This window comes from Pinus tabuliformis, chromosome 8 (assembly GCF_031772625.1).
Source record: "Pinus tabuliformis cultivar Carrire ecotype Pingquan chromosome 8, CPIR1, whole genome shotgun sequence".
Lineage (NCBI taxonomy): Eukaryota > Viridiplantae > Streptophyta > Pinopsida > Pinales > Pinaceae > Pinus > Pinus tabuliformis.
This window is the reverse complement of record NC_142294.1, coordinates 466675044-466747132: the sequence shown is the minus strand read 5'-3', so window position 1 is coordinate 466747132 and position 72089 is coordinate 466675044. Positions and strand designations below refer to the sequence as shown.

Genomic DNA, 72089 nt, shown 5'->3' with positions numbered 1-72089 from the left:
TAATGTTAATTTCTTAAAGTAAAAGTGACATTCTCCTTTATCTGTCATTTTCATCCTTTTACTTGAATTTTTAACATTACCATGAAATGACTCAGGATGTTTGAGAGAGGTTCCAACCTCATTGGATTTCATATGGAGAAAGTAGAATTTTAGATTTCACTCAAAATCCAACAGACTTAACAGTTTTTCAAGATTTCAAGATTGGGGGGATTGCAACGTTTCAATTGGATTTTGTCATGTATGAGGGTATGGAACTAGTATTTAATAAGGAGAACCAAGTCCTCTATGTACTTTGATGTTAGTGCCATTGGTCGTCAAACTCCTTTATCATGACTCTACTAAAAATATACCCATCACTCAAACAAAATCTTGACATGACCATGAAGTCTTCTCCCATCCATTACCACATTATTATACACTAACACTTATCAATTGAAGGGCGTAGGGAAATGTTACTTCCCCTTAGGCACTGGAAGCACTTAATAGTGTTGACCATTAGCTACCCCTACCAAGGGAGAAAACACCTTTGCGAGAACTTGGTCTTGCTTCTGGAAGGGGATGTTTGTTTGAAGTATTGACATGCCCTAAATATTATTGATCTTAGTCTCTAATGGATGGTTGCCACTACATCCTAGGCCTTAAGCACCCAAGCCCTTCAAAGAAGTACATGGCCCGTGTTATCAGAACCGAACCGAAACAGGTGGAACCGGCCACTTTTGGCCCAAAACCGGTCTGAACCAGAATAGGCCGGTTCGGTATTGAACCAGCCTCTTTCCGAACCGACCGGTTTAGGACCAGTTCCATGCACCTATGCAAGCCAGCATAAAAAAAAATTGTCTTTTTTATTTTTTTATTTTTTCAGTTGTTTGGCCCACTTCTAATTCTCCCCTAGGCTAGCCTAATATTCAAGCCTATGGCACTCAGCCTAATGATCAAGCCTATGGTCCTAGTATTGTTATGCAATTCATGGTAATGTTAATTTCTTGAAGTAAAAGTGACATTCTCCTTTATCTTTCATTTTCATCCTTTTACTTAAATTTTTAACATTACCATGAAATGACTCAGGATGTTTGAGAGTGGTTCCAACCTCATTGGATTTCATATGGAGAAAGTAGAATTTTAGATTTCACTCAAAATCCAACAGACTTAATAGTTTTTCAAGATTTCAAGATTGGGGGGATTGCAACGTTTCAATTGGATTTTGTCATGTATGAGGGTATAGAACTAGTATTTAATAAGGAGAACCAAGTCCTCTATGTACTTTGATGTTAGTGCCATTGGTCGTCAAACTCCTTTATCATGACTCTACTAAAAATATACCCATCACTCAAACAAAATCTTGACATGACATGCTACGTTTTCTTGTATCTTATTTTAATGCCTAAATGGTTATATTGATGACAAAGAACCCAATATAGGCAATGATTTTGATGATATGTAGGCATTTGTTGTAGCATGATTTTTTTAGGATGTTAGAGGCCACATAGATCCTATTTATTGATGTATTTTCGGTTCAGAGATGGATTGCACTAGATGCTATTTTGGTTATGTGCACCCTTACATGATATGTAAATGAGAACTTTTGCATATTTGTGTATAAATGGCTTGGATTCATATGGATGCACATGAATATATATGTTTTTATTTAAAATATGAATATTTTGTGTGTTTTTGGTAAACAGAATTTTTTTCCGATTTTTTATCGGTTCCGACCGATTCCCGATCCACAAGGTTTTTCGGTTCGATCACCAGTTCGGTTCTAATAACATTGACATGGCCTAAGTAGGTGTGGCATTGAGATACTGGAGCCTCCTGATAGCGTGAGTAGATGACGCATGTCCCAGAGTACCTCTAAGACCTAGGACGTTGGTCAAATTTGACCTAGTATTAAGGATTTTTCATGATGACCTAGTATGCCCCTAGTTTGACCTTGACACAACCTAATGGGTAGGAGTTAATTCATAGCCTAGATGAGGATGATCTCCCTTTGAGAGAAAAGGGATGAATTGTTGCACTAGAGGAAGCCCTAATGCTAGAGAGGAGGAGGCCTTATTTGATAATTAGAGACCCATGGAGACCACTTGATGGCACCCCAACTGGCACTTGGGACCCCACGAGAGATATTGAGGTGGATTTTGTTGGAAAATCCATAGAGTTGGTAGTTAAAATGATCTCCCTTATTAATGACATTAACTTGTGATGTTTTCATTATTAGTATTTGATAAAATTGGCAACTAGGGCCAAACTCCACATGGGTCATCTTCTTTATGGCAGCTGATATTTTTCTTGGATTCCTCTCTCCGAGAGGTGTAGGATTGATCTAAAGATCATCAGATTCCGACATGTAAAAATGAAGATATGAATTTATTTATATTATTGACAAATTGTCAAGGTCGGCCAGCGAGCAAAACAGGCAGTTTTACCCCTAGTTCATCCTAAATGTTGCATATAAAAGGAGGAGACCTCAAGTCATTATTCCATCATCTCATCTTCACTCATCTCTCTCTCCTCACTTGATTGGGTACGCAGATTAGGGCAGCCATCTCTCACACGTGCGAAGGAAGGAGTTGACTGTGTTGACCAGCGTTGACCGAGCTGCAGGGAGACTGTTTGGCTGCATTGACCACTTGCGTTGACCTGTTTTGACTGCGGATTGGGTGAGGCAGCTTCTCCTTGGCTGGCCGTAGATCTGGGCACTGAAACCGAGGTGATCTGACCTCTGGTTTGACCAGCGTTGACTGCCCTAGTTGCTGGCTGCAGTTTGACTTCAGTTGACCAGACTTTGACTAAATTTTTCGGACTGTTTTGGACTGTTTGGGTTTGCTGTTGAAGGCCGAAGTTGACTGGGTTTGACCGAGATGTTTAGAGGAAGAATTCTGCCATGTTTGACCAGCATTGACTTTTCTGGTTAGGGCATTTCTGCTATTGTCATAAATTATCAAATTTGTAATTTGTACTATCTCTCTCTGCTGAACTATTGAAGAATATAAGAAGAATTGATCAAGGCTTTCCCCACATTGGGGTTTGTCCCTGGCTAGTGCCACATCATGTGTCCCCTTGTCTTGGCTTGTCTTCTATTGGTTATGTTTATGTTCTATCTGCATTTTACTATCATGCTGATGTGATTGCTAAACTGGATATTGATATTGGGCTAATAAAGAAATTGAAGTAAATTGCTCTTAAGCATAGAACATACCAAAAATTAACATGGTATCAGAGCTGAGGTGAAGACAAAGCCCAAGCAAGAGTGAAAGAGCAATCATCGAAGACAGTTGGACAAGGACAAAAGGCTCAATGGGTTCCTCATCCCACTTCCCGACTGAAGACAAGCTCCGTGAAAAGTCTGACTATCATGGATGGAAGATGTCTCTTGATTTGACATTGGAAGAACAAGAAGTGTTGGATTATGTGAAGGGGAAAATCCCTGAGCCTCCTTCAAATGCACCGACTGCTACAAAGTCCAAGTACAATAAGGCTGAAGTCAAAGCGAAGAAGATTATCAGAGATTCCATTGACAAGCATCTGGTGGCCTACATCTCTGATCTGAACACCTCCAAGGATATCTATGACAAGTTGGTCAGCGTGTTCAAGGTTAGTGATGTAAATCAAATTTTATTTCTCAAAAATAAGTTGAAGGATATTAAGAAGGGCAAAGGACGAGGATATTCAATCCTACTTCTTAAGGATCACTGAGATCAATAATGATCTACTTTCTATTGGAGAGGTCATTCCTGACAGGGAACTTACTATCACTACCCTTCGAGGACTCCCACCCGAGTGGTGTATATTTAGAACCACTATTCTCAATAATGATCGAATTCCAAGGTTTGAAGAATTAATGTCGAGATGCATTCAAGAAGAAACAAGAATGGTGGAGCAAGAAATGCCTTCTAATAGAGGCAACCCTATTGCTTTCTCCACTCATGCCAAAAGGAGAAATAATGCAGGGTCTAACAGTCATTTCAATTGAAAGCCTGGATCTAAGGGTGGAAGGAAGGGTGGGTGCTTTGTTTGCAATAAGTTTGGCCACTATGCAAGGGAGTGTCCAAATAGAAGGGACACATCACATGATGATGATCACAATCATTCTAGGGGCAACTTCAACAACAACAGTCAAAGGAATCACAGGTTCAATGGCAAAGGAAAAAGGAAAGAGGGACATCAAGGAAATGGTCAACCCTCCAAGAAAGCAAGGAACTCCATGTATGAAGAATCAAATGTTGTTAACAATAAGCAAAAGGAGTATTATCTTATATCGGCCCTCTCCACTACATCTCCTCCGGACTTTTTGGGGAATTGGCTAATTGATAGTGGTGCCTCAAGGCACTTCACCGGATACAAGGAAGCTCTCTCTAATCTGATAGAGAAAGAGACAAACTTGGAGATTATTCTTGGAGACAATGCCACCTATTCCGTGAAGGGAGTAGCAAATGTTACCCTTCAATTGAATCAAGGTAACACGATCCATTTACAAGAAGTTCTATATGTACCTGATCTCAAGAAGAACCTGGTGTCCATTTCGGCAATGGAAGATAAAGGATACAAGGTGGCATTCATCGATGGAAAGGTACGTGTTTGGAAAAGGAATTTTAAAGATGCTTTTACTCTTGGGTTCAGTGTTGACACTTTGTATCAAGTTGGAGGAAGTCCATTGGGAGCCATGTCTTGTGACACATCTCTACCATCTGAACTATGGCACTAGAGGTTTGCCCATCTTCAGTATAAGGCTCTACCCGATGTGAGACAAATGGTGACAGGTATGCCCAAATTCAAAGTAGAGCATGAAGGTGTATGTCCGGGATGTGTCGAAGGAAAACTTACAAAGGGACCATTCCCCTCAAGTAATAGCAAGACCACAGATATATTGCAGTTGATCCACTCTGACATATCTAGTATGATGCCCGTAAACTCTTTGGGATGATACTTATATTATCTCACCTTTACAGATGATTATTCACGCGAGTCTTGGATCTACTTCTTGAAAAAGAAGGATGAAGTGTTCACCTGGTTCTGTCACTTCAAAGCCATGATCGAAAATCAATCTGAGAAGAGAATCAAGATATTGAGCACTAATAATGGGACTGAGTACGAATCAAATGAATTCCATGATTATTGCAAAGAAGTTGGCATTAAGAGGGAGACTACAACACCATACACTCCCGAGCAGAATGGTGTGGTTGAAAAGAAGAATCGTACTATTGTAGAAGTTGTTTGTGCCATGCTTCATGATCTAGGGCTTCTGATGTTCCTATGGGCTAAAACTACAAATACCGTCGTGTATGTTCAAAATCAATGCCCTCATCAAGCATTGGACTCCAAGACTCCCTAAAGCTACAAATATCGTCGTGTATGTTCAAAACCGATGCCCTCATCAAGCATTGGACTCCAAGGCTCCCGAAGAAATGTTCACTGGTAAGAAACCTGATGTCTCTCATTTTAGAATTTTTGGAAGTCTCGTATATTTTCATGTGCCGAAAGAAAAAAGAAGCAAATTGGGTGCATCAGGGAAGAAAGGAATCTTTGAAAGCTATAGCGAAAATTCTAAGGGCTATAGAATTTATGTGGTTGGTCAAAGGGAAGTTGAGATAAGTCATGATGTCACCTTTGACGAAGATATGGCCCTCAACAAGATCAACAACCTTCCTATCCCAAGGAAGGACAAAGAAGCTGACACCGGAAAACAGGGTGAAAAAGAGGACGAGACGATGTCGGATGTTGATGAACCTATGGATCCTATTGATCCTCCTCCCCAAGAGCCCTCCTCCTCCAAGAGGAGACCCTCATGGCTTAGGGAGACTCTCGAAGATGCCGAGAGACATATTGCACCAAGGGGGACTTTCTGTGAGAGCAAGAAGTCGAATAGGTATCAAGGATACTTGACCATTATGAGCACTATCATTCAAAATGAGCCTTCATCATTTGAAGAAGTCGTGAAGCAACAAGTATGGAAGGATGCTATGAATGAAGAATACGAGTCTATTATGAAGAATGATGTCTAGGATGTGGTTCCTAGAACCTAGGAAAAATCGGTTGTCACCTCTAAGTGGCTCTACAAAATCAAGTATGGAGTTGATGGAAGTGTTGAAAAGTTCAAGGCTTGATTTGTTGCTCGAGGCTTCTCTCAAAAGGAAGGTATATATTACAATGAAATATTTACACCTGTTGCCCGATACACCACCATTTGCTCGATCATAGCCCTTGCTGCCTCGCAAGGATGGAACCTACATCAGATGGATGTCAAGATCGCTTTCTTGCATGGTTCGATTAAAGATGAAGTATATGTGGAACAACCCGAGGGGTTTGTGGTTCATGACCAGGAATCTCATGTATGCAGGTTGAAGAAATCTCTCTATGGCTTGAAGCAAGCACCCCGAGCTTGGTATGAGAGGATTGATAGCTATCTGATGAAGCTGAGATTCACTAGAAGTGAAGTCAATCCGAACCTTTACTTTAAGGTTGAAAATGATAAACCTGTCATACTGGTACTTTATGTGGACGACCTCTTTTTGACAGGTGCAGACCCTCTCATTCATAAATGTAAGAGGGAGTTGACTTCGAAATTTGAGATGAAGGACCTAGGACTGATGCACTACTTCCTAGGGTTGGAGGTCTGGCAAGAGCAGGGAGAAATTTTCCTATCTAAAGGAAAATATGTTGTGAAGATATTGGAAAGATTTGGGATGGTGGACTGCAAGCTTGTGACTACCCCGATGGAGCTTAACTTCAAGAAGTTATGTGGTAGTGCTGTTGGACCTGAATTGGGAAATGCTTCTAAGTATCGTCAACTCATAGGAGCCTTGATGTTCTTGGTGAAATCCCATCCGAACATATGTTTTGCAGCTAATACATTGAGCCAATATATGGTTGAGCCTCACCATATACATTGGATTGGTGCCAAGAATCTTCTGAGATATCTTTGGGGCACAATCACTCATGGACTGAGATACACTGCCGGAGATGTGAGGCTGCATGGTTATTCTGATGCTGATTGGGCTAGCAGTGTGGTGGATCGCAAGAGCACTTCTAGGAGCTGCTTTTCTTTAGGTTCTTCTTCGATATCCTGCATGAGCAGGAAGCAGAAGTCGATTGCCTTGAGCACCGCTGAGGCCGAATACATAGCTGCGAGCATGGCCTCCTTTGAAGCTGTCTGGTTGAGGAAGCTCTTCAGTGAGCTGTTTGGACATGTGTTGGATACCACCATGATCCTTTGCGACAACCAGAGTGGAATCTGATTATCAAAGAATCCTGTATTTCATGATCGCTCCAAGCACATAGATATCAAGTACCACTTTATCCGGGATATGGTACAACGAAGAGCAATAAGGCTCCATCATATTGGGACTGATGAGCAGGTCGCCAACATTCTCACAAAACCCCTAGGGAAGGTCAAGTTCTTAGCCTTCCGAGAACGACTTGGAGTCGTGGAGAGACCCTCTTCTGAGGGTCCTATATGATATGGACATTGAGCTCTGGGAGCTCTGGGGGGCTTGGAGTACTTCTTGGAGCGATGAGCAACTATAGGGTGAGTGGTTCAGCCTTTGCCTAGTGGTTTTTTGTGTATAGGGTGAGTGGTGCAAACTTCCCCTGTGATACCTCGCGGCGACAAGTAGTCAGGATGAGTGGTTCATCCTTCTCCTACTGATACATCCTACCCATGCAGTGTGGGACTCATAGGAAGTACCTCTCATCTAGCCAGTGAGTAGGGAAATGAGGATAAGGATCATAGTACTACCGATGGACGCATCGTGTACTACCGTACTCCCTATGCTAGGATGACCAACATAATCTGGGATCAATTGGAACTGACTTTGGGTCAGTAAGAATGGTATGACACATTCTCTTTTGGAACTGACTACGGGTCAGTAAGAGTGGTATGACACACTCTCTTTTGGAACTGACTTCAGGTCAATAAGAGTGGTATGAGACACTCTCTTTCTGGAACTGACTTCGGGTCAGTAGAGAATGGTATGATACATTCTCGACCATTTCTTCTTCTTCATAGTTCAGTAGAGTAGAGCATAGCAATGCAAAGCAGTGCATTGATGGCAGAGATAGTATCGACCAGCAGATGGATTAGCAGATGGAGTTCTCCCTAGTTGAGAGGAAGTGTTAAAATTGGCAACTAGGGCAAAACTCCACATGGGTCATCTTTTATGGCAGTTGATATTTTTCTTGGATTCCTCTCTCTGAGAGGTGTAGGATTGATCTAAAGATCATCCGATTCCAACATGTAAAAATGAAGATATAAATTTATTTATATTATTGACAAATTGTCAAGGTCAGCCAGCAAGCAAAACAGGCAGTTTTACCCTCAGCTCATCCTCAACATTGCATATAAAAGGAGACCTCAAGTCATTATTTCATCATCTCAACTTCACTTATCTCTCTCTCCTCACTTGATTGGGTACATAGATTAGGGCAGCCATCTCTCACACATGCGAAGGAAGAAGGAGTTGATTGCATTGACCAACGTTGACCGACCTGCAAGGACATTGTTTGGCTGCGTTGACCTGTTTTGAATGCGGATTGGGTGAGGCAACTTCTCCTTGGTTGGCCACAGATCTGGGCACTAAAACCGAGGTGATCTGACCTCTGGTTTGACCAGCGTTGACTACCCTAGTTGCTGGTTGCAGTTTGACTTCAGTTGACCAAACTTTGACTGAATTTTTCAGACTATTTTGGATTGTTTGGGTTTGTTGTTGAAGGCCGAAGTTGACTGGGTTTGACCGAGCTGTTTAGAGGAAGAATTCTGCCCTGTTTGACCAGTGTTGACTTTTCTGGTTAGGGCTTTTCTACAACTGTGATAAATTATCAGATTTGTAATTTGCACTATCTCTCTCTGTTGAACTATTGAAGAATATAAGAGGAATTGATCAAGGGTTTCCCCACATTGGCTTGTCTTCTACTGTTTATGTTTATGTTCTATCTGCATTTTACTATCACGTTGATGTGATTGCTAAACTGGATATTGATATTGGGCTAATAAAGAAATTGAAGTAAATTGCTCTTAAGCATAGAACATACCAAAAATTAACAGTATTGGATCTCTTAATTATCTTTTATTATCATCAATATTAATGCCAAGCAACAAATAGAAGAACACAACATATAGGCATGCTGCCAGGGCAAAACCCCCTCGAGGGGAAAACCCAGTCACAAATTCTTCCTTCATTAGATTCAAGATGAGATGACCAAGACCTTTACAATCTAGACCTAAGACATCCTCCTTCAAGTTATCCTTGTAACAGTGAGAGCACCAAGTCATCATCATTGTGGTAGCACTGAGTTCATCCCTATGCCTAATCCGAGCTCCTGAAACATCCTCTTTGAGATTACACCGAACTACTTACTATAGTGACATCTAAACATCCTCTCTGAGCTTCTCACTATGATATTGAAGCATCTTCTCTGTAATCCGAACTATTCACTGTGGTGCCACCAAAATTGTCCAAAGAGCAAGCCTTCATTGTTGTGACAGTGAATCCTTCTCATTATACTTGCACTGAAATCTGTATAGTGATATATGAACTTCAGTTAGAGATGATCCGCATTTCTTGTATTGATACCAAGACTTACTCCTGTCATATCCGAGCTTGATCCTCTTTGTTAGAGCACAAAAACCGACTCACTGAAATCCGAACTTCTGTTCATTATAGAATGTGAGCTTCTGTGTTGTAATGCGATTACTTTAGCTTGGTATATATAATGGTTTCTCCTAGAAAATAAGCCGACATGACTTCATGATTAGTTGTGTCACTGTATGAGGCCGACATGAGTACATTGACTTGAAGATAAATTATTTGAGGCTGACTTGAAGACTTTGATGAAAAGGCCGAGTAAATGACTTGATGACTTGACGTAGGAGTCTTTGACCAAACAATAAATGATTTTACCAACCTAAAGCCTACAATGGAGGCTTGACCTAATAATTGACCCAAGCATGAAACCCATGCTTTAATAAGTCAATTCAATATAATAATAAAAATTATTTTCACTTACTTTTGACAATTATTTTACATTTGACTGAAGTACAATAATGAAGACCAAGCCTAGTTACATTTTCCAACAGATTTAAGGGCCAACCCTCAAATTTTGAATTATACAAGCATCTACACACATTTGGACACCTCATCACACTTTGGCATGGAATTCTAAGCCCTAATTGGGCATGACGTCAGCAATTTAAGAGGCTACGACTCACATGTCTGGGCTAATTTGGCTTGTTTTTTCATTAGCTAATGGGTTGGCTTGTAACCCAAGGTCATTTGTTGTCAAACTTCATTTTAGGGGCTTCATTAGGCTAAAATAAGAGAGTTAAACCTCATATAAATAGAGGTTAGCCTTAATTCACTTTCAAGTTTCATCATTACTTGTGATCTAATTCGACACTCTTAGAGAACTCGGCCAAGTTAATTTGTATCTTGTATCTTGTGGAGATGTGATCTATTGTGGATTTTTACTTATGGAGCTATTTTTTGGCTTTAGAGATGTCATTTTGAAGCAATAAAGGATTGATTCATGCATTTTATCTTGTAAGTGTGCCTTGTATTTGATAAACCTTTGTATTTTGTGGTTGTTGTATGGAATGGTTAAGTATCTAAGGTTTCTATGTATTATTTAGTGTTGAAAATCATTCTACGAAATATTAGTAATGGTATTGCATGCATTACCCACTAATAGAATTTGTATGACAATCCCACGAGTGAACATTTCAAATAGCTCTCCCCATTGACTTTGCTCCCTCACAAAAATGATAGCTAGGGTTTGAAACATAGGGTTTCATATTTCCCTTACTCCTTACTGGGTTTAGTTGTTTTCTCCTAATTTAATTATCCCATAGACTCCATCACCCAAGGTTAAGGCACTGGCCTTGGTCACATTGTTGTTCACCTTGAAAACTCACATTCAATTCTACTTTTCTTCCTCTAACTATATTTATGCCTCTTAAGGAAAGTTGCTAGCTAGGGTTAGGGCATCAATTTCAACTAGGGTTGGCCAAGTTGCCTTGTGGAGGGATTCAACACTTGGTTGTGGGGTATTTTCCTCAAAATCAACCTTTTCTTGTGGCTAATTTCTTCATTTTAGGGCTAACATCCTTTGCCCTAGGTAAATTGTGCCCTAGAAAAACCCTAGTTTGCCCTAAGCTTCAACTTGAGGCTTATTGAAGGCTTCCTTTGCCATAAATTGAGAGTATCCACTTATTGTAAGCCTTTTCTTGGCCTTGTGATCTTAGATAGTGTTGTTAACCTTGTTTATTCACTAACCCTAGGTCACATTGTGCCCTAACTAGGCCTTCTGAAGGATGTGCATTGCCCTAATTGTGTTAGTTGAGCCTTGTTCTTAAGTAGGGCATCCTTCCTTAGCCTACCTTGTCACCTTTTCTCATTGGACTAGACATATCTTTAGGTCACCTAATATAGGGAAGCCTCCCTTGTGGCGAAAGCCCAATAAAGAGCAAGAGGTAGTGGTGACAGTCAGTCACACCTCATATTGTTGTTGCTTAGTCTAGTTCATGTCCTATGAGCTACCCTCACAAGACCAGCTAGATTTTGAGGCAACAGGATTCATCCATAAATTACCACAGAAGGGGAGGAATACATCAAAATATATGAAAGAATGGCAAGAGATTCTCTCCCTTCAATCCGCAAAAGTAAAAGGACAAAATGTCAAGGCAAACATCAACGCTAGCAGGTTTGAGGAATGGATCTCATTACTACCATTAGTAGAGGGGGGGAGGGAACATTCCAAAAGGTCTTATGTTCGGTTGAAGTTTCAAAACATGAGTTTTGGCCCTGTTATCAAGTGGTACAGAGGAAGAGAACAAGAAAAAGGAAAATTGGGAAAAATTAGGTTTTCTGGACGTAAGAAGAAATGCATCAAAGCCAAAAAGGAAAAGGTGAGACTAGTATTAGGGGAGGACCTAGGAATGGAAAAAATCACTTCCTAAATGGAAAAGTCCCTAAAAGGGCAATTCATGGGGAACAAGTTTTGAAAGGAACATTGCATGCATCAATAGAAAGAACTTGGAACAAAATATTATGGTATACTACAATGTTTAATTTTCTCATTCAAATTTGGTTTGCATTTGAGTTTCATTCTAGGGAATGTGCAAAAAAGTTATGAAGCAAAAGGTGGTATTAGGAACTATCCTTACTCGAACTTAAGAGGTGGAAATCAAAGTTTGATCCCCGAAAGGAAACAATGTATGTGCATCCTATATGGGTGAAAATGTCATCATCCCATGGAAGTTTACTCAATGTATGTGCATCCTATATGGATGAAATGCCATCATCCCATGGAAGTTTACTCAATGTATGTGCATCCTGTATTGGTGAAAATGTCATCATCCCATGGAAGTTTACTCAAAACCTTCATAATTGAAACATTTCATTTAGGTGTGCCAATTATCATGAAATAAGACATTTATGGAGAGACTACAATAAATAGAACACAAGATAGGTTTGAAAGAAATAAAAATTGTTGCTAGAAAATAAGAAAAGATAAAATAAGTTTACTGATGTCGAAAAAATGATCATAAATAGGTCAAAGGGTCCTCCAAGTACAATAATATGAGATACAAAGTGAAAGCACAAAGGTGGGTACTACGAGGAGAACTTTTTCCCTATTCATCTTCTTCCATCCAGCAACCAACAACCCCTGAAAACACACTTTGTAGCCAATGCGATGTGCCACTTTAGCTCCACCACCTGCATTAGTTGTGTGTTTCCTTGCCCATTTTTCAAGAGCACATGTTAGAAGGTGCGAAATCCGACCCAAAAGTTATGTTTTCCATTGTGTAATCGGGTGCTTTTGCTTGTTTTTCATTTGGGCATTTTGGCATGGATTATTGGGTGACTTGGAAGAAGGAAGGTCTTTGATTGTGGTTTTGTTCCCTCACTTTAAATGCGGGGGGTTAATCTTCAATCCTTATCCCATGGGATCTCTTCTATTGGCCTATTTCTTTAGGAACGGCACTAGTTGGAAAACCCCAATTTTGGTAGCATGGTCCCGTTTTCCCATACCATATTTATCACTTCCCTCCACACATTACGAGCCCTATTCACTATTTCCCTTTTATGGGACCTCTTCTATTGGCCTATTTCTTTAGGAACGGCACTAGTTGGAAAACCCCAATTTTGGTAGCATGGTCCCGTTTTCCCATACCATATTTCTCACTTCCCTCCACACATTACGAGCCCTATTCACTATTTCCCTTTTTTGGGTCCACAAGGCACTGGCACACCCCTTCCCCTTGTCTACATATCTGGGTCGAGCCTGCAGGCATTGCCCCAAAGGTTGATGCAGCTAAAAGAAAGTTAAAATCATATCATGGCCACAAGCAAGAAAAAAATGAAAATCATAAAATGCAAAAGATGGTTAGGACAATAATAATCGCACGTGGGAAAAAGCCACGCATGAGCTCTACCCCTTATCATTATGGCCATCACCCTGGTTCCTAAGGCCATTGAGTGGGAACCCATGCACATCATAAAAGGAACCAATGCACATCCCAACCCTTGGTGGGAAATGAATTGCCCCACCTTTAAGGGGGTAATAACTGCTACGCATAATTCACAACATGCTCTCATTTCATGGACCTTTAAGCAATAATACAAAGAAAAAATCAAGAAAAAAGAAAAGGTAAAAGAGGGGTCGAAAAACAAAGGTTGGGGTAACTCATGCAACCGTAATTGCTCCAATTGCTCCCTCCTCACATCTGTACACCCAATATGCGGACTTCTTCATTATTGTTATCCTTGTACCCATGGCATGTGGCCTTGAGACCCCTTCATCCCCATTTTATTCCATCATTATTCACATGCCACCTATTGATTGAAGGATGTACCAGGGACATGTCTTTCCCCTTAGGGGTTGGGAACACCTAATAGGGTCATTTATTAACCACTCCTACCTAGGAAGGTAACACTATTACGTGATCAAAGCCCCAAATTTGGAAGAGAAGCCTCATATGAAGTCTCAATTTGCCCTTGATTAACAAGCCTAGTTCACTTAGATGCATGAATGATTCATTGTACCTAACAGTGAAGATGCAACACTGGACATTGTGTGATTGGCAGGTGTGTTTGCATCATGGTCTGGGTAACTTAACTAGGGCCCAGGTCCACTAGACGAGCATTATGACACCCTACAAGTGAGGCATTGACAACCATGGGACTCCTATAACTTGCAGAGCATCATTCCATTCCATGGGCACCTATAGCACCCAGTAGTTTATGCTTTGCCCCACATTATTCATGATATGATGCACTTGGACTAGCATGCCCCCAGCTGGCTTAGTAGCATATACAGGTTTTGGCAACTAATATGAGGCCTGAATGAGGTTTGTCTCACCCCTTGAGACATGGGAGAGCTATCAACATCCTCTGAGCCCTCAACGTTGGAGCAAAACCAACCTATTCTATCACTAGGATGTTGAAGAATGTAACTAGTGTCGATCTTCATCATTGTATTTGAGTCATGATGTAACGTATTTATCAAAAGAAAGAAAAAAGGAATTTTATTATTAAAAGAAATTGGCTTATTAAAGCATGGGTTTCATGCTTGGGTCAATGTTTTTAGGTCAAAACCTCCATTGTAGGGTTCTAAGGTTTATGTCAAGTGTCCTTGTCCATGTCATAATGTAAAAGACCCTTCTCAAGCTTCATTTGTCAAGAAAGAAATTTATTTTAATGTAAAATAAGTCAATTAGGCCTCCTCCACCAAGTCGACCTAATTGAGGGGCAGAATCTCCTATATAAAGGCAGCAACTCGACCTCATTTGGAGCACTCACTCACCAAGTTTGATCTGCAGTTGCTGGGGGCAGTAAAAAGTGTGAAATTCAAGGAAGAAGGTGGAAAGGGCTAGCGAAGAAGGTCACTATCAAGCACAAGAAGTCAAAATTATCTCTCTCTCTCACATGTGAAACTGCTAAGTTGTTGGAAGGGCTGAAATTGCAATAATATAGCTGGGTTGAAATTCTAGATTTGTTGGGGCCCGAAATTCTGGGTTGTTGCTAGGCTGAAGCTATTGGACAAGAAGAGACTACTGAAGTTTGTTGAATCATATTGGAAGGTTGACTTGGTGGAGGAGGAAGGTATTTTGATCTAGGGTCTTGGTCTATCTCAACTTGAATTTGCTAGTGGAAGAGTTTGACTGGGTTTTCCCCTATAGAGGGGTTTTAGCCCTGGCAGAGTGCCTACATATGGTGTCATTGATCTTCATGTTTTGTTTTGATGATTGCTTGATGAAACAAAGATAAAAGAAGAACATAATAAAGTTAAAAAGAACAAAAAGATATCACAAGTGATTATCAACATAATGCCTTTCTGATTTCTAACATAGGAGACCCATGGGACCCATTTTGTGCCCCAAACACAAAATTGGGGTCGACAGGATGATTTGCATGGAGATTTAGAGGCCAGCCCCTAGATCCAGATTTTTGGAGCCCTCTACACACAACTCGGCACTAGAGGAACCCAATGCATGCCCTAGAAGGGCCTACACATGCATGATGTCTGCATTTCGGCCTCTTTTGTGGGTTAAATTTATGTTTCACATTATCTACGAGGTTGGCTTGTAAGCTCACCTAGTATCAAGCCCATTATTTTACAATTGTAGGGGCTTTACGCTAAAATTAGAGATCATTAGACATGTATAAATTGGAGAGAGATCATTTCACTCTCTCATCATCATCACTTCGAGAATTCAGACCTCATAAGAGAATTCACACTTGTTCCTTCTTGGCTATTGGAGATTCTTGGAATGCATTTTGATATTTGGAAGCTATTTTGGATTGTCTTTGGAGCTATTTCTTTGGTGAATGGATAGATATACTACATGTTATCTTGTAAGTGCCTATTGTTGAAGATTATCATTTCGAATTTGTCTAATGTATGGAATTGTTGCTTCTAGGTTATGCTTGATTGTGCCCTAATTTGTCGAAAATAAATTTTAAAGGCTATCTAGTTGAGAATTGCATATGTTACTCATTCTATAACATGTAATGAATGTTCCATAAAACTCCACTTATCATTGAGTGGGTAAATGTTGGAATTTATATACCTAGGACATCATATTTTGGCCTCCTTAGCAACAAATTTGGCTTATCTATCACATCCTTGACTCTATATGCCTAAAGGACAAGGAACTAGTCCAAGTCTTTGGTGATCATCCCAAAATTTTCTCCATAAATTTCTCTCCTTAAATTCAGTCCTTTTAAGGCTAGAGAGAAAAACTAGGGCTTGGAGCGAAATTTTAGGGAGGAGGCTTTTTGGTGGTTTGAGAGCCTAAACATCAAGAGGTAGGTCTTGGTTAAGTGACCTATCAATTTGGTAGGCATCCACTTAAATTTCATCCATAAAATATCTTGCCCTAGGTGTTGCTTTAAGAGGGAAACCCTAGTTTCTTCTCCCTCAACTTGAGGACTTTCTTGAGGGTTTCATGAGCCTTGGAATAGTTGATTATCTTTGTAAGAAACCCTTTCTCTTTGTTCTTGACCTTGTGAATACCTATCACCATAAAAAAAACTCAAAACCCTAGGTCTTGAACCTTCATTTCTAGGGCTTTTCTTAGAACGTTTTGCTTCATGGAAGCCATGAACCATCACTGAGCCTCTCCTCTCTCTTGAATGAGCTTTAGCTTAATCACTTTCAAATTTGTGCATTATACCTAGAATATCTATTTTAAGTGATCTCCCTCCTACCAAGACTCCTCCCACTGGTGAATATCCATAAAGAGTAAGGGGTCTTGGCTGAGGAGACATTGGGCCTCTACACCATTGTTAGCACTTTGTCTAGCTCTTGTCTTGTAGGGTTTCCCTCTCCAAGGTCTACTAGATTTTGTGGTAACAACTCCAAGCAAGGGAAAAAATTATATATAAGCAAAACTAGCCTATGGTATAAAACACCTAAAGTCTACAGAAAATTCTGGTATAATGGAAGAAATTGAAGTCATCTTTGAATCCTCAAGGGCATAAGACATCGCTATAAAAGTGGCTAAATGTGGCTTGAGAGCTACAAAAGAACAAAAACTGACAATAGCAAGAACATAACATTGGTCAATTAGGTATGGCTCATGTGGTTAAGAGGAGAAGTGTTATCCCACCCACACATAGTTCAAGTGGTTAAGAGGAGAAGTGTTATGCTACCCGCGCAAGTTCAATTCCTACAAGTGACATGTTGATCTCTTAAGGAGTATATTGTTGTAATGGATTTAAGCCCTATTTTTGACCCAGCCTTGTGCCCTAAGAATCTACGGTTTACCATAGGTATTGTTACTCACATACTTGGTCCAAAATTACCTTTCATAATTTTGCACGTTGAATCCTCAATTTACAAGAATTGGTCAAATGAGAAAATTCCTGGGTAGATTGAAACACATGATTATGAAGAATTCCACGTTAAAGATATGGAGGTTACCTTTAAATGGTGGGACTCTGTGAATAGATATTCTTTGATGATTATGCTAATGGTTTGGAAAGCAATGCAAAACTGTCTGACCTTAATGAAGTTTTATATCTGATGGTAGAATCTGATTACGATAGCAAGGACCTATTGTTAACTATTGTGGATGCTAAAATGAAAGAAGATTCAAAATGAATAATGTGGGAGGAAATAATTTCCTAGTTCTCATTCTTCAGGTTTAGATATGAATATGGAAACATTTTTCTTGTCCTTGTAGACCTAGTGTATCATTGTGTATTGAAGTGATTTCACTAGATTTAAATCATACCACATGTATATTCAAAGCCTACATCTATTAGCATGCGCAAAAAATATATCTACTTTAGGTTTTTTAGCACAGTTGGAGAAGATTAGCCTCATCGATTGGATGTGTAAAAAAGAATAGCCACAAATTTTGTTTTAACCACAGTGAGAAGGGGCACTAGATTGTAGGTTATATGGCTAATTTTTGTGTTGTTGATAGACACCTGGGGGTCGCAATTCGAGAGAGTGCTCCTTGTTGCAGCAATGTTAATACCTTAACAATGTATTGATAAACAAATGCTTGGGTATTGCAAATTGGAAGTATGGTGCATTTGACATCAATGATATGGATGGGGTGTTGCTTGCTTATCAATAGGTGTGATTGGAAATTTTAAGAGCCTTTAAGGGCTAAGCATGTGGCTTATTGGAGACCCATTGTTCAGGAGGGAATGGTTGATTGTTCATTTGGGAGCCCAGGTGGTTGCCTGTTGAAGTAAGAAAGGCAATTCCTTGGGCAGTTTTGAAGTCATTTTTACACACTTGAAGAAGAGGTCATTGGCATACCCCTTGGGGGCTTATGTGCCCACTTTGGAGGGTTATGTGGCAGATTTTGAAGACTAATTGAACATCCCTTGTGCATTGAAGGGCCTTTGGAGGATGGATGCTGTACCAAAGCACCCCCTTTTGCCCTTATTTGAGGGTATGGGTAATTGTTGAGAGGTTTGCCCCTTTAATTTTTGTATATGTGGCATGGATGCCCCGAAAATTTTGTATTTTAGATTAGTTAATTGAAGAGTAGAACCTATCACCCATCCATAAGCTAAAATACCACTTGATAATTGTGGAATACAAACACCAAAAACTATGGCTATGAAACTTGGCACTCTTACTTGACTTATTCCTAAATATAAAGTTTGAATGGTATAGGTTTGCATTGAGAACAGTGGTAACTTTTATTAGTAGTCATGTGATGATGGCTCCTCATTTATGAGCTTCATAGATAACAGAAATCATATCTTGGACCATATTTCACACATCTTGGTGGCACGATATGACTACTATAACACCCAACAATATACGAGATTGAAGTGCTCTCTGTACCTAAAGGTACTATATTGTCCCCATTCTCTTTTGTCTATTGGCAGCATTATTTTGAGCAACTTACCACTTTTTATGGTTGTGGAACTATAATTTGATGATATGATGAGTAGTAAAATGAGTGGCATTGGTCACTTTCAGTCAACGAATTCTTATTCTGTTGAATATGGCTTGCCCTGTCACAAGTCTCAATTTTTAGTACAAGTATGTTGAGTACCAAATGTTTTTGGGCTTGTTTATCAGTTAAATTTTATTTGAATGATGTTTTAATTTTCAAGGTAAAAGGATCGATGTCCAGTGCATCATAGATTAATGCCTTTGACTATGAACGCATACCATCTTTCATTTATTCTCACTGTATCAAGCCGCACTAAGTGTTCAGAAAGCTTGGTTAAGGTTTTGTCAGCTTGTAATTTAACATAAGGGTGAAAATTTTGTCTACATTATAGGTCTTGAAGCTTGGTTCCCAATGGCAAGGGTGCATATGCATGTAAATTTCTAGAGGAAGTTTATTTAGAGTATAGATATAGAGTTTGACATTGACTTGTGTCTAAATCATTCTTAGGACTTGGAACTTGGACTCAGAATCGTGTCTATGGGCCTCAAAGAGGAGGCAAGAAGGATCAAGAGGTGCAAGATGAAAAATTGAAGGTAATGGATGTGTGGTTGTTATGGTTTTATCTTTGGATTTTGAAACTCTTGGTTTTATCCTTGGATCTTCTAAGTATATGTACAAGTGATTGGATTACAAGTGTTGGAGGCATCATTTTGCTTTCTCTTCACGGAACAAGAGCCTTAAGGAACAATTGTGCCGGAGGAAATCTCCATTCCTCCTCAAAACTAGAGGTATGTCAATAGAAGATCCTTAATTGCTGCCCTAAATCAGGATTAGTAATGTAACTCTGAGAAAACCTTTCCCGTTGTAGTTAATAATACAAACATGGATTGCCCACTATTGAAACAGAAGGCAGTTAATAATACAAACATGGATTGCCCACTACTGAAACGGAAGGCAATACGATACCCACAATGATTGAACAAGGCCTCTTAGAATAGTATAACAAGGCATGCGGTGAAAGGATGCATCCCTAATGTTGCCAAAAAAAAATGGTAAACAACACAATTACCCCATTCTGGTAACCATGCAATGAGAGTCGAGTAACCTAGTAACCACCTCCAGTTAGACAAGGGGGTGAGTTACAGAGTAAAACGAGGTCATGATGGCTGCAACTAGAGAAGGTAACATATTATTAAATATAAATTTAATCCAATCTACTCTTCTAAAGACTTTTATTAAAGGCAACTAGTAATTCCAGAATCATTAAAATGTGAAGAGGAAACATTATCGACTAACTCATAGGAATTCACAAGCAAGTAGAATAGATGAATCAGAAAACAAACAAATATAATAAAAAGTAGATAACTAATCAAAATGATTAAAAAAACAAAAGATGGATGACTAATAAAATAACATAAAAATAAATGAACTTGGATGACTATTAACAAAAACGGAGAGAGAAGAATTTCCATTACACTACAACCACACATGAACAAGCATAAATGCATATGTCAATTGAGTCACTAGAATTGATGAACCCAATCAAGGATTTACAATACCAAAAAAAGAGACTAATTATTAAACTCTTACAGACATGCATTTCTGCATTTCTACTTCTGGGGGGAAGAGATCGAGGTCATTGTTACCCACCATAAGTGGGTGACCCCATAAGAGAAAAAAATCCCTCCCACACTTCGCATCCAGCAAGCTAGGTAACAGCCCTTGACAGCCACTACTAGCTTATGACATGCCATTTTATCTCCATCACCTACATCAATCATATGCCTCCTCATCCATCTGGTAAGAGCACATGGACAAAGGTGGGCCTCCAATCAAAAGGTACTTTATTCATTTTGCAATTGGGTGCTTATGCTTGTGAATTTGGGCTTTTGATATGGATTATGGGGTGATAGTGAAGGAGGGGTTTTGACAGTGATCTTGTTCCCTCACCTTAAATGGGGGGTTAATCGTCGATCCTAGTCCAATGGCACCTCACCTAATGGCCCAATGGGTATAGGAGGGGCACTACTCGGGAAGCCTTGATTGAGATAGTGTGTTCCATCTATCCATATTCCATACCACTTTCCATCTTACATTACAAACCCTTATACCACCTCCATTCTTCTGGTTCAACTTATCATTAATTCTCTAGAATTTGGCACCCATACATCCACATACCTGGGTAGGGCCTGGAACTTTTCCCTGTGAGGTTCATGCAGCTAAAAGAAAAGGAAAAAACATATAATTGCCATGAGAAAAATAAAAGAAAGAATATCAACATGCAATAGATGGCTAGGACATACACATTAGCATGTAGGCAAAAGCCTAACATGAGCTCTACCTCACTCATTATGGCCATCACCTAGTTCCTAAGCACCATATTGCTCCTATACATCATGAAAGGAGCCCTTACATGTCCCAACCCTGATGGGCAATGAGTTTCCTCATCATTAAAGGGTAATACAATTGTTATACATCATACAAAGCAAGCTCTAACCTTTTGAGCTACAAGCAATAATACAAAGAAAAAATCAAGCAAAAGTAAAAGGCGCACAAGAGGGTGGGAAAACAAAGGCCAGGTTGGTAACTCATGCATCCACGATTTCTCCCTCCTCACATATATACACTCAGGATGTGGATCCCCATCATTGTTGGTCCCTTTGACCATGGCACTTGGCCATGAAGTCTTCTCCCCTCAGTTACCATCATTGTTCATATAACACCTATTGATTGAAGGATGGATTGAGGAAATGTTGGCTAGAAACGCATAGGGTTGTCCTTTAGCCAATCCTACCTAAGGAGGAAACACCATTGCAAGTACAAAGCCTCAATTTTGGAAGGGAAGCCTTATTTGAAGTGTTAAGTAGCCCTTTATATTCAAGCTTGGTTCAATTAGATGCAAAAATGATAATGACTGGTTGGTTGCACTAGACTTTATGTTGTGATTGTCAGGTGGTTCCATAGCCATGACCTGGGCACCTCACCCATAGGTACCTAGGCCTCTAGAGAAGCATACTGACACCCACAGATGAAGTGTTGAGATCCATGGGACTCCAAGCAACAACAAAGCATCATGCACACCCTCGGGCTCCTCCAACACTCAGAGCGTTTTGGCACATTTCCTTATATTTGATGACTTTTGGGATGATGCACCTAGACCTAGCATGCCCCTAGTCGATCCAGGGATGGCAGTCAATCCAGGGCCTAAATGAGGATAGTCTCACCCCTTCAAACATGGGAGTGCTAGCACCACCTTGGAAGCCCTCAACATTAGAGCAGAGATTGACACTATGACCAGTTGGAGACCCATGAGACCACCTTTGGTGCCCCAAGTTGGATTTTGGGGTCCACGGAGGAGTATTGACAGAGACCTGAGGGCCAACCCTCAAAGGATGATTTTTAGAGGCTTCTACACCTTGTTTGGCACTCAAAAGCCTCAATGCATGCCACATAGAGCTCAACACATGGATGACATCAACATTTTTAGCCCTATGACTCACATGTAAGGACCAATCATGTGATTTTTTATCTAAGCTAGTGGGTTGGATTATAACCCAATGCATCATTGTGACTATACTTGTTTTCCTCGAGGCTTTTAGGCTCATTAGACATTATGCCTCCCCGTATAAATAGAGGAGAGGATCATTTGTAAATTCATCATCACTTGGACTTGTGAATTCAGCCTCTTTGAAGATTTCGACCTCTTGTTCTAATGGGAAAGATGTGATCTATGGAGCAAAATTTGTCTTGAGCATTTGTTCTTGTCTTTGGAGAAGTCACTTTGGATCGATAATTGGATTGTTTCATGCATATTGTCTTGTAAGTACCATGTTTATTGCAAATTTCTGATTTCATGTCTAATGTATGGAATGAATTAATGATCTAGGTTAAATTTTGTGCCCTAATTTTGTTGGATATCAATTGAATGAAAACTAGGTCATATTGTTGGATGCATTTCTTGTAGAATGATATGTGAATGGCAATCCCCTTGGTGATCTCATGTTAGCTCTCCCAAGTGATCTTTGATCCCCCACAAAGGTGATAGTTAGGGTTTTGATGCTAAGGCATCAAGATATCCTTACTCCTTTGCAATATTAAATCAATTATAAGAACCCATAGACTCCATTGACCCTAGAACTAGGCATTGGCCTTCCTTGTTGGTGATCAATTCAACTTTTTATCCATAAATTTTCTCCATTTCTCTCTTGACCTAATTCAACCCCTTTAAGGCCAAACAGCCAAGCTAGGGCTTGGTGCGAATTCCTAAGGAAGAAGAAATTTTGGTGTTGGAGAATTTAAACATCAAGAGGATAGTGGTTGCCACAAAATCCTTGCTTTTGGTGGGCATGCACTTCAATTTTGTCCATAATTTTCTTTGCCCTAAGGTAAACCCTAGTTTGGTTTTAGCTTCAACTTAGGGGCTTTTTTAGGGTTTCATGTTCCTTGCCGTTGTTGGAAAACAATGTGGGAAACCCTTTCTTCTTACCTTGACCTTTGGTCATCCTAACTATCTACTTATCAATAATTCCCTAGGTCTTTTGTTGTACAAAGGAAAGCAATTTGTCTTCATTCATTGAATGGAGCCTTGTACTTAAGCCAAATCTTTCCCTTATAATCTCTTGGTCATCCTAATACCCTTATACTTAGAATATCCATCATAGGTGACCTTATACCAAGACTCCTCTTGGTCATCCTAATACCCTTAGAATATCTATCATAGGTGACCTTATACCAAGATTCCTCCCATTAGTGAAAGTACATAAAGAGTAGGGGGTTTTGTCTGTGGTGACAGTGGGCCATTACCCCATTGTTGTCACTTGGTCTAGTTATAGCCTTGTAGGGTACTCCTCTCCAAGGCCTACTAGATTTTGTAGCAACAGTCACCACATCAAACATCTACTTGGGAGTATAGTTCACGGGACCTCAATTTGGTATGCGGCAAGCCCTCTAGCCTCGACTTAGCAAAGGGTATGGTTTTGTGGCCATTCTCGAGAGATAGTGCTTCCAGAACCAATTTCAGGACATCTCATCCAAACTCTACCTCATGGACGTGATTATTACACCCACAATCCCCTGTGGATTTGAGATTTAGGAACCGAGCTTGGTACAAATAGACTTGGCCTAGATGAAGAGAGTCTAAACCTTGCTTCTCATGTGCATCATCCAATGCAAATGTATAGTCTTGCAACCAATTATTCAAGCAGAGTTTGGTGCCCACCCCTTCTGCCTCGAAATCATCTTTTTCCTAGTTTCTTTCCTCCACAAAGTCAGTTCTTTTAGAGATTAATCTGTCGAGAGAGATTGGTACCCTACCTTGCACTTTGTTCCTCAAAGGCCCCCGCTTCGAATCACCCCTTAGGATGGACATGAGGTTGGTTCTCAGATGATTTCTCGACTTCTCCAAACACTGACCATCTCCCCGGAGTGTCTTTCCCTCTTCATATTCTCCCTTGTTGCACTGACCCATCTCATGCCGCCAAAACATGTATTAAATCAGTCCATAAGAGGATATCTACAAATTGTACATTCTAGTCACTTGGACTTCCCCCCCAACAGCCTTGGGCCCAAAGATGTCCTTCTACCTTGAGCATTTCCTGGAGTTACAGGATGGCATCATCGTCCACCCCCATACACATTCAGACATTGGATGCACTCACTCAAGATCCCTTTGGGACAACTTCGAGTTGGTTTTCATCGACTCCAAGTGGATACTGACCACTATATACCAAGATCTAATAGGATCTACCAAGTGTGTCACCTTTAAGAGCCAGAGACAAAGAAACACCTAATTTTTAGGTGCCCCCTATACTACAAGATCAGAGAGCACTACCACTGCCTCTATAAAGATTCATGAGGATCCCTCTCTACCGTCTTCTGATATCCTAACTAGAGATGCCTAGCCCTCTTCATCAAGAATATATTCAAACACAAATCTCAAATCCTACATACCATGTCTCACTCGGGAACGATTCGGATAATCACATCATACTTTTAGGATGATATTGTTGATCGTAGCAACAAGCATTGAGCTGAGTTCTAGAGTATTTCAGATAGTAGAACAGTGAGACCTTCGGTCTCCCCTCACCCCCCTCCTTTGGGAGGCCAACCAGTATCCTCAAGACTGTTGTGGAGACGCTGAATAACACATCAATTCTCATGATGGGTTTTGTCCAAATTGTATTGTACCATTTTGCTGCTCATTCCTTTATTTTCTATTGTAATTTGTGCCATCTTATGTGTTTTCACACGCACATAACTGTGAATTAATCAAGTATAAACATATTAACTAATCACCTTGGCATATTAGCACCAAACATGCTAATATGAAGTTGTTCATGTAATCTCAACATTTGTCAGTTACATATTCTAGGAAACAAAAAGACATATCAGCATTCTATGAAGGTTAGCAACCACATCAACTACAAGATTAAAATCAACATTCTTATAAAACTTAAATTATCATATTAAATTTTATCCTTTGTGTGTGAGCCTCTTTGGGTCCAGTGTTGAACCTTAGCTCTGATACCACACTGTAACCACATCCCACCTTGTTGTGCCATCCTGGGCTATGTGAGGGTTACCTTCTTGTTTTGACTAGATCTCCAAGGTTTGTTATGAATATGGGGCTACCACAACCTCTTTTTCTCAAACTCTTCAAATCTTAACATTACTACTACCATTATGTTCAGTTTGCCAAGAGCTTTCAAGCGATATAAAATTTACCTCAATTTGAGTCTCGGTTAGAAAGTTATGTATGCTAGAAGTTTAGCCCTATTAGACAAGGCCATGCCATCAAGAAGTTACATGTGGCACCCATGTGGGTCGCCTGGCCCATGTGTTGCCACACCACCACCAGGTGGGGTCTACAGGGTGCCCAAACCCTTGCGATTGGGTTACTTGATGCGTTAAAATTTTGAGGTAACTAGCAGAGGGCCAATGAACTAAGGCCAACATCAGCCCTTCAACACTAGACTTATTAGTCGTGGGTTTGTTTGCCTACACTCATCATACCCCAATGTCTCGACAACCTGACAAATCTTCCATTTGGTCCACCCAATACATGTCACACATGGTTGGGTTTTCGGCCGCAAATTCATCAGTGCGACTCTTCCATAGCCCGATAGCTTGATAAGGCCCACCTGCTTACGTCATGTTGAGTCGGGCTTGCTCTCTACTTAATTTCTTAACTCCTTTGACAGTTGGTGGCCTGAGGGCCCAATAGGGCCCACCCAATATACATCACCTTGGCCCTGACAAATGTCATCTCAGCATCAGGGTCTATTATCCTCCTTGCACGTATGTTTTGTGGCTAATGGCCAATGGTCGATACTGAGCCATTAGCATTAGGCCTCTCCACAGAATGGGTCTTGAAGCTACCCTAAGGGTCCAATGGCCCAATGGGGCCCACTAGTCATGGTTCTAACAGGTCAAGGTTCTGCCTTCAACCCCTTAGTGTAGAGTGCCTCCCATATATACATATATTGAATCATTTCATTATTACAATCCCAACGACCAATATCAATGCAAAGTTGGGAGTGTGCATAAAATTAGGAGGGGCGACCACCTCACACCAATTTCCTAAGCGTTGTGGCCCAAGGGCTTAAAGCCTTGAACCTCAAATTTCAAGGTATTGAGGCTCACGCCCCCCCTCGAGGTCCTGAGACCTCAAATTTGGCACACACATATATATATATATATATATATCAAAGGGGTGGTTGCCCCAAGTTCCATTTATGTGCAATGATTGGTGACAAAAGCATAGGCCCCAAAACATACTAGTTTTAGAAATAAGGAAAGGGGTGTGGTCCAAATGTCGATTTCAGTCAAGATTGTAATGTTGTACAAGGGGAATTACACCAATCACTCCCACTCTACCGACTTGTTGCAGGATGGTTAAACATACTCATAGGCATGTGATCTATCAATTAACCAAACATGAAATGCATAGACTTATAATTCAATCATAAACATAACAATCGATAGCATGGTCCAGACTAACTGAGCACACACATGCGGACTTTGATAAAACACAGAGTTGAGTGAGACAAACCAAGCTAATTGAGCATAATTATACATGTTCATATCCCTACCATGAACTAAATTATTGAACAACATATCCTAGTCTTTCATTACAACCATAGACATAAGATATCTTGTCAATCATGAGCATAACACTAAACTTCACAGTTCAGTAAACTTCATAATTCAAGCATTCATTCACATTCATAAACACAGAATATCTTGCACCAGTAATAAACATAACAAGGAACATCTTAGTCTGTAATACAAATATGCATATGAAATTTATACTCATCTGTGTATTTTGAGATGGTTGGCAACTAAAGGAGGGACTTCCCCTCTCCACCCAACCATATGTCAACTACACGACAACTTTCTTGTAACTGACCACCCCTGGGCTGGATCCAAAGTTTGAGGGGATGCTTTCTCAGGGAAATTTCACCAAGGGCTTGGTCATACACTCAGGTGACGAAGTCCACTTTCCAAGTGGTTTATCCACTGCTTTTTGGCAGTAAGCACCACAACAACCCACTCACTCTTCTAAGCTCATTCACAAGGCTTCACCCAAGGTCCAAGCGAGGTATTTCTCAGTCCAAGAGATTGAATCCACTTTCTAAGTGGTTTATTAGAGGTCTTTTCATAGCAAGCACCATAAGAGTCTGCAGTCCATTGTCTAGGTGGCTTATTGGCTCCCTAGCAAGCACCACAATGACTCGAATTTCCCTATCCAAGTGGTTTATCAACTATACAGCAATCACCACAATGACTCCAATTGCCCTGTCTAAGTGGTTTATCAGCTATATAACAAGCACCACAATGACTCAGATTGCCCCGTCCAGGTGGTTTATCAGCTATACAGCCAAAACCATAGTGATTTTGTCATCCACTAAGCCTCCCACGAATCGCTCAAGCATGGAAACTCAATCTAGGGGCCTCAAACACAACATTATGGGGAATAACACCCCAAGAATCACAGAGCACAAGGCTCAGCGACCAACTCCAGCATTGCTCTATCTGCAACTATCATTGCTCCAAAGCTCCACGTGATTCACAACTTGCCTTGATCGACCTCTTGCCTCCAACACAAATGCGAGAAAAAACTATATGTTCTCAGTTGTGTGTTTCCTCCTCTTTCTCTTCTCTTGCTTGTCCTTTGTGTCCTCTCATTATGTGTCCCTCTGAGGTCGTGGCCCTCCTCGATCCACGAGGAGAATGGGGATGAGCACAGTCCTTTGTTTGCACCACCCAATCCCATCTCATGATTTTTTGTCAAGAAGAGTAGATTGATTGGCCAACAACCGACCTCAGACATTAACTCGAGCTAGCTCGTATTTCTTCGAGGCACGCAACAACACTCCCCTCAGATTGCAGATCTGTGTTGCCCACTCCTTCAGTCAGCCACCAATTAAATTTTAATCAAATTTTATGTGTTCAAAATCAGTTGTCTTGGTCAGTCGTGGCTCCCACGATGGTGCTACACAATTATATTTACAACCATGGGGTGAAATGAAAGGGTTGTTACACATGCTATATCTATAATAATATAAATTTTCCAAACTAAATGTACTTCTATTAGGAAAAATAGAATCAATGTTTTCATTAAAAAAAAAAACATTCTTTTTGGAAGAGGAAGTTAAGCATATTTAAACATATAGAATAATCAAAATCCTAGAATGCAATGGCAAAAGCCACAACGGAGCAGTGCTTCCTATTAGCATAATAATTGATTCATTGAAAGTTATGTATGCTTAATTCCTCAACTTTACCACCCTCCTCTATGGGACATGCTTTGTGGGTGGGTGGGTGTGTGAAACAATATGAAAAATCAGCTCCCTTGTCATCTGTGAGAATGTGAGTGGAGTTGGATGATGATGCCACTTACGCTAGAAAGGGATCAGACTCTATTCATTTCTAAATGCCTTCAGGTAAGGTGGATTATGTTATTTTGCTCTAGGTTTGACAAAGAACCTTCTTTTGATGTCTTGCATGACAAACGTACGTTGTGAAGCCATTTTTAATGGTTAGAGGGTCATCACTAGAGATCAAAAAACATGTTAGAGCCAAAGGGGTTCAAATTGATGGTCTTTACATCAAACTACAAGCAGATCAACTAAAGCATGGTGCTCTAGTACATAGTAGTGACACATTGTGTGAACTTTGGCATAGGAACTTTGGTCACTTACACCACGGAGCACTTCCTCTCTTGAAGGACATGGTGTAGGGATCGTTAAACTTCAAGATCAAGAAGGATGTCAAAGATGTACACTTGGAAAGCACCCTAAGGTTTCTTTTCTACGAAATGAGCAAAGATCAAGAGGGATTCTTGAGTGCATCAATTCAAACGTATGTGGACCTATGGTTTCCTCTTCTTTGAATGGTCATCTATATTTGTTACTTCCTTTTATGATTCCTCATGTAAGACCTGCATTTTTTATGAAGATTATGATTCCTTTTATCATGTTGCATCTTGGAATATGTGTGGATGTTGCATCTTGGAATAGGTGTGGATATAGCTATTGTAATGAAAGCCCCCTTTTCCTTCCCCATTTGCCTAGAGAAAGCAATGCAAAACATTCTAATTCTAGCACACATTTTGTTATCACTCAAAATGAACTTTTTAAAATATTCTCTTGCTGGTTTGGAATCGATAATTAGTGGATATATTAGAAGTGGATTCAACATGCATAGTTCATGGATACATCTTAATTGATTTGAGATTGAGTGCTATAACCAGACATAACACATGGTCACAAAATTTACTTCTCAAGGTTTAAGATTGAACATGCTTCTTGCAAATGATCTTCAAAGCATTTTCTTAAGAGGACAATCCACATTCATATTAATACAAAGTTTGACATTTTTCTTGAGTTAAATAGGTTTCCCACGATTGCATGTAAACATGTAATACTTGGTACGTGCATGGGAGAGAGTTTCAAATCAAGACTTATGAATTTGGGAAATTTCTATTTTTTTTAAAGTTCATATTTTTGGAAACTGATCATATTTTTTATACCCCTTATGGAGGTATGCATATACTTTAGTTTTGGTGATCATTGGAGAAGATCAAAACACATGGTACATTAGCTCAAACTAGGGTTTCTACCAATTCTAAATATAATGAATACCCTGGAATTGACCTTTTAATATTGCAGACGGGATAATAGTTTTCAGAAGATTCCAAATAATTTGATATTTTTCAACGCAATGTATTTTTAACAATAAAGTGAATTCCCTACTTTATCTTTGGCATGTGAACTTTCTCGATGTTATTCAAACCTAGAAAAAGTGTGCCCTATTTGTCGATCAATGACAGGTTATTTTGATCAAAGGAGGGATGCATGCCTCTTGGAGGACTTGCTTTACAAGTGATTTCCATGTTTATCTATTATTGGGTAGTGCACTCACCTTGAGTGGTTCACTTTCCTTGCACTCCATTTTTTCTCCAAAGTGACCTGCACACCATGCAAGTTGTTTTAGGTTGACTTATGTTACGAGCAACTTTCTATTCTAAGGTTGCGCACATTACTTGTGGATGCATGCCACTTGCGATATTTCTTGGAGGACTTGCTTTACAAGTAATTTCCATGTTTATCTATTCTTGGGTAGTGCACTCTAACTTGAGTGGTTCACTTTCCTTGCACTCCAATTTTTCTCCAAAGTGACCTGCACACCATGCAAGTTGTTTTAGGTTGACTTATGTTACAAGTAACTTTATATCCTTGGGTTGTACACATTACTTGTGGAGGTTACGTATCCACTAGTTTTAAGTTCAACTGGTCTATTATGTGTTCGACGAGAACACCATAAAATAGAGTATCCAGTTATTAAGATGTTTTCTCCTTCTGGAGAAGCATGTTTTGAAGAGTTTATGTGGCATAGACATGGCCCTAGAAAGCGGGAACCATGTGCCTTTGCTTTCATAGAGTTTAGCATAAGAGACGAAAGTATTAATTCCTTTAAATGCCAATTCAATAACCACCTTGAAAATGGGTATGATAAGGTGCATACATTCATTAGTGGGAATTACCTTATTTTACTACACGAATCAAGTGTTGAAAGTACGTGGGAAGATGAAAATGCCAAAGAACGTATGAATGGTAGATTGGCACTTGGCCATCCATTGGTTGTTCATTTTGTGGATGAAAATTCTGACAACCTAAACATTTCTTACATGTCTCCATACATTGTGAGAAAGCGTACTAAAATTGCAACAATACAGAATAAACTGAAATCAATGGAGCAAGCTACGTCAATAAGTCCAATGTCACCAAGTTATTTTGTTGAATAGATGACCAATCTTGGGACTCTACTAGCATAAATGCCATGATAACATGTGATTTCCATGATAACATGATCACATGTAGGGAAATTTTCACAGTCTAGACTCTAGATACAAAAATACAAGTTCTTCAAACACTTGAAATTTTATTAATAGGAACCATGAGCCAAACCACTAAAATATCTCAGCTAATATCTTAGCTCTCTGGCACACTTGCAATTTGTATGATCCCCCAGCATTTTAAATGTGTTCCCTCTTCCTTTTCATAAATATATACAATCACAATTGAAGAACTGAATGATTTCCTTATTTTCTAAAGTAACTTTGTTAATCCATATATTCTTAAGTTTACTTTTCAGTCAGAAGTTAGGAATGGGAATTATTGGAGCTGCAATTATGTTGGATATGGCTTTGTGGGTCCATTTGATTGGCCTGTTTCTCTATATGGTTCTTGGGGGTTGTCTTCTCAGATGGAAAGGATTCGCATGAGATGCATTTTCAGATCTCTAGAGCTTCATCAAACTATCTTTTGCTTCTATTGTAATTATATGTTTGGAGACTCTACAAAAAGAGAGGGAGGTCTCACCTATTTTACTATATTAGAGACAATTCATGGCTCCAAAATCAGAAAGAACATAAACCTCTACAATTGAATTCACCTGGAAGCCAAAGCTAAAGACTCAATTTTCAAGTCCAAATGAATATTCTACGTTAATGAAAAATTTCTTCACAAATACAAGAACAACTACCATTACACCTAGTATAATTTGCTAGTATAACAGTTGAGAGTGTCATAGTCTACAAGTGGTGTTTCACTTGGTTTTAAAAAGTGATTCAGGAAGGCTTGATAAAGAAAGTGAGATAAGCATAAAATAATTTATCTTTGAAGAAAGGACAACTGGCAAGTTACCTTGATAACAAAGATTAATAGGAAAGATAGTAATATTTTTATTTTATTAAAATAAGTTTATGAGGATGAACCTAGGGTTGTTGCATAAATTTCTTACTTTGAACTGGGATTCTGAGTGGAGCTCCCGCATTCCAAAGAACATGAGCCTTCTTCTAAGAGGTTTGTACGCATCAAGAACGAGTTCTTCTCGCTATGCGGATCGATCCAAGGACTTCCAGAGTAGTGGCATTTCAAGCAAACGGGAGCAATATCAAGAACAAGAGTGGGTTGAAGAAGACGAACCTGGCGTCTGTGTTACCATTCGTTGTTCTCCTGTTGGCTCAAGAAAAATCAGGTGCGTCAAATTCAGCAAGTTTTACGTGTTTTTCCTTCCTTTTGAAAATGCAAATGGGCAATGGATTCTGTCTAAAGTTTTTTATAGCAGGGTCTGCCAAAACCTCATCCTGAAGAAGGCGTTGACAATACCAGCGGCTCCATGCCGGATTCACACTCAATGTATAGCATGCATAAGTGATCAAGATCCATGTCTTATTGCATGGCGGTGGGTTCTCTTTTGGTGGTGGGGTCTCTTTTATCAAATCCTAACCCAGGTAAAGCTTTGAGCTTGTATTTGGATAGAAGTTGGATTGGATCGGCGGGGTCTGAATCAAATACGCTCCAAATCTACATTTCGGGCTTTTTGTTGGATACCTACATGCATCAAGGATCCAAATCATCTTGCACAGTGGAGAGCCCCCTCCTCTCATAAAAACCCAAATCTATCGCTTAGGTCCAGATCCAAATGAGAGACAAGTAGAAGGGAGATCACAAGGCGCAGATCCAGATGCGGAGGAGTTGTATCAGATTTTTATCAAAACCATTACTGAAAATCGATCCTGCTAAGGGTTCGGGGAATGGATCTAGTGACAAATCTGAAGCAGAGTGCCCAAAATATCACAAGTATTCCTGCTTCATTACAAAGTCTGATTTTTTCAGGAAAAGTGTTGCAGGATGTGGTCCATTTGAAAGACTATGGTATTCAAAGGAATTCTACCATCATCTTGAATTTAAGACTGCAAGGTGGTGCCCCAGGAGCAAGCTTTCCACCTGGATCATCTTCGGCTGGCAAGGGTCCGACCTCGTTCAAGGATGCATTGAGAGGGAATGCTACCACACAGGACAAACAAAACCCAAATCTGACAATCCCAGGTCTATACATTGTAGAGAAGATGGAGAAAGCCCCAGATCTATCCATAGAATTACCAAAAGTAAGTGGTCTTTTCACTAATTTGCAAGCAAAAGCTATCATATGTCAATTTAATGGTTTATGGCCCAAATATGAAGATCTAAATGAGTGGATCTACCTCAATTGGACCAGAGATTGTGACATTTATCTATGTGCAAAAGCTTTTTTGTGGTTCAGTTTGATAACCAGAAAGACTTTGATTATGTCATAAATGAAGGACCATGGTTTTGGGGAAGGGCGGGTCTCTTTGTAACCCCATGGTTTCCTGGTTTTGATGCCAACTCAATGGTGGTTACAAAAATGTCGGTTTGGGTAAGGCTACATAATCTTCCGCTCCCCTTTTGGCACCACCAGGTCCTAGAAGGCATTGGGAACTCTTTGGGAAGGTTCCTAAAGATGGATCGAGAAAGAATGGACAAAGGTATCTTCACTTTTGCACGCATATGTGTGGAGATGGATTTAAGCAAAGGCCTTCCTAATTGTATTCACCTGACACATCAAGACTTCAAATGGACACAATGGTTAGATTTTGAAAATACCACCTTTAGATGCCAGATTTGCCATCAAACAGGGCACTTGCAGAACACATGCAAACAAGCAAAGAAAAGGATAAAAATACCGCAAAAGCAAAAAGGATGGCAATTCCCAGACCCTCCTTCAGATGATGAGGATGAAGAAATGGATGAGACCCAGCAACATCCAAAGACACAAAATCAACAAGGTTCTCAAAAGGAGGGAGAAGAGAAGCAGAAGGATCAAAACAAACAGGCAGAGATTCCCAATAACTCAGCAGTGGTTTCGATCCATGAGAACCAACACGAGGACAAGAGCAACAATCAAGGCTCGAGTGGAACAAAGCGATCTCATGTTTCTGAGAGCTCAAATTCAGATAAAGAAGCCCCAAACACTTCAAGAAATAATGAGTTGGCAATTGTTTCAACTAATCCATCACTTGGGGTTTGGAAAATAAGAAAAAACCAGTTTATCTAGCCAAATGTAATTTTATTTTTAATTTTTTGTAGCCTAGCTACTATGAGTGCTTAAAGCACATACATTGGTCCCCCGGGACAATATCTGAATGCACTTGTGCATCTGCTCTATGTAACTTTTTATTTTTATTAATAGAAAGTTACTAATTTTTTCTCAAAAAAAAAACAAACAAACTATTATGAGGATTTAAAGAGTTCAAACTACTTCAATCTACATGAACCCTAATCTAAATTTATAATTCAATTGTGCAATAGGAGGAAATAAATCAATATTAGGGAAAAGGATAAAAGGCAAGAGGATTAAAAGGTTTAAGTTTGTGCATCAGAGAGGCTGAAGTGTTCAAGAGCACACAGCGCCATTATTTTTGCAATATACCAAGAAACCAACCATTGCATTCATCACCCATTTTGCAGATTCTATCTTCTTCTCTGTTTATGTATTCTTCTCTTGTAAATAACAAACTTCTCTTATCTAAGCAGCTGCAAACTCTTCTATTGTTTTGTTTCAGCCATAAATAATTGTATTGCAAACCCATTCTCATCATTTCTTTATTACTTTCTTGAATATTTTCTCAAGCAATAACCAATAAAATTTACATTTTCTCCTGTGTTTGTATTGACTGATATTCAATTTTTGATGAATTATTTGTCTTTAAAAGTTTTAAGAATGGGTATAGCATTCATTGCTGCCTATTAGTAATGAAGATTGCATTTCTCAAAAATCAAGGTTCTTCAAGGGTTTATAGTTGTTGTTGAACTATTGGATTTACATGAAGATGATTTCATCCAGATTTACCCAATATGCTTTCTTCTTTTTTACCAAGAAGTTTAAAGACATCCACCCTCAACATCCATCTTGATACTTGTTCCTTAGTGCCAAGGATTGCCATGCTAGTCTCATTGGTATCTAAGAAATTCTTCTTCATGTTCCATTAATACTTTTTATGTATCAGCGTTGTGCGATAAAGGTGTCTAGTGGAAGGGCCCTAGTCTGAAGATAAAGTTGGAGTTGAGTATCATCTTTGGTCATTCATTTATTGATCTTCAAATCTAGCATTTGAGGTGTTGAAGAATGTAACTAGTGCCAGTCTTCATAATTATATTTGAGTCATGATGTAATGTATTTGTCAAAAGAAAGAAAAAGAAATTGACTTATTAAAGCATGGGTTTCATGCTTGGGTCGATTGTTTTAAGGTCAAAGTCTCCATTGAAGACTTCTAGGGTTTATGTCAAGTGTCCTTGTTCGTGTCATAACGTAAAAGACCCTTCTTGGGCTTTATTTGTCAAGAAATAAATTTATTTTATTGTAAAATAGGTCAATTAGGCCTCCTCCACCAAGTCGGCCTCAAGAAAGGACAAGTCAACCTCAACAAGGGAATTCGACCTCACAAACTCACTATATATTGGAGCAACTCGACTAATTTGGAAGCACATCTCTCACAAGTTCGAATTGCAATAGATGCAAGCAAAAAAAGTGTGAAGTTCAAAAAGGAAGATGGAATCGAAGCTTTTGGTTTTCTCTCTCTCTCACGTGCAACGAAACTCTAAAGCTGCATCGAAGCTGTGAAGCTGCATTGAAGTTGTGAAACTGCATCAAGGTCGAAGTTGTGAAACTGCATCAAGGTCAAAGTTGTGAAGTTGCATCAAGGTCGAAGTTGTGAAGATGCATCAAGGTCGAAGCTATGAAGCCGCTAGGCTGAAGCTATTGAAGTTTGCTAGATTGAAACTGCAATCCTAAAGTTGGGTCGAAGTTTTGAAGTTGGGGGTCGAAATTATGGGTTGAAGCTACATTTGAGAAGCTGGCACTTGGTAACTTCGGAAGAGATCATCTATCAGAAGGAAGAGCTGACTTGGTGGAGGAGGAAGGTCTTTTGGTCTAGGGTCTTGGTTTATCTCAATTTGAATCTACTGAAGGAAGAGTTCTGACTGGGTTTTCCCCTATAAAGGGGTTTTAGCCCTAGTTGAATGCCTACATCTGGTGTCCTTGATCTTCACGTTTTTACTTTGATGATTGCTTGATGAAAAGAAGATAAAATAAGAAAATAAAGAAGTTAATAAGAACATAATAACATCACAACTAATTATCAATACAAGAAAATAGTTCTGCCTTTCCAATTTTCTAACATTAGGGTGCTTGAAAGAGTTGTTCTGAGGTGATTTTGAATAGCTATCTTTGTGATAGTTTGAGGGTTACCCCTAGGTCCAAGAGACAGTTTAATGCCTAAAGTAGGAAGGTTTTCCAAAGCCTCCATAGGATGCCTTGGCATTATTTCCATGCCAAAAACAACACTAGGTAGGATCGTTTTCTATATATCGCTCTTAAGATGTGTGGCAGATGCCTTACTTCCATGTCTCTCTACTAAAAAATTTGAGTCAACGACATCTAGCATCTTCTACAATTAAATCTTTTAAGGATTTTATGGATCTCCTATTCATTTTTACAGCCTCTCTCCTCAAAGTTTCATGGATTTGCATGTGTCACATTCAATATCTATGGGTTTTGACCTCAAAGTTTCAAGGGTCTTCATGTTATGGTTATCCTGATTGCTCAATAGCTATTCTCATTTAGCAATATCATAGTGTGAAGAGAAAATCTAACATAGCAACATCTGCAATAATAATTCCTCAAACCTTGTTCAACAAGTTGTATATGATAAAGGGTGCGCAACATCTGCAATAATAATTCCTCAAACCTTGTTCAACAAGTTGTATATGATAAAGGGTGCACTAGAGGATCCTCTAGGGAGGCAACAATAATTATTAGGCATCGAAGAGTGAGTGAGGCACATCCATGGAGATTACACGGATGCATCATCTTTAAACTTTCTATTTATAGATATGTAAGCACCAACGTCAATGCTTGAGGTGAGGGTGTGTGCAAGAACTATTATAGGAAGGCACAAATCCCTAGGAGGCACATGAATGTTTGGTATCCAATTTGGAGGTGTAGTGCATGCATTCACGCATTAAATCTTCTCCAGTAGGGTGCACTATTACAAGGAGAGTTATCCATGCAATGGGGTGCACTTATCCTTGAACATAATATGGTAAGGGTTAACTCTATCAACTCGATTGCATCACTAGATGTCTAGATACATTGTATTTCCCCTTCGTCTCTTATTTTATAAAAGATCTTTAGGACTCTTCATTGTGACTTTACATAAATGGTGTTTTTGGCATATTACCTTATGTTTTTTTCTTTTTAGAGTAATGATGCAATTGAGTGCCCCAAATTCTACTCATTGTGTTTGTCTATTTAGCATTCACTCACCCATTGTTTTAATAGGTTAATTCGTTTTCAAAATAGGGGTTTGTTTTAGGAGCTCATGTGTACTTACCATATCATGAAAATTTAACATAGTCTCAAAGTTGTGCAGTATCTGTTGTGTTACCATTGCTAAATGCTGTATTTTGTACGTGGAATTATAATATATTGTTTAAATCTGAATATGGAATTATACGAGGGAAGGGAAAGACATACCACAATGTTAGGGCAGCAAAGGTGCACAGTTTTGATCTAAAGGAAGCAACAAATATTAACAGCTAGGTGGTTGGCGTGGTCAAGGCAAGGGTCTGAGGGGTTGTGGATGACTGAAGCAATGGGCTTGGCATTGGTCATTCATTTTAGTTTGGATTCAACTCATGATATATTTGCTAACATAAATTTATTCACATTATCCTAAAACAAAAAAGAAAATGGAGGAATGAGCCCTAAATTATTCACCAACCACAGTGACTAATTCTTTTACCAGTATTGAATGATTAGCATGAGTACCTGAATGTTGTGGTCTATCACAAATTGAGAACTAGAACGAAGTTCACTTTCCACCAATGCAAGAGTAAATGCGAAGGAAGTATATTCTAGGCTTGCAAAGTAAAAATTCTGAAACATAGTTGTCCTGCAATCGTATTTAAGACAATGGGTATCCCATGATTAATGAGATGATCAAGCAATTCTCTGCAGCAGTTGTAGAAGCTTCACTCCCTACTTAGCAACGAAGTGCAAGCAAATTGGTGCAACAGCGAGTACTAGCTTAACCTGGGGAGGTGGTGATTTGGTGACAGTAGGTTCCAAAGTGGCTTTGTTACCAATTCCATTAGGAACCGCAGATTTTTTGGTACATCACATTCATGCATTTACTATCCATGTGACTGTTTTAATCCTACTTAAAGGTGTTCTATTTGCCTGTAGCTCCCGTTTAATACCTAATAAAGCGAATCTGGGTTTTCACTTTCCTTGTGATGGACCTAGTAGAGGAGGAACATGTCAAGTATCTGCCTGGGATCATGTCTTCCTTGGTTTATTCTGGATGTACAATGCAATTTCGGTAGTAATATTCCATTTCAGCTGGAAAATGCAGTCCGATGTTTGGGGTAATATAAGTGATCAGGGAGTGGTAACTCATATTACGGGAGGAAACTTTGCACAAAGTTCCATTACGATTAACGGGTGGCTCCATGACTTTCTATGGGCATAAGCCTCTCAAGTGATCCAATCTTATGGTTCTTCATTATCTGCATATGGTCTTTTATTTTTAGGTGCTCATTTTGTTTGGGCCTTCAGTTTAATGTTCTTATTCAGCGGCCGTGGGTATTGGCAAGAACTCATTGAATCTATTGTTTGGGCCCATAACAAATTGAAGGTTGCTCCTGCTATCCAGCCCAGAGCCTTGAGCATTGTACAGGGACGTGCTGTAGGAGTAGCTCATTACCTTCTGGGTGGAATCGTCACAACATGGGCGTTCTTCCTGGCAAGAATTATTGCAATAGGATAAAGGCTAGGAGGATTTGAAAAGTATATGGCATCAAGATTTCCAAAGTTCAGCCAAGGCTTGGCCCAGGACCCAACTACTCGTCGTATTTGGTTCGGTATTGCGACCGCACATGACTTTTAGATTCATGATGATATTACCGAAGAACGCCTTTATCATAAAATTTTTGCTTCCCACTTTGGTCAGTTGGCAATAATCTTTCTGTGGACCTCTGGTAATTTGTTCCATGTGGCTTGGCAAGGCAATTTTGAAGCATGGGTACGCGATCCCTTACATGTAAGACCCATTGCTCATGCAATTTGGGATCCTCATTTTGGTCAACCAGCTATAGAAGCCTTTACCCGAGGAGGTGCTCCCGGTCCGGTCAATATTGCTTATTCCAGTGTTTATCAGTGGTGGTATACAATTGGCTTACGCACTAACGAAGATCTTTATGCTGGAGCTCTTTTCTTGCTATTTCTTTCTGTCATCTTTTTAATAGCGGGTAGGTTACATCTACAACCTAAATGGAGACCAAGTGTTTCATGGTTCAAAAATGCCGAATCCCGTCTCAATCATCATTTGTCAGGACTCTTCGGAGTCAGTTCTCTAGCTTGGACAGGGCATTTAGTTCATGTCGCTATTCCTGAATCAAGGGGAGTGCACGTCAGATGGGATAATTTTTTGGATGTATTACCGCATCCCGAAGGTTTAGAACCGCTTTTCACAGGTCAGTGGAATCTCTATGCTCAAAATCCTGATTCTAGTAGTCACTTATTCGGTACCTCCCAAGGGGCGGGAACTGCTATTCTAACTTTTCTCGGAGGATTCCATCCACCCAATATTATGAATTAACAGGGGCTATAGTGTATAGAAAGAACGGACCAACCCGGAGAGGTAATTCAACGGGACCTGAACAGAGATGTTTTTATGTCAGCAACACTAGCCATCCTTCTTGCAAAGATTCTTTTCCAAATACCAAGGATCTTACTACTAGGAATGGAACCTCTAACAATTTCTTTGTTCTTAACGCCCTGTATTCTCCGGGGATTAATCACTTCAACAATCTCCGATGGTTCCATTATAAGGGTATCCGAAGTACAAACGAGATGGATGTTTGTTGTCCCAACCATTCTCACTACCCTTCAGAAAAGGGTAATGCATATGGGCTATAACGAAGCTTTTGTGTTGTCGATTTCCATACGTAGTGCTTTCTCCCCTCATGCGCGCTTATCAAATAGGTTCAACTATATAAGCAAGGCCTATTGCATAGGTGTAACCTTTCACTCGGTACTAAAATCCTCAGGAGATGAAAGCATCTAAAGGTGCATTGACCGGGGATACACGACAGAAGGAATTGTTCTATCTCCAGAACTCACCTTCACTGAGCGTAAGTTTTATTTTACCCAATTTTTATTCCCGAATACCTTACCTTTTCTTTCCCCAAAAAAGAAGAACGGAAAAAATATCAAATCACACCATCTCTGTAATAGGTAAATGCTTCTTTCTCCCCCGGAGCCATCGGGATTATTCGCAATAATATATCTGCTACAATTGTGAAGGTCTTATCAATAAAATTGTCATTTCTCTGAGATCTAGGCATAGTCAATTACAGATTTGATAATTTCCTTCATTCCCTTACGCAAATGATTCCATGAACGAAATTTTTTTCTGGTGCACAATACCATAAAATGGATTTCCTTACAATCGTAAATATGTTCTCATTCTATCTATTCCAATCTATTCCAATCTATTCCAATCTATTCTTTAAAATTAGAATAGATAGGGAATAAATTGAATAATTGTTCATTAGTAACATGAATAATAATGGAAAAAGGCTCGTATTGAAAGAATAATAGATTGGGTAAACTCGGGAAGTCCAGTTCGATTATGATCCGAACAAAGAAAGAGTTAAACGATCGAGCATTGCATAATGAGGATGAAATGCCTACCCAGCAATTGTGTGCTTTATCCATATAGATAAAAGAATATCGGGAAAATATAGTCATCATGACACAGGATCATTGCCAAAGAATTAGTTCTTATACAATTGATAAGATGATCACTACAGATCTATATATTATCATAATATGGAATGGATCAGTTAATCTGTCTTAAATTCTTGATTAGGCGATCCGAATACGTCGGATTAACCGGGATGATTGAGGATTTCCTAAAATAAGAGGAAGTTGTAAAAAATGTCCTTTCGTCTTTCCGGGGGGGGGATTGAATCATTACCTTATTTATTATCTATTTATTTCCGAAAGATTGAACTGTTTGTACCCGAACAAAAAGAATTCGTTTCGTAAGGAAGTTGCTATTGACTCATTTTATTAATTAGAACCAAGAGATCTCATAGGAAAGATGGCCGAGCGGTTCAAGGCGTAGCATTGGAACTGCTATGTAGGCTTCTGCTTACCGAGGGTTCGAATCCCTCTCTTTCCGTATCTTCGCCCTACTATCTATTTTCTTCTCATCCATTGTTTTTCCAATCTATTGAATCCCAATAGGACTATTTCCTAATTCCAGGATCAATCTACCTCTATTTGTAATAGAGAAAATAGAACGAACATCGGTTCGTGGTATGGGAAAAGTAAAGACTATTTTAAGAAGCAATAAAAAAAAGTATCGCAGATAACAAGTAACGTACGTAAGGATTATAAAATGTCTCCTTCGGGGAAGGGAAAAAGAAGGGAGAAGAACATAATTTCCAGATGCCCAGCAACCAACCCACCCCTCTCTTTCATTTCATTCTCGATTCAAGCTTGACGGGAATAATACTCTACGACCAGCAATTCATTAATCTTCAAATTGATCCATTTACTATCTATTATTTGATTGATGAATCCTTTATATTGTAAGGAATGAAAAGTCAAATGATTTGGCAATTTATCCCTCTGGAACAGATCTATATTCTTCTTAATGATAGCTCTCAATCTTTGTTGATCTCTTATAGTAATCACATCTTGAGGTTTGCAAGGGTAACTTGGTATATCTACCATATGGTCATTGACCCGGATATGTCCATGATTCACTAATTGTCTAGCTCCAGGAATGGTGGGAGCCATACCCAATCGAAAAAGAATATTATCCAAACGCATTTCAAGTAATTGCAATAGGACCTGACCCATTGAGCCTTTGGATCTTCTAGCAATACGAACATATTTCAGCAATTGTCGCTCTGTTAGTCCGTAATGAAAACGCAATTTCTGTTTTTCTTCTAGCCGGATACGATATTGAGATATTTTCCTGGAAGAAGACCGGTTCATAGAATCCTTTCTGTTTTTGGGTCTTTTACTAGTGAGACCTGGTAAAGTTTTCAGACGACGTATTATTTTTAAACGAGGTCCCCGATAACGGGACATAGAAACTCCTTATTCAATTAACAAATAGTGCTAGAAAGAAGAAAGAATAGTATAACCCATATGAGTACTACTGGAATTCTTTTATATGGAAAACGAAGATCTTTCTCCAATTTGTTATTGATCCTAATAGCTCCAATCATTTCATTCATCCCGTTCCTAGTTGGGAGTAAATGATCATGGCATGACGGACCCGACGAACGATCGTAAGAGTATTCTCCATTCCATCTTGATCCTAACAAAACTTTGTGGATTATGGAAATGAGAGGAACGGAAAAGAGCCAGCTATCGGGATCGAACCGATGACCATCGCATTACAAGTGCGATGCTCTAACCTCTGAGCTAAGCAGGCTCGATGGAATATCACTCCCCATTTCATTGGGGTGAGATCCATAGATTCCTTTGGAATCCTAACGATTATAGCGCGAATCAGATTCAATGACGCAATCCAGATTACGATTACAACGGAACATTGTTTGAATGTAGATTCTTTCAAGGGAAAGAAAGGAGAAGTAAGGGTCAATTGATATCGATCGTTTTACTCACTCTTCCAAATCGACTAGGGGAGGATAATAACATTGCATTTCAAATGGATAAATAATATAATGATTCCCAGTCATATTCGATTGGGGTAGAGATAGAGAAGGGGAGTAGGGGAGGATATTTCTCCCACCCAATATTGAGCAAATATCCAATGAATAATGCTGATGGATATTACATAATAGGATTAGATCAAGGTATGATCTTGTTCTTCGAGAAGGGGATATGGCGGAATTGGTAGACGCTACGGACTTGATCGAATTGAGCCTTGGTATGGAAACCTACCAAGTGATAGCTTCCAAATCCAGGGAACCCTGGGATATTTTGAATGGGTAATCCTGAGCCAAATCCGGTTCATGAAGACAATGTTTCTTCTCCTAAGATAGGAAGGGGATAGGTGCAGAGACTCAATGGAAGCTATTCTAACGAATGAATCTCATTTGGTCCAATACTGTAGTTACTGTAGTTATAGAACGATCTATTTACACCTCAAAAATGGAGAGAGATGTTATATAACATCAGACAAAACTGGCGATCAGAACTTGAATCGTTCCAAGCATTTTATTCATAAGATAGATGCCAGATTCGAGTTGAAGTACTGATTTGACATTAAGTAATCCAATTATGAACTTATCTACTCTAGATGGAGAATTGAATTATTTTTTGGAATAAATGGTTGGACGAGGATAAAGATAGAGTCCAATTCTACATGTCAATGTAAACAACAATGCAAATTGCAGTAGGAGGAAAATCCGTTGGCTTTATAGACCGTGAGGGTTCAAGTCCCTCTATCCCCACCCAGGTTCGTTCCCGAACGGACTGATCTATCTTCTCCAATTCCATTGGTTCTTGTGGCAATTACAAATTGAGAACAGCGATTGCACAAGTAAATAATGTCAATGTCGAGGAAGGATATACGAGACTTGCAAAGTCGAATTTCTAAAACAGAGTTGTCCTGCGTTTATATTTAAGGCAATGGGTATTCCAAGATTACTGATATGATCAAGCAACATTCTGCAAGAACAACAATCTGCCAGAAGATACCGACAAAGTGCAAGAACAACAATCTGCTAGATACCCACAAAGTGCATGAACAAGAATCCGCTAGAAGATGGTAGAAGTCAGTACGGGTCGTTAGTTTTCGTGAGACATTAGGAAAATATGAATTATGCAGAAATTCAAACAGAGCTTCACTCCCCACTTAACCACAAAGGTGCAAGAACAATAATCTGCCAGCAGATACCCACAAAGTGCAAGAACAACAATATGCGAGAAGATAGTAGAAGTATTACGGGTAGTTAGTTTCTGTGAAACATTACAAAATTAAGAATTACATCTGCAGAAATTCAAATCTATAATCCAAGAAAAAATAATTAACCAGGTGACAATGGACAGGTAAAATGTAAATGAATGCATACTAAGCCAGTCATTAGAATTGAAAAAGAACCTAAGGAATTCAAATTCAAATCTATAATCCAAAAAAAATATAACGAGATGACAATGGACAGGTAAAATGTAAATGAATGCATACTAAGCCAGTCATTAGAATTGAAAAAGAACCGAAGGAATTCATTGAGCAAAGGAATTTCAGAAATAATAATTTTAATTAGGGTCGAGTTTATTTTACCTGTCAGTATAGAGCCCATCGGTGCAAGCAGAACCTTCAGAACCATACAAGCTGGCTCTCAGCGTATTTGCATTTCATTTCAGGATTGCCTGTAAAGGCACAAGTCATTGCTAGTCATTCGTTTCTGCAAGACATTGAAAAAATACAATTACATTTGCAGGAATTCTAATTTATAATTCAAGCTTCTCCTGAAGAAGTAAATGGTAAGTAAATACATGCAAACCAATCCGGTTAATAGAATCGAGCAGGGAATTTCAGCAATAAATTCATCGAGCAGGGAATTTCAGCAATAATACCTGTTATATTACCTGTCAGTACAGAGCGCCCACCAGCACAAGCAAAACCTTAAGACCATGCCTGCAACATATTCGGATTTAAAGTTTGAATACCAACAGGGCGCCCACCAGCGCAAGCAAAACCTTAAGAGCATGCCTGGAACATATTGGGATTTAAAGTTTATCCAGATAACCTAAAAGATCCATATCCAGTTTAATTTTCTTTCTAAAGTGATACCATCTGTCATAGAAATTGGCAGTACCTTAGTTCTTGTTTTGAGCAGACAAGAATTTGGCAGTATCATAGTTCTTGGTTTGAGCAGACAATAATGGATGGGGATATGCTTCCAGTCTTGCCTCGCTGAGTGGCCAAAGCCAAACAAACAGTCATTAAATTCTGATTACCTCTGCAAGCTTATGAAATGCTTTTCAAAATGAATAAGCAAGCAGATCATTTATTGACAAAACAGGAATAGCTCAATTGGGAATCTCACTTTCTCCTGAGGATTGATTCCAGCCCTGAACTCCTCTTTGAGAACCCAGTATCCATTCCTGTCCTCAAACTCCTCTTTGAGAACCCAGTATCCATCCCTCTCCTCAACTCTAGGCCAGTATCCATCCCTCTCCTCAACTCTGGGAATCTCACTATCTCCTGAGGATTGATTCCAGCCCTGCACTCCTCTTTGAGAACCCAGTATCCATTCCTCTCGTCAGACTCCTCTTTGAGAACCCAGTATCAACTCTACGCTCCAGCCTTGAGGCATCCACAGCCACATGAGAGCCAGCAGGACTGGCTATGGCCTTGGCTGTTGTTCCTTTGTTATTTCCATCCGCACTGATCTCAGAATTGCGTCCGCCATGATGAACAGCAGGAACCTGGACTGCTCTGATCAGCCAGAGCCAATTCGGCTTATACCCACTGATTGTAAATTACACACCTAGAAGTAGAAGTAGACACCCACTACTCGACCACGCCGCTGCTTTTCCCACTCCCACGTTCCATCATCCGCGCTCCACGCTGACACCGTTGTTTTTTTGGCAAGTGATGCTGACACCGTTGCTTTTTTTTTTGGCATAGTTCCCAATGCACTCTCCGCTCCCACTCCCATGTTTTATTTTCTGTGCTGACAGGTGGAATCATAGCATTAGTATTTGAAAACTTTGAAAAGGTCGCTTAGGTTTTTATGGTGAAATTAATCCTTAAATATTTAAAGTTTTACATATATTTAAATTTTGTTATATACATTTTAATTAATTCTAAATTTATTTAGATGGTTGAATTTTCAAAAATAAAAATATGCAGTTTTGCCTCTTACAATAATATAACACTTATTATTTACGATAATGGCGATGGTTTTCGCCCTCTAAAAATTTAATTGAAGTTGATGCCAAAAAACAAATGGTTAAAAATAATTTTATAATTTTTATTTATTTTTATTAAAAATGGAATATATTTAAAATTATAATTGTAAAAATATATATATATTTAGATTATAATAAAATATTTTGTATTAAAAATTTAAATCTTTCAAAATATTTTAATTGATTTTAACTTAGATGGTTAGTGAAATAGTTATTTTTTTTTAGGTTTAGGTTTTGCAAGTTAATAGGTTTAGGACATAATATAATTATATAATTTTATTGAGTATATTTTTTATAGGGAGAAATGTTGAATTTTTTTCTCTGACAATCTTAATGCTTTAAATTTTAAATTTTCTACAAAATAAGAAAGAAAATTATTTTAATATCTACGAGGCTAAAGATAGTCTATGGAATAGGTTGCTTCTTCTAGCTTATGAGACAAATTGCTTCTTCATTTTCTTTATGTATTCGGCCCTTTTTCTATGAAGCCTCACAATAAATGCTCCCTACTTTTCGACAAACCCCTTGCTAAATAGATTATCCCAAACGCTAGGTGCCAGCATATTTGCATAGCTTTCCCTATTGTCTTTAAAGGCCTCACATTCTAAAATGAAATGTTTTTTTATTTCCACTTTTCCATAAGAACAAAAAATGCATACTCTTTCCTCCCACACTTCTTTTGGCCTTTTCCAGCACCCTGTTTCACAACAAAGACGATGAGAATTAGTCCTTAAATGAGCAATAAGAATTTTGGCTCTCTAAGAGATATTGGCCTCTATGTATGCTTTTGGTTGATCACTATGAGTGGGATTAAACACTTCAATATAGTACTTTTTCTTTCTTTCTAGCTCCTTATCCCAAGTATGCTTGTGGAACTTATCTATAACAAAAGTTTTTATCTATTTGTTGTTTATGGAACACGTGTTCAAGCAAATACCCCATTTACTAAACCATTTGTTATTTTGTTGCATCCAAGTCTTTTTTTTTTGTCACACAATATGTCATTAAAGACAACTTTAGCTATCTACCATTTTCCCTTTGCTCATTTTTTTTTAAATACCTTCTCACTTGCACCATAACAATTGCTTCAATAGGAGTAGTCCCTATTTCACTTAACAAGATTGCATAAGGAACTGCACTTTTAATCTTGAATTTGTTTGTAATCAAACCCTTCTGAATTTTCTCAATTTGTTTCCACTGCATTTCAGATGTATTGTTGGCCCATAGTTCACAACCATAGAGAATGACCAGAACCATTAGAAGCCCAAAAGAATTTGAGTGGTTTTCGAGTCCCATAACTCTCTCTCTCTACACCTATTTTGAAAAGCATAAAATGCTTTCCAACCCCCCAAAGTTCTTTTCTTTCTACAACCATCCCAGCTTAGATTTTTGTTGAAGTCAATTCCGAGGTATTTGTAATTTGCGACTTCTTCCATAATGTTGCCTTCAAAGTAGAACTTATGCTGGTTTTGTTTTCTTTTTTTAGAGAAAACAACTACGCTCATTTTACTGATATTGACTTGCATCCCCACACTTCTACAAAAATGCTCAATGGATAGTAAGTGCTCTTGCAAACTGAGAGTCAATTTAGCAATAAGAATAAGGTCATTTGCATACAAAAGAAGCCTTATAACAAACTTTCCCAAATAGATACCATCACCCCCTTGCGAATTTAACCACTCCTCAAGCTTGTCGATATATAAACCAAAAAGGGTAGGAGACAGTGGGCAACCTTGCTTGACCCCGATATCGCTTCTAAAACTTTCAAAAATGCCTGCTGAAGTTCTAATTTTGACTTTCACCTCTTCATACAGCCTATGCACAGCTGCTCTCAAATGTTTAGGAACCCCAAGTTCCTCCATTCTGTGCCAAAGCTTATCCCTAGGAACCGTGTCAAATGCTTTTCTAAAATCAACAAAGCAACAAAAGAATTCTTCCTTTTTCTCCTAAACGTTTTCAATGATGTGCCTTAAAGTTATACAATGATTAACTATCTAATTGTTAATTGTAATATAATTGTTAAAGCTATCTATTTTGATAAGTTGTTTTGTTTTCACATTCCAAACTCATATCTCAATATTAGAGTTATTTAAAAGTTGAAAAAAAAAACAATTAATTAATTCTATTTTAATATTGACAATTTTAATAAATTATTTTAATTTTTTTAAAACTAAAATAAAATTATTTTAATTAAAAAGAAAAAACTATATTACATAATAATTGAAAGGTAAAGGAAACTTGAATCAAGATATATATTCAAATTTGGGAGGTCAATGGGGGTCTATAGTTTCGGGTTATTGGGTATTGGGTATCGTGGGGATGTCCATAAGGACGATATTCTCATTGATTATTCCTTTGACACTTATGAGTTTTGCTAGGTTTGGGCAGATCGGCCTGGATATCTATGGAACATATTTGATATGGGTATAGAGGAAGAGTTTTTGAAGCATGATGGGAGCCAAGCGGTGAGAGTGTTGGCCAGCTTGCCCCAGCTTCGGGTGAATGTCACAAGTTCAGCAGGTGATATGATAGAGAATTCCAACCCACACGTGTAGGCTTGAACAGGGACCCCGAAGCTCAAAGCATGGGCAGGGGATTTTGTGAAAGAACACACATATTTCTACCACAAAGAGGTTTTTCCAATCATTTTGACATTTTCTTAGGAGGGTTTTCGACCAAAGCTTGTAGTGGATACAAAGAACAATGCAGATTTTCCTTTGGGCAATAGGTTGCAGAATTCTTTCTCGAAGAGATTGGAGGCATCTCATGGGGGGGAGGGTTTGGCTGGTAGTATGGTTTTCGCTTCTCTATTACTCCCTAAGAATCTCCAGGACCTAGAGGGTTTCTCCTTTGGGAGCATCTCTTTGGGTTTTTTGGGGGAGAAACCCCATTCGAAAGGTTTAGTTGAGCCTCCTATTTGTTGTGTAGGAGAAGCTTTGCAGGGTCAAGATTCACAACTGAAAGGAATGAACGACACCCAAGGGGAATTGACGAACTCAAAAGGGTGAAAATTTTCAAGATCCATGAGGAAAAGGGACAGTGCACTAGGATAAAAAGTGGGGACCCTAAACTAGTTTTGGGAGAAGACATTCAACTTCCTGAGGTCCTCTATATGGTTGAATTATTGGTGGTAGGTTGAGAAAGAGGTTGGCATTTTTTAATTAAAACCCTACGAGAATGGGTTGATAGAGAGTGGGGACAACAGTTTACAGTCCAACCAACGGTGGTGACCTTAGCACGATGATGTTTTTTGTTTAGGTTCAGGGAAGCTGATGAGGTCACATGGATTTTGGAGCAAAACTAGAGTATCGATTCAACACCAATTCTTATGAAAAAATGGACAACCCTATTTGACACCAATAGAGAAAGGATCATTGTGGCTCGAGTTTGGTTGTGGCTTCCTAAACTGCATATATAGTGTTGGTTGATGGAGGCTTTTTGTACTATATGGAACAAATTGGGAGAGTTTTTGGATCAAGATATGTCTTGCATCTCTACAGGCCTTATGTCACTAGCCCACATTCTTTGTAAAGTTAGACCCTTGCGAGTGTTTATATGCTTAATTGGAGCTAGGTTATCTTGGAATGACGCACTGATAAATTCTGGATTATGAAGGGATCCCCTTCATATGCACGGAGTGCCATCAACATGGGCACATTGTTCGAGATTGTGCACTCCCTTTCAAGGGTCACAAGACCAAAGGGTAGGTAAGAAAAGGGGCTTAGCCATACAGGAGAAGGATCATCCTGAGAAGGCACAACATTTGATGGAAATACTTGTGGAAGATCCCATAACCCCTTTCCAAAAGTAATTTATTGTGTTGCTTAAGAATGTGGTATAATTCATAATTTCCAATTCTTGATAGAAGCTCCATTACTCTTTTTAAGATAGCTTTGAGATGTATATCCTCTCAGAGTGATTTCTTCCATAAATTTTGGAGAATAATTTGGGAGTCTCCTACCATTGTTAAATATTTAATCCCTTGCTCATTTGCTACTTTCAATCCTTGGTATAAATCACAGGCTCCTACCTAATTATTTGATCTTTTCCATAGCCCCCACGAAAAGGTTATTTCTATTTTTTCATTGAAACGAAGAATAGCCCCTCCCATACCTGCCACCCCTAAAATGGTGAATAGGACATGTCACTACCCCTAGTGTTGAATCAATGTTGCTCCTAATAAAAAAAATTGAAGGACACGAGGGTACGATTTGATCCACTTATGTGTGCATAGGTCACAAGATCATTCATTGTAATCTCTTCGGGTGCAACCACACATTCGACCACTATCTCAAGGTGCTTGGCATGACTTTAGGTTAAGCCCTAATAGGAAATGAATCTTGGACATTTAGATTGAAGGACATGAGGGTTAGCTTTGATCCACTTATGTGTTCACGGGTCACAAGATCATTTAATATAATCTCTCTGGGTACAACCACATGTTTGACCACTACCTCAAGGTGCTCCCATGGCTTCAGGTTAGACCCTCATGAGAATTGAACCTTGGCCAATGGTGAAAAACTCCTCGCTCTCCCTCATTGGACCCAACTCCCTTTGGGCTCATTTAAGTCTAATTTTAACATGATCGTAAAGATTTAATTTAATTTTTATTTTTTTGTTAAGATTTTATTTAATTTTGTATGCTAGGTTTTTTTAAGTTTTCATAAATTGTTTTAATGGCTTTATCTTAGTAATTAAACCCAATTTGATTTATGGATTCATTTGTGCAGAATGCTAAAATTCATATGGAAAATTTTTCCCAATGTGTATCAAGGCTTGATTGGTAACTTGTTGAATTAAATTTAAATAAAAGTAATCTACATCTGGAATAAACCTTATTTTCATGTAAATTTTCATTCACTAGAATCAAAGATTTACATACGTGTTTATTGAAGGCTAATCTCATTTGCCACTAGGGAAATCAGAGCAGATACATAACTTCAATTGTTTCAAAATATCAAAAGACAAAATGATGTTCAGAGTTCTAGAAATTAAAACATGGATTCTAACTACTGGGCCACCAGGTCCATTCCAAACCAAAAGGCTATAGAACAAAATCATAAAAAAGCTAAAGATAGAGAAATAAAAAGATCTTGAAGCAGATTTATTTGAATGAGTGGCTTTAATGGGAATGGGCTCCTTGTTGCTACTTGAGCAACAATCAAGATCATGAGGGATGCCCATATGCTTCTAGTCTCTTGAACTTGTGATCCATTGCAATCATGTACCTCTGCATTTGATTTAGCATCAAGAGAATATCTTCTTTAATTTCATTTATTTCCACCAAAACTCTGCCCAATAGACACTTGAGATGTCAATAGATGTCAATGGTGTACATATACTAGTTATAACGACCTTTGTTGTGATGGACATCTAGAGCCCAATCCGCAACCTCCTCCAATACCTTTGTGTTCGTGAGAGTGTGCCTCTCACTTAACAGTTCCATATCCACTTGTGTAATTTCCTCCTGATTCAATTAGGGGGATTTGGAACAAACATTAACAATTACAGTAAAATCATTATGATATGGGATGTTAATGCCATGTATTTGGATACAAAAGAAGCTTACCATAACACCATTTGAACCTACTAGATACCCGAATATCAAATATTATTTTGAAACTTCTTCCTTCGTTTTTTTAAATTTCTTGTTAATACATGGTTGTCGACAAGATGAACTGTTGAGGTTTCATATGATTGGTCAATTATGCTAACATGGCTACTGATGTGGATTAACAACTTATCTTTTCACTTCAAGATTTTATGTTCAGATTTAGAACCAACTTCCATTTATCATTATTATTTTCTCCAAATGACAAATTCTAGATAACTCTATTTCAATGGACATGCATCTAGATATAGGAAGATTGTTTATTGTAAATCATCTAAACATCCCAAATGTTGAATAACTTAGCTACAAGTATCATGTATCTAGATCTGGGATGCAACTTATCTTTACTTGTTTGAATGTCCTAGATACGAGATATCATGTATCATAAATTGTATATGAATCTGAAAGGATTGCACATGCACACTATTGATACACCTCAAATGTTTTGAATTTTGGATATCTATTTAACAGGTGATTGGTATCCAAATATCTAGGACATGTGGCATGATTTGTTATTCAAATCATCTAGATATTTAGATGCTTGGATATTAGAACTTTTGTAATATATCTAGATGCTTACCTATGTTAGTTGCCAGTCATATGCTAAGTTAGCTTCAAACCAGTTATGTGAGATCTACATGGAACTATAACTATCCTATGTGTCAAGGTTGAGATGTGCATGCTGATGTGGAATTCAAAGACGACATTTTTTGTATATATACTAGATATATGGTTTAAGTTAAAAAATGCATTAGTTATGTTGTCAACTATAAAGTATGTTTTTTTTCAGACGAAAAATCAAAATATATTATATTCAGGAAATATAATGATCTGTTTACATATGAAACTCAGAAATAAACAGCTAAAACATAACCAGCATGACTGGCTGTTGCGGCAGCAAATAAACCCCTGCATCCAAACATGATAAACCAGCAAAAATGATAAACCACCCATCGCCGAACTGAGTGAAACTAAAACGTCTGAAGACCATCAACAACTTAACAGGACATATTACGCATCCAGGGGATGGATCAAAAACTGTATTGGAAACTATTGAATCATCATAGACAGAACAGCATGCCAAAAACCTCTAGAAACACCCGCATTGTGCGAATGAGGACCAAGAAGACGAAGTATAGAAAACAGATCAGACCATGGTTAATCAGAGGAGGGCATATGGCCCGTGATTGAGATGAGGACGGAATCGAGGGGCCTCCTGATGTTCTGAAAAATGCATGTATTGCGCCACTTCCATAGGAACCAGCAGGTGAGAATAAATAGTGTGCGCCAGGAAGGATTCTTCGCGCACCACCAATTGAAAGCATCCTGTACAGAAAAAAAGGCCTGGTGAGGAAAGCCATAAATCAAGGATAATTCATACCAGATGGTTGATGAAGAGGCACAGTTGAAGAACATGTGCGCGTTGGATTCAGCCTCCGAAAGGCACATCTGACATCTGCCCGGGCCCTGACATCCTTTTCTTTGTAGAACGTCCCAAGTGAATCCCCTTTTATGTTGATTAAATGTTATGTTGATTAAATGTTATAATCCCCTTATTTGTATTTCACCCATTTAATGTGGTATAAATCTTCGCATTTATGTCAATAGAAAATTACAAGCCACATGTCGAAATTAACACACAATTTTCGTGAAATCTTTCAAGAATAGATCCTATTCTCTAGGGATTAAATTGGGCCATACACAATTCTCGTGGGATTATTCTTAGAAATGAGTTGATTGTCATTTTTTTTGGTAAACAAGATTAATTAGAGATTATATTTCAAAAAAAATCTAGCATTTTTTATTAATTAATTTGTTTTATTTAAAATTTTGCAGGTTTGTAGATAGAAGAAATAATCCTAGAGATCTAGAATGTCGACAGAGCAAGAAAATAAAGGAAGAATTGGACAAATGAAGATTAAGACATCTTGCTCATGGACCAATAGAGAACAATATACATTCAACATCCTAAAGTAAACACAATCACACATGTAACAAATTTTAATTTTGTTATACAACCAAAAAGTCCTTTTATTAGAAAAAGAAAGGATTTGTATCATTATTATTGACCAAGAGGAATATTAAAGGATTTTCCAAATGATTTCTCTTTTCTAAATTATTGAGACTATTATAACAAAAAAATGTCTCAGGAAATTAGATGAAAAGATTGTGTGTTAGATTTGTATAAAAAACAACTCTTTCAAATGAGAAGGGGTTGGTAAACTTTGTATTAGAAGTTGTTATTATTATGAGTGAGAATAATAAAATTTGAAGGCCACATTTCTATTGTAGAAGTTGATTGTAGGAACTTGTAATTGTCCATAATGCATTTATGTAATTTTGTTCAATTCCTATCTTTCACTTCAAACATGATTTTTTTGGCAAATTCTTTAATATATATTTATTTGATACGAGAGTATGCATCAAAATATTTCTGAATAATTATTTATTCATAAATAATAAAATATATATATATATATATATATATATATATATATATATATATTTGAGCTTAAATATTTGTTGAATTCTATGAATTATTTCATATGATTGAATAATTAATTTTTGCTTGTCTTTTAAAACATCTAAACTCTCTCTCTCTCTCTCTCTCTCTCTCTCTCTCTCTCTATATATATATATATATATATATATGTCTTTGGATCAATATTATATCATATCCAAAATTCTATTTTGGTGGCAACTAGGCTCACACGCCACTAGACATCACCATAACAAATGAGAACATGTGTACTTGGGACTTGCCATTCAGTGATACTCCCTCATATTTTTGGCAGAATTTTTCTAACCATCAACAGAGCCATAAAAGAAAGAAGATGGAGAGGAGAAAAAGGGCCTTCTAAACAACTACCACAAGATGTCATGAAATTCATCATGGAGATCAATGAAGGTGTGAATTAGATAGTTATAACTAGGAGACAAAGGGTGATGAAATCCAGTGGCCTATAGAAATTTGTGTTGGGTGCCCTCCCTCCCATGAGAGCCACCTAGGTAGGAACATAAAAGAATAGTCACTAAGTTATATCTTTATGAATATGTGCAACATGTTACTTTCACTTGAAGATGAAATATAACAACTGAGGGATCTTTAGTATTGAAAAATCTAGGAGTATCATTCATACCTCGACTCCCAAACATGACATTATCCACTCCAAAGAACATACTTGTCACCAAATGGGTCTTGATCATATTCAATAAATTGGATTTTAAGTTAATCAATTAGCCACCATATTTAGATGTAATCAGTTGTGGAAAATTATTTGGATTCCTATCCCCGTAGCCTAATTTAACTATTATATTTTTCAGCCCCGAGGAAGAGTTTAATGTGTCAAGTTAAGGGGTTAAATTTAGGCTAAGCTTGGAGTCATGAACCTAGTATATAATTAGAGAGTGTAGTGTGTATACTTGTGGCAAAATCAACTTCAAAAAGAAATGTTTGAAATCAAAATATTTGCAATTAATGAGGCTTGGACATGAAATGTTAATTGAAAATTAAGATAAACATTAGAGTAAAGGGAACTTTTTCTCAATCTCAATGATTTTTCTAAGTATCAATAATTCAATTCAATAAGAATAAACTTCTACTTCAATCTAGTTATGGAATAGGACTAAATGACTATGCACATTCAAAATGAAAAGTGAGATTGAATATGTCAAATACTGAGAAACAAAGAAGGTTAATTTCTTTAACTTGGCCAAATTTTCTTTATGAAATAAAAGGGATCTTATAATAACAATCAAACAAGAGTTGAAAGCTAAAAAACAGTTAAACAACTAGCTCAAAAGGTAAAGACATGTGTTTCAAATAGAAATAAAAAATTAAGGACAAATACTACGCGAAAAGGGGGCTTTTCTTCATCCAAAGTTCCTGTGAACTAAAGTAAGTTTAAGTGTTATTCAAGTAAGCAAATGTTCTAAAATTAAATCAATATTATGAAACATAAATATGTAATGTAGCAAAGAGAAGCCATAAAAGTGGAAGGTACTAAGAATCCTAGAGGACCTTTTCTTTACTTATAATATTTTCGTTAAATTGCATTACAATACAACATTAGCCACTTGTAAGCCCAAGAGAACCCTACAAGAGGCTTGTTTGAATGAGAAAAAACTTACAAAGTTTTTTTTTTTCTTTTATTTTCTAATACCAATGCGAAAAAATACCCCAAAAGCATGTTGGAAATGCAAAATAAAGGTAGAAAGGTACATTGAATAAGCATAGAAAAGCATACCAAAATCCACACTTAATAGGAAATGGTACTCAAAACTACATTGGTAGTGTAGAAATAAGGGAAGAAATCTACATGAAATGAGTTGATCCAGATTTATGCAGGAATGTATGAAATGTAGATTTAAACATGAACATAAAGCTATAGCGGAAACTGAATTTCAATTCATTAATAATAGAATACTGAAAAATTGTTTACAAGCAAAAAGGAATAAACTATCTTGGGAAATGGTAGTTATATTTGAGAAGAGATATGGCCGTCGCATGCCTTCTGGATTGTATTACAATGAGGCTCGAAGGTCTTTTTATTATTAAGAAACAATGGAAAACCCCAAACATCCAAAAAAATAACCCTAGGAGATGAAGCGCCTAAGACCCCGTTGGGGTTAGTTGGAACACCAACTTCCTAGGGTCGTATTTTGGGCATATGATATCTACTTGGTGTGCATGATACCTTGTTAGAAAGATCTATCAGAGGACAATAAAATTTCTTGACGAGCCTCTGCCCATAGATTATGGGCTCCGCACATTTTTCAAAAAATTTCCAATTAGGGCCTCAAAACTACTTGAGAAGTTCAAGGCATGAAAAACTAATAAAAATAGAAAGTTATGCTAGGATTAAGGAAACTAAAATGAAAAGGGTTCCAAGTGGAATAGCCGGGTGGCCACCAATATCCACCTGGATTAGTCCTCCCCCCTTATGAAACAATGGTCCCCATTGCATTGAGTGCCTCCATGAGATGGGGAAACTTATGCTGAATTTGATTCCTGGTGAGCCACTTGCCTTGGTGCAGGAGTTGGCCAGCTTTCATAACTCGATACATTTGGATCCTATGTTAGCGAGTGTTCTTAATTTGTGTGTCTATGATCCGATCAATAGTGGCTTGTTCCATGCAGTCGAGGTTGAGCTTTGTTGGTGTTAGTTGCTCAACAATATCTAAGGTGTCCAACAATGATGGAAAGTATAGTTGAAGGTGGTCCACATTGCGTACTGGGTGCAAGCCAAGGAATGGAGGGATGCTTAGCTTGAAAGCATGACGTAAGGCTCGTATCGAAGTGGTTCAATCTTCTGATGAGCTTCGATAAGGCGTTCCTTCTGTAGATGCAACCATACCTTATCACCCAGTTGAAACTTGTGTGGCACCCGATGTTGATCTTGACGTTGTTTATACTTAGCATCGGGTTTCTCTGGAATATCATGAACTTGTTGGTGGATATGTTGGATGTGTTCAATAAATCTAGTGGCTTTATTAATCTCGAACTGCACATGTGTAGACTCTATCATTGCAGTCGCAAGAGGTATGACAACATCAAATGGGCACAATGGTTGAAATCCCAGACCCACCTGGAAGGGGCTATGACCATTCGAGCTATGGAGAGATCTATTATAGTTTTTTTGCACATAAGGAAGACTCTCATCCCATGTTTGTGGGTGCTTGGAGTTGTACATGTGAAGTATGTGCATTATCATCATGTTGACGACCTTCATCTAACCATAAGTCTAGGGATGGAATGCAGTTAATTTGGTGAGCTTAGTGCCCAGCAATGACTAGAGGCTCAACCAGAATGTGCTCATGAACCTATTATCTCGATCTGATATAATGGTCTGTGGAATTCCAAAATGTACCCAAACTTGTTCGAAGAAGAGTTTGGTAATGTCTTCTGTTATAATGCTCTTCTTGTAGGCCATCAATATTTCCATCTTAGAAAATCTATCAATGAACACAAATAGACAGTCGTTACCATGCTTGGTAAAAGGAAGGCCAAACATATAGTCCATGGAGATGGATTCCCATGGGTAGATAGAAGTAGGTAGAGGAGTGTACAAGCCTTGCTTCTTAATGGTTGGATTGGCGATGGCATAGTCAGTGTAAGATATGATATAATTTCCAACGTCTTTCCAGAGTTTTGGCCAATAAAAATACTTCTGTAGTACTTCCATGGTTTTCTCCAAACCAAAGTGTCTTGCAACTTGACTATAATGCGCTTCCCAAATCAGCTTGGCATGCTTGCATGAAGGAACACAAATATGCCCCAAGTAGTACAACAATGCATCCTAGAGGTGGTAGTTTAGTAGCTGCTTGTCATCCACTAGTGTTTGGTATGTGGTGGCGAACCCTGGATCATTTTTGTATAGTTGTGGCCATCTAGTGGTCTCGTGGCCACAAGAGTTGAGGACAATGGTCAATGCTACAATCTACGACTGGCTGAGTTAATTTGCAACATTATTGGTGCTTCCCTTCTTCTATTTTATGTTCAAATGAAAGTGTTGTAGATATGTTGACCACTTCTGATGTCAGTGATTATGCAACTTCCTTTGTGTTTGTATAAACTAAAGGGGTTGTGAATCTGGGTGGATGACTATCTCCTTTCCCAGAAGGTAATGCTTCCACTGCCGGTAAGCCTGCATAATGTAATACATCTCTTTATTATATGTGGGGTATTTCCTAATTGTATTGGAAAGTGTCTCACTGTGATAGGCCATCAAATTCCCTTGCTAGGTGATAACTGCACCAATACCATAGTTGGAGATGTATGTCTCAATTTCAAATGGTTGTTGCAGGTCTGGTAATATGAGTACTGATGCAGAGCATAAGCAATGCTTCACCGTAACAAACACTTTTCTATTGGGGCTCAAACCAAAAAACTTTTCTTTTGCTTCGCCCTCGGTAACTTGACTCAATGGCCAAGTGATATGAGAGAAGCCCAACACAAACCTCCAATAAAAATTGGCAAGGCCCAAAAAGATGTGAAGCTCTGTTAGAGTGGAAAGGGCTAGGAAATCCCAAATGACTTGGATCTTAGCCAGATCCACATGTATGCCTTGCTCATCAATTATATAACCTAGGTATTGTACCCAACTGCATTTCTCCAAGTTGGCACATAGTTTTTGTTGGAAATAATACTAAGAGGGGGGTGAATCAGTATTATCAGATCTAACGATTTTATTTCCCAAACATATTTATATACACTACTTCAGTGAAGTGAACTAGCGTGTACACGCGACTATACTTAAAGCAACCAATGTATATGCATAGAAATTTTGATTTAGACAATTTATCATGTATTGAGCTTAAACCAGTATATCAAAGATTTATTAGACAGTGCAGTAAAAGCAGAATAAAGCATCACACATAAGCAACACACATGAACACCAAGATATAAGGTGGAAATCGATTGTGGGTAAAAACCACCTGCTATTGTCGTCTATATCTTCTTTTAATAATAAGAAAATATGTTTACAATCTTGTATTGGTGCAGACTCATACTAGTACACAGGCACCCACCTGCAGAAGGCTACAACCTTCTCTCGTTCTCCAGCTACTACTGGAAGGGAGCTACAACCCCCTAGCTCTTGTACTAGCCAATATGTTTACTAGTACGTAGGTGCCAGCCTACAGAAAACTCCACTCTTCCACCAGGGACCATGTTTCATGAATTTTCAGACTGGATACTCCTGGAACACAACACCATAATCTGAAGGCCACGTTTCATCCAATTTTCATACTGGACCCATCAACAACATTGAAACTCATAAAATCATAACTGCAATACAACCATCAAATACATTTGCATCAACCAATCACTGAAACTCAATCATCACTTTCTAAATCAACCACAACTAAATCAATCAATCACTTGACAACCCATCATCACTGTAACAAATCAAAATCAATCAATCTGATCATTCAGAACACTGTCACTAGAATATAGTCACCAAAACCCAATGCAAAACACAGAACTCTGCAACAGCAAACGGAAACAACTGAAACTTTAAACATCATACTTCATAAGGTATATGCTACTTCCATGTGTTGAACCAGCGTGTATACGCACTTTTACCAAAAGGAACCAGCGTACAGATCTGCAAATTCAAATTTATGATGTATATGCTACTTTGATATGCTGAACCAGCGTGTATACGCTCTTTTACTAAAGCGAACCTGCGTACAGATCTGTAAATGCTAACTTAAAACATCACAACTATTCCAGACTTCAATCATACCCAGATCATCACATTTACAGAATAAAACATGTGTCAGTATTTAGATCTAGACTGTTCAAGATCAAACCACATAATGATAATACTTTTAATCCTTTATCCCGATCCATCAACCTTCATCAACCACATAGGTGCATCCTTAGATCAGATCAAGCAAACCATTAGAAGCTCATTAACCTGCATATATGATCCAACACTTCATAAGATATTCAAATCCTTGCACACCACTGGCCTAATGATCTTCTCCTCCTTATATAGTTTTAGGCCTTTCTCAATACCATGGACCAAAACTACTTAGGACCAATACCTTGGACCAAATACCTCAAACCAATTACCTTGGGTCAAATACCTTGAACCAAAAACTTTTGGTTTTCTGATATATACGCGTTTATCTTTTTGTGAATGTGCGTGTGTACATATACGCTCCTTTTTTTCAGTAAACCTGTGTGTATACGCAGCTTGGACAAGGTGAACCTGCGTATACCTCTCTTTCGTCATTCTTTGGAGTCTGATCTGTAATTCTTTGTTGTTGACCTATTGTACTGTGATCTTTCATCTGAGTGAGTTTCCATCAAGGACAACACCTGTATCATAATGCCAACAATCTCCCCCTTTGGACTTGATGGCAACAACAACACCAAGTCACTCTCCCCCTTTGACATCAAGGACAAAGGGTGGACCAAGGTATTTTCTCCCTTTGACATACATTATGTTTTTCATGCTCCCCTTAAGCACATGTTGAATTCTCTGATTGAACTCCCCTTTTTGTACATGCTAAGATGCACTGAAACCGTCCATGCTCCCCCTGAGCACAAGCAAAGTCTGCAAAAATACTTTCTAAAATAATAACATGACTCTATAACTCAATTATGTGAGGATGACCTTCCTATCACCAATGGCTCATACATACATCCATCTCCCGACCAAGTGGGGATATACCAATTGTTTATACATGACAAAAACAATAAATATTACGTCATCCGTCCCATGTAAAGTGGGGATACAAATTACATCATTTGTCCAAGAGGACTCATTCAAATGTATGAGAAGACATACCACACCCTAGACTTTTACATGACTTAAGCAACAAATGGTTTGAAGCCATAGTTGGACTTAACAACCATAATTCCAATAAAGTTGAATGTACGTGAAGGCTAATGCTCCCCCTGAACCTGTGCTACCTGTGCATTGTTAACAGGTCAATGATCAAAGCATATTTGTTAGTCAGATAAAAATTAATGAACAAAGCATATCGATAGACATTAATCATCAATATCAGTTAGAGCACCCATATCAGAGCCTACCCCACTATTTTCTTGTCTTAAAAACATATACGCTCCTTGACCCACAGAAACCCGCGCGTGTACACGACTATACTTCATGAAACACGCATATAATAACCTTTCTCTGAAAAATTGGATTGAACAACATGATTATGGAGCAACTACTCCCAGCTTTTGTCTGAGATATTCAAATGTCTCTCTGGGCAATGGTTTAGTGAATATATCAACAACCTATTCTTTGGAGGGAACATACTCCAATTTGACCTTTGTTCAAGCACTTGTTCATGTAGAAAATGGTATTTGATGGGTATGTGCTCGGTCTTGGAGTGCATGACTGGATTTTTTGAAATACTGATGGCACTTGTATTATCACATAGAAGGGAGATGGGTGGAGTACATGTGATCTGAATGTCTTGTAAGGTTTGCATCATCCAAAGTAGTTGTGTGCAGCAAGATGCAACAACCACATATTATGCTTCGGTTGTATATAACGCAATTGAACTTTGTTTCTTGCTGAACCAAGACACTAACCTGGAACCCATATGGAATGCACCACCACTGGTACTTTTTCTGTCATCAACACTTCCTGCCCAATCTGCATATGTATATGCATGAAGAGTAAGATCTGTATCTCTAGGATACCATAAACCAAAGTTTTGAGTTCCTTGAAGATATTTGAAAAGTCTTTTAACTACCTAAAGGTGTGATTCCTTTGGATTTGCTTGGAATCTTCCAACTATTCCTACTGCATGCATGATGTCAGGTCGGGCACCTGTTAGATAAAGCAGACTGCCAATCATGGATCTGTAAGTTGGTTGATGTACTGCTACTGATTCATCATTTGAGCTGAGACTGCATCATGTTACCATTGGGGTACATATAGGATTAGAATCTTCCATGCCGTACATTTTCAAGATCTGTTTGAGATATTTGGTTTGTGAAAGAAAAATACCATATTTATTTTATTGCAATTGTAGAACAAGAAAATAGGTAAGTTCACCAAGCAAGGACATTTCAAATTCTTGCTGCATTACTGAAGCAAAATTCTGACTCATGGATTCTTCATTGCTACCAAAAATGATATCATCAACATAAACAACAATAATTAGCAATTTATCAGTTTCAATCTTTGTATATAGATTGCTATCTGTTGAACCTTTTGAAAAACCTTGTTTGTGTATATATTTGTCAAGGCGGTAATACCAAGCCCTTGGAGCCTGTTTCACACCATAGAGAGACTTTTTGAGTCTGCATACAAGTTTTGCATCATTTCCAATAATGAATCCTTCTGGTTGTTCAATATAGACTTCTTCTTCTAAATCTCCATTAAGGAAAGCAAATTTTACATCCATTTGGTATACTTTGAATTTCTGAAAATACGAAAGAGCAAGAAACATACTTATGGCCTCAAGTCTAGCAACAGGTGCAAAAGTTTCTTCCAAATCTATACCTTCTTGTTGAGCATACCCTTTACAAACAAGTTTGGCCTTGTTTCTAATAACTTCTCCATTTTCATTCAGCTTGTTTTTGAATATCGATTTAGTTCCTATAATATTTTTATCATGAGGTCTAGGAACTAATTCCCAAGTATTATTATTTTCAATTTGCTCAAGTTCTTCATTCATGGCCTTGGCCCAACATTCATCTTTGCATGCTTCATTTACATTTTTAGGTTCAGTGGAGGATAGTAATGCTAGATAGCTTGAGGTCTCTGTAATAGTTCTTCTTGTGTGTACACCTGCCTCTTTTTCCCTAAAATTTGAGTTTCTGGATGATTTTTTCTGAACATACCTAACGAAGTCTTTTCTTCTATCATTATCTCTTCTTCCAGTGCTTCATTGGTTTCTTCTTCAATATCATTGTGATTTGATGGGGGAAAATAATCCCCATCTTCTTCATTGTTATAATCTTCTATTTTTATCTGTTTTGGATTTTTGCATGCTTCATCAACTACAATATCAATACTTTCAACAATTTTCCCAGATCTTTTATTATAACATTTATATCCTTTACTTTGGGAAGAGTAACCAAGAAGAATACCTTCATCTGCTCTGGGCTCAAACTTACCAAGTTTTTCATCAGTTTTTTTGATATAACATTTGCTTCCAAAAATTTTAAAGTATTTTACAGTAGGAGTCTTACCATACCAAAGTTCATGTGGAGTTTAAGTGCTATTTACCAGAAGATTCTCTTGGTTGAGAATAGTTACGCAGCGAATGCAGCTTCACCCCAGACGGTTGCAGGAGTTCCAGATTCATCTAGCATAGCTCGAGTAATTTGTTGAACAGTTCTGTTCATTCTTTCTACCACTGCATTTTGCTGAGGAGTCCTTGCGGTGGAGAATTGCCTTTTTATTCCATGTTGTTCACAAAAGTCAAAGAATTCATCCGAGGTAAATTCCCCTCCTCGATCAAATCTGAGGCATTTGATTTTTCGATTTGATTCATTTTCAACCAAAGCTTTGAAGGCTTGGAACTTTTTGAATGCTTCATCTTTATGCTTTAGAAGACCTATCCAACACATTTTGAAAAAATCATCAATGAACAAAATAAAGTATTCTTCTCCATGAGGTGACTTTTTCCTTGATGATCCACATAAATCAGTATGGACAAGTTCAAGAGGCTTACTAGCTGACCCTTATTTTTCCATGAAGTGAGCTCTGGTTTGCTTACCGATTTGACATGGTTTGCATATTGTATTTTTAGGGATGCTGATATCTGGAAGATCACGAACAACCTTGAATCTGCATGCTTTTCTTATTTGAGAAAAGCTTAGATGTCCCAATCTTCTATGCCACAACCAATTTTCATCATTTTTTCTTAGATAGCACTGTTGTTGTCCTCCCTTGAGTATGTATAAGTTGTTTGGAGTTCTTGTACCTTTGATCACAGTCTCTCCTGTATCAAGCTCACGAACAACACATCCGTTTGATCAAAACACCACTTCATTTCCTTGATCACACATTTCACTGACACTTAATAGGTTATGCTTTAAACCGTCTACATACATAGCATTTCCAAATTTAACCTTTTCTTTCAAGAAAATAGAGCCTTTACCTTTTATGACAGCAGGAGTGTCGTTTCCAAATGAGACATTCTTTTCATTTTCTAAGGCATTATATGAGTGAAGTTTTTCTTTGTCACCTGTCATGTGTTTTGAGCATCCACTGTTGATGTACCACTGATTTTCTTGTCCTTCTGCATACAAGGCTATACCACATCTTTCTGTTTGAGATTCTTTCCTTCTCCATATCTTGGGATTTAATGGAGTTTGCTCCTTTTGAGATGTTTGCCGAAATTTGCTCCTGCATTCAGATTCTTCATGACCAAAGTTGTTACAAATTGAGCATTCTATTTCATTTTCAAGAAGATAAAAGTTATTATAGGAACTTTTCTTGATCCCTGTTACATTCCTTTGATTTTTTGCTTCTCTAGTCATGATGGTTTTGTAAGCAACACATCGAGTGGCTTTGTGTCCAAAATTATGACATGAAAAACATTTCCCATTAAAGAAGTTCCTGCTACTATCGAATCTATTGACCTGGTGATTGTAGTTTTTGTTGATAGTCATCTTTGGAGAAAATTGAGTGTGATTTACCTGAGGTTGGTTGTGGCTTCTATTCATCCTTGTAGTAAATTGAGTTTGATTTACTTGGTGATATGCTTTATGCCTTTGCTGACGATTGTCATACTGTTCACTGATCTTTGCTGCATCAAGATAGCTTTTGGTGGAGGTTGACGGCTTCTGTGATTGAGATGCTTCTTCAGTATATCCAAGACCTGTCTTTATCAGAGGAGAACGCTGAACTTTGATAATTTCATTTAAAGTTTCTGATCCTTTAGCAAATCTAAGATTGAGAGATTTCATTTTCTCAAGATCCTTTCTTAGACCCACAATTTCACATTCTAGTTTTTCATTGTGTTTTTTTTTCTTCAGCAAGTTGGTATGTTAAGGTATCTATAATCATATTCTTTTCTTCTAAACAAATTTTGAGTTTAGATATTTCTTCATGAAGGTCTTCCTCTTCTAAAGCATCCCAAAAATTATCATCGTCATAAGCCACGAGAAGTCCGTAATCTTGTCGAGTTTCATCTTCATCACTATTAGATAAACCATCACTATCTTCATGAGTATAGTAACTCCTTTTATTCACAACTTGTTTTCTATTCCCTTTTGCATATTCCTTTCCTTTTTCAAATTTATCTTTATGAGGACATCTGGCAGCATAATGGCCGACTCTGCCACAAGAAAAGCATTTGAACGGTAACTTACCTCTAAACCTTCCAGAACCCTATTGAAGCTTTTTGACTCCTCATCTTCTTCTTCTTAAATATGTCCTGATTCATTGTGTTCTTCCTTTCTGTAACGACCCATCTAAACTAATGAACTAATATAAAGTTTAAACTTTATATTAAAACTGATAACATTAAACTTCATATTAAAAATAAATATGAGTTAAACTTTAAAAATAAATATGAATTAAACTTTATATTAGTTAACTAGTTTAGATGGGTCAGTTCTTGGTCTTTACACTTTCCTTTTGCTAAAGCTTTGAATCGGCTTCTGTCATATATGATGGTCCTCCTTTTCTCATCTCAAAGGCAGTTAAGATTCCATGAAGCTGCGTCATAGTGATATTCTGCAGATCCTATTTTTCTTCTATGGCAAACACTTTGGATTCAAATTTAGCAGACAAGGATCTCAAAACTTTCTCAACTAAGGTAACTTCCTTAATTTCTTCACCCAGATTCTTCATACAATTGACAACCTCATCTATACATGGGAAGTAACTAGCTATGATTTCATCACTATGCATCTTAAGAGTTTCATACTGAATTCTGAGAGTTTGAAGCTTAGCACGTTTTACCTGAGAGTCTCCTTCGTAGCTCAGAATGATTTTGTCCCATATTCTTTGGCTGATTTGAGTTGCATGACTTTGACAAACTCGGATTGTGACAGACTTCCCAATAAAGTATTGATAGCTCTGGCATTAGTTTCATATTGCTTTTTAGCTGCCGTATCTATAGGAATTATTGTTGGAAATGTATATCCTCCTTCCACAATTTCCCAGACATCCGTTCCAAGTGATTGTAGATAAGTTGTGGTACTTATTTTCCAATAAACAAAGTTGCTCCAATCAAAGATTGGCGGTCCGATGGATCCCACGCTTTCTTGATTATTCATGATGATGGATCTCCCTTCAAGCGATCAAGCTTCTTCTGAAGGACCTGCTCTGATACCAATTGTTGGAAATAATACTAAGAGGGGGGTGAATCAGTATTATCAGATCTAAAATTTTATTTCCCAAACAGATTTATATACGCTACTTCAGTGAAGTGAACTAGCATGTACACGCGACTGTACTTAAAGCAACCAGCGTATATGCAGAGAACTTTTGATTTAGACAATTTATCATGTATTGAGCTTAAACCAGTATATCAGAGATTTATTAGATAGTGCAGTAAAAGCATAATAAAGCATCACACATAAGCAACACACATGAACACCAAGATATAAGGTGGAAACCCAATGTGGGTAAAAACCACCTATGGCTGTCGTCTTTGTCTTCTTTTAATAATAAGAAAATCTGTTTAAAATCTTGTACTGGTGCAGACTCATATCAGTACGCAGGCACCCACGTGTAGAAGGCTACAACTTTCTCTCATTATCTAGCTACTACTGGAAGGGAGCTACAACCCCCTAGCTCTTGTACTAGCCAATATGTTTACTAGTACATAGGTGCCAACCTACAGAAAACTCCACTCTTTCACCAGGGACCACGTTTCATGAATTTTCAGACTGGATACTCCCGGAACACAACACCACAATCTCAAGGCCAAGTTTCATCCAATTTTCATACTGGACCCATCAACAACATTGAAACTCAAAAAATCATAACTGCAATACAACCATCAAATACCTCTGCATCAACCAATCACTGAAACTCAATCATCACTTTCTGAATCAACCACAATCGAATCAATCAATCACTTGACAATGCATCATCATTGTAGCAAATCACAATCAATCAATCTAATCATTCAGAACACTGTCACCAGAATATAGTCACCAGAACCCAAAGCAGAACCAGAGCTCTGCAACAACAAACAGAAACAACTGAAACTTTAAACATCATACTTCATAAGGTATACGCTACTTCCATGTGTTGAACCAACGTGTATACGCACTTTTACCAAAAGGAACCAGAGTACATATCTGCAAATTCAATTTTATGATGTATACACTACTTTGATATGTTGAACCAACGTATATACGCTCTTTTACTAAAGCGAACCTGCGTACAGATCTGTAAATGCTAACTTAAAACATAACAACTATTCCAGACTTCAGCCATACCCAGATCATCACATTTACAGAATAAAATATGCGTCAGTATTTAGATATAGATTATTCAAGATCAAACCACATAATGATAATACTTTTAAGCCTTTATGATCCCGATCCATCAACCTTCATCCGCCATATAGGTGCATCCTTAGATCAGATCAAGAAAACCATTAGAAGCTCATTAACCTGCATATATGATCCAACACTTCATAAGATATTCAAGTTCTTGCACACCACTGACCCAATGATCTTCTCCTCCTTATATAGTTTTAGGCCTTTCTCAATACCATGGACCAAAACTAGTTAGGACAAATACCTTGGACCAAATACCTCGGACCAATTACCTTGGGTCAAATACCTTGGACCAACAAATACCTTGGACCAAAAACTTTTGGTTTTCCAAGATATACGCACTTTTTTTCTGTGAACGTGCGTGCGTACGTATACGCTCCTTTTGTTCAGTAAACCTGCGTGTATACGCAACTTGGACAAGGTGAACCTGTGTATACCTCTCTTTCTTCATTCTTTAAAGTCTGATCTGTAATTCTTTGTTGTTGACTTGTTGTACTGTGATCTTTCATCTGAGTGAGTTGCCGTCAAGGACAACACCTGTATCATAATGCCAACATTTTTTGTTGTCGCAAGGTTTGAAGGACTTGTCAAATGTGTTGCAAGCGCTCTTCCCAACTCTTGTTGAATATGAGGATGTCATCCAGATATAAAACCATGAATGATTTGGTGAACAACTGCAATATGTCATTCATCAGCCTCATAAGATTTTTAGGGGCATTTGTCAACGCGAAAGGCATGACCAACCACTCAAAAATGCCTTATTTGTATTTGAAGGTGGTCTTACAAATATCTATGGGTTCTATTGGAACCTCGTGATAGCCCGACTTCAAATTGATATTGCTGAGGTACTTAGCCCCCTTGAGTTGGTCAAGAAGGTCATTAATTTGTAGGATTAGATACCTATTCCTCACAATGATTTTATTTAGTTCCTGATAATCAATGCAAAGTCTCTAGGTCCCATCCTTCTTTTGCACAAGTACAATCAGACTCCCATAGGGTGAGCTTGGTCAAATGTGCCATTTTTGAAAAAATTGTGGATCTGTCGCTTGATTTCTTTGTTCTCTAGAATAGAGCAGTAGTGTATCGTCCATTGGGTAGGGGTGCTCCAGGAGTCAAATCAATCAAATGCTTGACTTTAAATTGCAAAGGCACCCTATGGGTGAGGATAAGATATCCTTGCATTCTTCCATGACCTTATCCACCTGCTTGTACTGCATGGAGGAACCCTTCCCACAGGCCGTGGATGTAGCCAAAATCTTCCCCTTACTTTGAGAGTGAATTAGAAAGAAAAAAAAATTCCCGGTTGGTGGGATTGGGGGTTGTGTACGAAAGGAATTCTTGGAATTATCCCCACACCCCAATCCCACCACCCTTCCCCTTGGGACCCCCCTCCCTCTTCCTCCCCTCAAACCTGATTGTTAAAGAAGTGAAATTTTCTCCTTTAATGGGAAAGCACAAAGGGAGGTAGGGAGAGAGGTGGTAGGGAGGCCAAGGATCCAAAGGGTGGGGTAATTTAGGCTATAGGGGAGATTATGTGAATTATCTTGTGCCCCCTTACCCCCAAAACCCCTAAGGGGATGGAACCAGACAAGCACCTGCCACACCTTCTCAATTGCTAGCTCATTACTCGTTTGAGTGGCCATTTATATGTGAATTATCTCGTGCCCCCTCACCCTGAAAAACCCCTAAGGGGCAAGAACAAGACAAGCACCTGTCGCACCTCCTTAGTGGCTAGCTCATCACTCATTTGAGTGGCAGTTTACCTATGTTGCTTTAACCCAATGTGAGCTTCTTTGGTTATTTCCATATTATAGAACATATCAAACATAAAAGATATGTATGGGTGACTATGGAATGCTTTACTATGGTACAAAGTAACTACTCACCTTGGTTAGTTATATTTATCAAAATATTATGCTTAAGAGATTGTTCACTACTAGCTAGCCACATTGATTTCACTATACATTTCTAGAATGAAATGCTTATAGTACAATACTTGAATTTGTCGTGTGTCTTTGACATTGAATTTTGAGAATACAACTTGCTTTTTATACGAAGATTTAGATATTGGACATTGGAAATTGAAATCTACCTTCTTTGGTAGATCTATAATTCAAGAACATGAAGTCCCATATAGTATGGTGGATTCACCTTTCTATAAATGCTTTTTATCTCTACTAGCAATGTCACAAATGAATTTGCTAGTAGAGGAATCTCCTTATCCACTAGATCTATATTTGACATGGTACATTGATCATCCATCAAATCCTTATGATGGATATATATTAGATGCTATCAAAATTGTCTGATTTCTCTTGTACATTTTGCCAGGATGCATCATGAGCCACATGCTACACTTTGTAATTATTATTATTATTTTTTTAAAGGAACGGGTATCATTTTCTATAATGTAGAACGCTAGAGTGCAGGAAAGAACCTATTACAAATTATATCCATGCTTCATCTACTGATTTCAAAAAGTTTTTTGGCAACTATTAAATCTTAAATCGGTTCGTAATCCATTTGTTCTATATAATTTATTCTCATACAGTTTCCAAAAAACACCTAAAATCTCTACGTACTTGCAACACATCCTCTATTATTAGATTTATGAAAAAAATTACATATTCCCATTTTCATCATTAACCTGGGCTTATTCTTCATTCGATAGTTGAGGTAGGGGTGGCAATTCCAAATTGGTGCTCCCAATGAGGGGGTCCCCATTTTGCGCTAATGGGTACTGAAGATTTCGCACATTCTCCTCTGACCCATTAGCCTGAACACCTGGCACTGGTCCATGGGCTACCACTGTTGCTCCTTCCACCTGGGATGTCAACCTATCGATTGCCAATTAAAGCATGTCAATCTTTGTTTCCAAAAGTCCAATTTTTTAGTTGGTTTAAGTGCTATGTGCTTGTATTTCCTCCAGTATCATCCTTTCCATGTGACCTGAAAGGTTTACTACCTAGTCCATTTCTCCTTCTTGTTGAGTTCCTTCGCCATCTACATCCTTGGGGCCTTTATTATTTTTCATTTTAGACACCTTTTTCTCTATTTTTCCTACTCCGCAAAGAGAAATCTCTAGACTCCTTAGTTTTGAATTCCTCAACTTATTAGCCCTCTCTTTATACTTCTCATTACATCCATTCACTCGCCCTGGCTCTCTGACTTCTCCTTTATTGTTGCGGGCCTTCCTAGGTTGCAGGCAAGTGAGAAAATCCATTGACATCACACTCGGGATAATTTTCTTAACTACTTGAGATCTCCGAGAAATAAACACTCTCAGATTAATTTCCTTCAACTTGGCATTCACCTCGTTTAATTTAAATCCATTGTGTTTTATTGATGTATGCCTCTACTTGTCTATTGTCTGGAGTTAAATGATGAACAAGTATCACGAGCACTCGTTGTTACAATCTCCAACGTCTATCATTCTCCTCCATTGCGCGAGGATGTTTGGTACAATATTCGTCATCTCAATGATTAATCCATCAATTTTGATTAAATGTTATTGCATATGCTATTGGAGTTGTTCTATAATAGATGTCTTACAACTGTATTGCTTGTAATTTCTAGTCATGGGGCTGGTTGATAAGTAATAGCCCCCCGTCTATTCTTAACTAACCTCGATCAAGATGCACTCCTTGGTTTTCTAAGGATTCCACATTCAAATTTAGATATCATTTAATATGATAGAGTTTGACCCTTTAAAATTTGTCAAGGAGAAGATTTATCTTATGCATCATTGGAGACATGCTTTGCTCAAGGTTGCCTTTAGCTTTACTTTCCTGACTTATAACTATCATTGAGTCACCATAAACATGTAAGTGAGAAATTCCCGAGGTGTGAGCCAAATCCAGCCCTTGCCATAATGCGAAATATTCTACCTGGTTGTTGGATGCTTCCCTTAGGCCCTAGGAAAATTAATCTCCCTTGCTTCCTCGAGGTGAAAGAGAACCCCTCCCACTCCTATCTCTCTGACACTTTGTAATTATTTCAATCAATAAAACATCATGCATTATGCACCACTTTAATAGCACTTTGTAGCTTGCTAACCAATTGTCGAACAAATGTTTGAGTCAAAGTGAATACCAATTGGGGTCCCCATTTGTTGAAAGGCTCCTTGTGCAGGCACAAGATAATGATGGTTGTCCCCATCCACCCCCATTTAGTGATCCATATATTCTCTAGGTATAAGAAAAGTTTTATTTAGTTTACCGACACTAGTTAGTTATTCGCTACTAGAAACTTTCTAGCCAATTTATAAAAGAGAGGACTCCTTCATTTTGATAATTGGTTAGGAGAGAGAAAGTACGAGGAGTCTAATA

General features: G+C 38.3%; 1 long non-coding RNA gene and 2 other non-coding genes across 3 annotated transcripts; 1 reads left to right on the top strand and 2 right to left on the bottom strand.

The window, feature by feature from the left end:
• The first annotated feature begins 41393 nt into the window (after positions 1-41393).
• On the top strand, positions 41394-41480 carry TRNAS-GGA (transfer RNA serine (anticodon GGA)). Its single transcript has one exon. It is a non-coding gene; the product is annotated as a tRNA-Ser (tRNA).
• Positions 41481-42676: 1196 nt separating this feature from the next.
• TRNAT-UGU (transfer RNA threonine (anticodon UGU)) lies at positions 42677-42749 on the bottom strand. The gene has a single exon. It is a non-coding gene; the product is annotated as a tRNA-Thr (tRNA).
• A 1814-nt stretch (positions 42750-44563) lies between these two features.
• On the bottom strand, positions 44564-45780 carry LOC149236066 (uncharacterized). Its single transcript, XR_016268370.1, has 4 exons — positions 45334-45780; positions 45103-45200; positions 44861-44921; positions 44564-44688 (listed from the first exon to the last, which is right to left on the bottom strand). It is a non-coding gene; the product is annotated as an uncharacterized LOC149236066 (long non-coding RNA).
• Positions 45781-72089: the final 26309 nt, after the last annotated feature.